We start from the raw sequence: 72,089 nt of genomic DNA, 5'->3' as shown, positions 1-72,089 counted from the left end.
GTCCTTATCCTGACCACTTTTATGAACAAACAGATAGATGTGGGGCACACGTGTTTCCATTTTCACTCCTGTTCTGGGACTCTTAAAGCTCTTAAAGCTGGTGTTAAAATGCAAGTGGATGCAACAGTAAAAAACATGTATTAGCATATTAAAATATTCCCTCCGGCATGAAAGAAAAAAAGTGTAAAATAGTGAGCCACAGTGAGATCTAAATGACAGTTATTTGACTATAATCTGTCATGAAATCATCTTAGCCTAGGCTGACTGTAATACTATTTAATTCATTTTATTTAGGCCAATTACTGTCAAGTATGCTTTGGATCTTTAGTTACATAGCTTTTTTTCACTAAATGAACAGAGTGATAACAGCTTCTGCTTTGCTACTTTATCAAACCTAAAGCTTGTTTACTTTAATGTCAAAGTAAGACAGGCTTTTATAAGAAAATATGACACAAATCATTACCTACGTTTTAAATAACTTTAATTATATTTATGCAGCCGACAGCTGTTGTGATTTTGCCCCCTTAAGAAGCCATAAGATACAGAGCGTTTTTCACTTTTTACAGTAAGTCACCTTGTTCTCATTTCCTCTCAGAAAAATGTGCATTACAAAGTTCCTTTACAGTTTCTCAGATGGCACACCTGTCAAAGCCTGTTTCATATTTAATATGTTTGCTGTGCACCTTGTATTTTGGGGCCATGAGATTTCACAGGTATTTCTTTTGGTAAAAGATAAAAGTGATAATAACTTTAACAAGAAGTAGAGAGTGCAATTTATTTATTGTATACTGTATATGGATGGCTTACGTCTTGAATTAATGTAAACACTTACCTTTTAAAATTAAAACCTTTAATTACATATCACTCAATAGATTTATCTTTTCCTTTCCCCTACACCTACACTTAACTCCTCCTCTACGTCTCATCAGACTTCAAACCAACCACAGCAATGTTTAAATGTTTTAAAACTAAGTTTCATTTTTGAGTAGTTGAGTAAATACCTAAGATGCCATTCTGTCTACTAACAAATAAACCAACATTTCACTCTCCTACAACTTAACCTAACCCGTTCACTTTAATTAAGGTAAACTTAATTATGTGATTATTTGGAAAGGCTAGTTTCTTCAGAGAAACAGCAAGGTACAACATATAGTACTGTGTACTGTTAATTTAGTTAATTTGCTGGATATTCTTGGTGTGAAACCATGGTGATGTGTTTCTTCAGTCGAATAATTAACAGAAAACATCTCTCCATTATGTTTTTACATAACTGTGCAGTTCAGAAAAGGATGACTCAAGACTGAAGCTACCAAACATACATTTGGCTTAAAAATTAAATCACTTTCAGATGATGGATGCCATACAATACAAATCAAATTTTTCCGCATGAAAAATGCATGAGTCACAAGTGTGCTGTTTATTTTAATTAGTGTAAAGTCAAGAGCAAAAAAGCATATGATAGAGATTGTAATTATGCAGCCCATACATCAATGGAGAGAGTAGACAGGAGTCCAGGATGTCTTGCATTGAAAAGGTTTATTTACTTGTACAAGGAGAAATTAATGAATGATCAGTACATGTTATGTTCTGATGCTTCCTTCAATTCTGAAGTTTCTCTCCTCCGGGGATAGACTTTAAACCACACAGATAATGCCACAGGTTGAGCCATGCCCAAATATGGGCAGATCCAACACATCTACAATATACAGAATTTAGTCTACTGGTCTATAGACAAAACATTGCTTAAAAGACACTCTCTCTAACACTATATCAAACCTCTGACTCCAGTTACCTTTACCCCATTCAGGGACAACAGTCAAAGACGTATCTGACCTTGGCTGCTATAGCAACACTATCAGAATGCCTCCTGTTTTCCCCAAAAGGAGCAAACTCACTGCTTACCACTATCTCAAGGGGAGACTGTATAAACCCAATATTTGGTGTGGCCTTTTTATGACCACAAAGCCTAGTTTTACCCAGTGCATATGAATGATGGAAAATTCCCTAACAGCATATAATCTCATGCTGCAAATTGGGAAATTTTGGGGCCCAAAGTTATTTATTTCCCACAAAGAGAATTTAAAGATTTTTCATATTTTACACTTATAACTTATTAATATGCAGAACTTCTCTAAAATTTCATGAGGCAGCGTTTTTTTGAACAATCTAGAAATGCAACAGGTAAAAAAAATAGGTAGGTTGTGAGTGCCTTCCAACCCCATCCTTCCAAAAAAAGATAAATATGACAGTTTTCAGATGTGCCAACTCTGCAATATAAGTAAAGTAACATTTAGGCAACTACAACTATTTGGTTAAGGAGACACCACCAGTTGGGAGAAACAAGTGTTCACTGTTGTGCTGTCCTGTGTCTTGGTCAAAATCTGCTCCCTGAGACACATAACAGTAATAATCACACTACTTACACTTTTGCTACGGGCAGTTATTACTCTCACGTGGTTACCAATCAGAAAAGTGTAAAAGTACATTTTACTTGTTGAACAACTGACCAATGCTGCTGTTTTTTGGTAAGGACAGAAAGCAGTGAATCTAATAACCACAGGCTCAACTGTTTGTGCATAGAGCCACAATAATCACTTGATATTGCATGGAAAAAAGTATGGCAATGATCCACATTTTACATTAGGCGTCTCATCACATCCTCTAGATGATGAAAATGCTGTCAAATCTGTGGGTTTACTCATCCACGGGCAAACAAAACAGTGTTGCACTGCGACTGTATGTCATCTCCAGCAGGCGCTGCTGAAGAAAAACCAGTGTGATGACAACAAAAACAAGGATTAGCAGACACCACATTCATCTGTGTCCTAGTCAAGACCAAGACCACTCTGAGAGAAGTATTTTTCATCACCACAGGTTTTAACTGGTGCAATCTATCCAGTTCTATTTTAAATGATTGCATTCCTAACCTAATGTAGTGTGTTGTGGTATAGTGGACAGGGAAGTTAAGGGAACAAGAAACTCATTCTTTGGTTGAACTGTTCTCCAATTTGCAACTGTAGGCTGTGAAATGTTTGTGAATCAGTATAGACTATATCACTTTATATTTTTTAAGGGGTCAAGGGCCAATAAAGTTGACAACCACTGGATTCATATAATAAATGAATGTTAGAAGTGTAATTACACTGTTGCTATTGTGCAATGAATGTGTCAGGGTTGTGGAATAAATAATAATAATTAATATGTAAATAAATTAACTGACACTCAGTTGTGGCTGAGGCGACACCCAACTGGCTCACTTACACACTGGATGAGTAACATTTACTTACCGATGTGAATAATTACAACAGCTGAGGCATGAAAGAGTACAATAAAATGAATAAAAACATGATGTCCTTGTAGTTATGAATAAGCAAATTTACCGTAATATATAATTTTATGTGCACAAAATCTGTTACTACATAGTAATAACCTTACTGCAGAGTTTTATGTGTGTAAACTAAACTTCTCCTCACCTCCTACATCTTAATGATATCATAATCCATCCTGAACTTTCTAATGATCCACTGCACATTTTTGTGGTACCTCCTGAGTGAGTTCAGCTAATACTCCTACTTTGCTTTTAATCGTTTGGAGCTGCAGGGCCATAGCTGTTTAATTTTAAGGTCTGCCTCTTTGTCTTTTCATGTCACGCATACTCAGCGGTCCAACTCCTCCCATCCGAACTCCAAAAAGACCCTCCAACAATCACAATCACACACTCTCCACCAGCTTCACAGACTACGAATGCCAAATCAATTTAACAGTCAATCAGTGAAAATTATCATGGCAGCATTTAAAACAAGATTTTTGCCTTATAGTCATTTTGAGAAACACTACTAGGCCACAGATCTTTTTTTAATTATATGTGCAATCACCTTTTCCTTTTTTTTATTTATTTAACCATTTATCCTTGTTTATTTTGATATTTATTCCTTCACTGTTTTTCATTTATTTATTTTTTTGCTGATCCCGCTTCTATTGATTGGCTGCACTCTGTTGCAGCTGAGAGAGATGGGTAGGTGGTGCGTGGGCGTTTTATGATCCGTCCTCATCCTCTTTCCATCCTGTAAAGTGCTTAACGACAATCAATCTTAACTCCCCTCCTTAGGAGATAACGTCGACCATGAGGTTGGTATTGATTTGTGAAGAGGCCTCCAGGTGGTCTTTAGTCATTCCACAAACCTCACCTACCCGCCGACAGAAAAAAATACTGATTTAGAAGGAATCGAGCATCGGTGACGAATTGACCACGGTAGCATTGATAGTAACATAATGTCTGCAATAAGGAGAGTGTATCTGATAACCCAGGAGATATAACCTCTATTAATTAAATGAGTCGGCTAGTGGATGTAGCAGTTAGATTAGTTGGTAACATAATGAATTGTGCAGCCTGTCGGATTGTCACATAGATTTATACCCCAGTCACCATTTCCAGGTGTGTATATCCTTCGTCTGACGTCTGAATTGGGCTTCTGTATGGATGCCTCAGTCTGGGTTATGGCACAAAAGACTGTAACATCAGATTGTGCGTATTCATTCATACAACCACCTGATCATAACTGTCATTCACCGGCCATTTTATAGGACTTCAGAGGAGACAAAATGGTCTTGTTAAGGTGGAAATTGTATCACCAAGACCAGTAAATAATGTCCACTGGTCTCAGATTTTTGTTTTATCTGAACATTGATTTTGAACACACGTGTGTGTGTGTGTCTGGCATTCGAAACCATACTTGCCGTAAGAAAAGATTCACAATTCAGTATGTGAGTGCTGAGAGATCAATGTGGCAGAAGACTGGCTCGGGTTGTAAGAGGCAATCCTACAAATGGAAGGTCACTGCCTCAGTCCTTTATGGCACCCACTGTCCATTCTGATTAAGAAAGACATTGAACTGCCAATGCGGGAGCTCTAGCAGTATCTTAATCTGCAGTTCGATCTTTACAATCATAAATACACATGTAATGTCTTTCAGTTTTCTGGCAGAATATTGATAGTGGCATTAAAATATTCTCAACCTTGAACTGAAAATTCAGACCTAAGAGACTAAAATCTTGAATACATATGTGTAAATCTCATCAATCTAAAGAGTATCAAATGAATTTGTTTATTACTCATCCAACTTTTTTCCCACATTCCTAATAAATTTAACTATTGAGAGCATATCTCAGAGTAAATATGTTTTATGCATAAGTTCAGGATTGCTACCCCACAGATCAAATATGACAAGCGTGCATGTAATGAGCTGATTTTGTCATTTCTCACCGCTGCTCGGGCCGATCACACAGGGAAGCGTCATAACTCAGTGGGTTCTAGTTTGCTTTATCGTGACATGCTACTGCGTTTATGACAAAATAACAGGACATACTAAATTTCCCTTAACTGCTGTGCCTGTGCACTCCTCATTGCCTAAAGCATATGCATTTATCACCCCCCCCCCCCCCCCTTGCATTCAGTCTTTCTGAGATGTAGGTACATGTGAGGCAGTAAAACTGTCAAGAAAGTTATCAGATAAAAGATATAACAACCAGGCCCGTTTTAGAAGATCCTGTCTTCATGTTTATGCTAATCAGTCTCATTATGCTTTATAGAAATCTGGGCCCGTACAGGAAGTCACATGACCAAGACTTGGTACACTCTTTTGGAGGTCATTCAAATTCAATGGGGACCTGGTGTAATTAATCAAAATAATGTATTCTGGAGAAACAAGGCCTGTTGGACAGCGGTGTTCAACAACGTCGGGAACACGGAGCGTATTTGAATATGAGCCAACGTATCCATATTGGCATGGCATAGAAGTGGAGGCAGCTTTGCATAACTCTTCATTGTTTCTCTGCTCCTAAAATAATCTGGCCTAGAACCTATGAGAAGGGCTAAAACATCATTTTTTAATCCTCGTTTTCTTTTTTTCTCTATCTCTCTTTTGTACTTTTACTTTTGTACTTGCACAATGTGTCACAAAAAACAGAGTAGTTTGCATAATAGGCCTGTAGCTCCTTGTAAAGCACTCACCAGAAAGACTTAAGAATCAGACTGCTGCAGATGTAGAGCTGCATTCATTACACATATTGATGTCTATGGTGAAAAAGGTGTCTCCCAATTACACCTCACTGATGATATCACTGATTTAAAGCACATAGGTGCTTTGAAAGAAATCTACAATAGACTGCAGCTGTTGAGTTTTGATATGGAGATATATTTTTCACTCTTTTCTTTTTCCCACTTCAAATTATTTCAGTGCATAAAAGAAGTCATCAGCTGTCTTTTTCTCCACATCAGTCACAAAAGACTCTAAGATATTAAGCTTTTGTGACCAGATACATGAAGGGTACCAGGTCAACATAGGAGTGATGTTTTAATTTAATGGCAAACAATGTTAATGGAAGATTTTCAATGACCTACATACAGATAAAAGCCTTTATAACCTATTAAAGAAGAATACGAAGTTGTGCATGACTGCTAGCTGACACTAAGAACATGGACTGCACATACTGAACATTCCAGACAACCTCCAGTTATTGCTAGCTAACATATTTTAAACATAGTTTAATTGTCTACAGATATTTTAAACCTTTCTCAGGAATGTCTGACTTCACCTTGATACAGGAAGTGGTTTTATTACCTTCAGGAACATCTTGAACTGCCACCTTTCCATTCTAGTCGAGAGTGGAAACTACTAGTTCAGGGTGAAAACAGCTTTCACAGCCATTTCACCAGCCCAGTTATTTTTTCTTTAATCCACAAAGGGGCTTTAGTGTAATACGCATACACAGAAATGCCACTTCAATTATCTGGAACTGCTGTAATGAGAGGAAACACAGTCCATTAAGGTTCATCCTCCTACGCTGGTTACTGTGATCACTGAACACTAACAAAATTATTATTTTTTTAAATAAAGAAAGAAAGAATACAAATAAAATGTCATGGATTTCTAGTTGTTCACGTGTACTAACTAATTGAAGCAGTAAGATGTCCCTCTCGCCTGTAACCTTAACAAATAAACGGGTGACAGATTAAATGAAAAACCTGAATACACGTCTGGAGAAACATACATATATAATTTATTTGTTCAGTGAATATTCCCAATCACAGTTACACATATTCACTCCTGGTACCGCAGTGGAGGTAATGGAGGGCAAGCAATGCTTTTTCAGCTTTCCCCCAATCAGATTTATCCCTCACAAGCTTGCTTCTTTAGCCTTTCAGCCACTCCTGCCCATATTTAATACATATGCTTTCATACAGGGCATGAGGGATCACCGACGAGTTTGATGAGTATAAAAATGATTCAATTCAGTTCAATTTTTATTTATCTACCAGCAAATTACATGGCACTTTTCACATAGAGCTGGTCTAGACCATAGTCTGTAGATGATGTGAATCACTTGCTACGTCCTTCACAGTCACCAAATCTCGAGCCGAACTGAATACCTAATAGACATTTTGAAACAATGTGTAAATCAGTGCTCACCACCACCATCAAAGCATCAAATGAAGGAATAGCTTTTGGAAGAATGATGTGTATTCATCCGTAGAGCGATGCAGACTTGGAGAAAGTTTGCCAAATTAAACTGAAGCTGTTTAGGAGGGTTGTGATAAAATCAGGACTGTTACTATTACACCTTTATATTGTTGTATGGTAACTTTTACTGGAGAAAAATATGTGAATGTTCTCACCAATGAGCTAACCTCACTCTCCTACTTGAACAGCCACTCTTGGCTTTACCTTGATTATCTGGATTTACTTCACTCTATCTAATATAAGGAGCAGATCATGTTGTGTTCAAAATGTGTTCTGCTTATTGTAACTTCACTGGGATGTGTGACCTTCACTATATAGACTGTGCAGAGTTAGAAGGCTGTTCTCACATTTATCTGCTGAAGTGGAAGTGATTCTCTAGTCTCACCTTAAATCTGAGTTCAACACGTGCACCTATCAGCATGATTTGTGATGTTACAAGTAGTTTGGAGCCAGCTGAGGTCCACTATGCAATTTATACGTGATGTGGAAACTTGAAACCTCGAGGGCACATACTTCACACTGAGAATGGACTTTTCAGGGAAGTAGGAGACAGACTGTGTACAGCAGTTAAACCTTTGAAATAAACAATGCTGGCGTATTCATTGATTCAGTTTTTTTCGATAATGGAGAGGGAGTAAATGACATTTTAAGAATTTGCAACCAGTTGGTCTTTTCTAGAAACATTTCAGACACAAATTATGTTATTCCAAAGCAGAGTCTTAAAACTCTCTTTAAGAGGAGCTTTTTAAAGGAGATATGTTATGCTTTTTGTGATTTTCTGTTATTTATGTATTATTATGATTTATGCTAAACATGGTCAAAGATCCAGCTTGACGTTAATGTATGTAGAAATGCTCTCTGGAAGAGAAAAGCCAGGGCTTCAATTATTCCAAATCTTTCGCTTACAACATTTTTTTCTACGTTGCCAATGAGCATTTCATTTCATTGTGCGTGCCAATAAAGAGCCATCTGCTCCATAGCCTTGGTTGCTGAGGTTTTTCTATTCGTTGTCCACTTGCATTTATAGATACATTTGCAATGTTGACATTTCGAGTATAGAATGAGAAAAAATAGTGAAATCCTACTACTATAGGTTTGTTTCATGGTTTGTTGAAGTGGCATCTGGACGTCTCCCAAGGGGCAGGAGCCACAGCTGGCCAAACAGAAACAGAGTGGGCTCATCAAGTGGGGCACTGAAAGACACTGGAGCTAAAACTGCCTGTTTCATATAGAGGCTGAAATGAGGGGCAGCATTAATGACTATGAGTTACATAAGGAGTAGAGCCCACATTAAAAAATATAGAGCTGTAAAAGTACATGATATGTCCTCTTTAACAACCAATATCAAAATTGAACCAAACACGTTGTCCAAATCTAAGCAACGCAGGTGATGTCCAAGTCAAGCTGTATGTATGAGAGAGGATCATAATCCTATAATCTTCAAAGTTCAGTCACAAAATCTCATCAAACTGTGGATACTCTCAGCCCTGAAATAAAGGATCAGGAACTCAGTTACTACTTCAGTGTGTACTTGAGAGTATTGGGCATTTCCTGTCTGTTAAGGGTACAGGTAGCATGCTCTACTTGATACTAATAACGCAGTCCCTCAGCCTGTCTTTAATGGAATTTAGGCCAAACGTGACAGGAATACTTTCCTCTTCAAAGTCATGCAGTCAGTTGCACAGATCGTCTCCCGTTCATCGACTGCTGCGGTGGGGATGCGAGGAGTCAAGCACACTCAGCCTTTGCTCTCTGCGTGGGCTTCATCTTCTGGATATCTGTCTCTTTGGGGGCGGCCATTTTAATATTCAAACCAAGCAGAGAGAACAAGTGCAGAGGGACAGCGGCCATTTGAATAATTGAAGAGGCTCCATAGCGCTAGAGGATCCTCTCTCTTTCCCCCCACCCCATCCCACTCTCTCTCCCTCCCTCTCCCCACCATCTTTTCCCTTCCATCTTTTTTTTCCAGCCTGGCTTCTTGAAGTTTGTCCCAGAAAGCAGTCTGGGACATGTGCTACCACAGCAGCCGATCCAACAATCCCAATAGGCTGATGGAAGGAAATAGAAAAAGGAGGAAGAAGGAAAAGAGGTGTCTCAGAGAGAAAGAAATATAGAGGCCAAATCTATTTTGACAGAAAAGTGGCTACAGACCAAAAATGAGGATAAAAAGAATCAACTAAAGTCATCTCTGCCCATAATTTGTTAAACACTTTACATAGCTTTTCCCATCTGTGTCCTTCAATTTGTTTGACAGACTATAAAGCCAGGATGTCTAAATAAGTGAGAAGAACCGTCTTCCTCTCAAAAGACTGAATGTAGCATAAAGCCGTTTTCAATTTTCGACATTATTTCATATGTACGTCTCATTTTTGTCACGTATATCATAAGTAAACTACTTCAAATTCGATGAAATTGATGAAATGCACTACACAGTGTGCTTTTTAAGAATCATGTGACAGTCCTTTGTTGAAGATACTTGCAATTTAAAATTCATCTGGCTGTATTTGCATTAACATGACCAACGTGTAGACACAGCTGAGTATTTTCATTAAGTATTTAAGCTGTTCCAGGCTCATTTGTCTGTCTGAATAAAGTTTGACTCTATCTATCTATCTATCTATCTATCTATCTATCTATCTATCTATCTATCTATCTATCTATCTATCTATCTATCTATCTATCTATCTATCTATCTATCTATCTATCTATCTATCTATCTATCTATCTATCTATCTATCTATCTATCTCACCCAGACTATTTTCAGAGCTCCTCTTTGCATAAGGAGTGGAAGTAAAAGAAGCTGTCAAACTGTCAAATATGCTTCAAACTCCATGTGTTGACTTGCTGCCCAGAAGTCAGCAGTAGGCAGGAGGTCTTTGGCTTTGACACTGAGTGTTGTTGTCGTACAAACTCAAATAGTGCTAAATAAGACATACAGTACCATTATATTGCCCTTGCATGAAAAACATTGTAATGAGAGAGTACATTGTTGAACCAGCATGTGGTTGACATTGATTTGATTGTGCAGATCTGCTGAGGCTTTAATTTACAGTTACATAGAATGAATGTGCTTCCCTCCCCTCGCTCTCTGCACTTTTTATTTTTTTCTGCTCAGGAGATCTCGAGGAATTAAAATTCATATTTCATCAAAGCATGCATAAAATGCTGATAAGAAAAAAATATATCAAATGTATCTTGGGTGTTTGTAGGAGAGTGTGTGCAAGTAGTGTATAATTATGTAAGTGTTACCCCCATTTATATCAGTGCAACACATGAAAAATGATATTGAAGTCCAATTATGCATAAATAAAAGTAATGTGAAACCCACAAAGGTCCAGTTTTGTACACCTGGATTTGACTTCATCCTAGGCAATGAAAGTTCTCTCAGATGAGATTTCCACTGATTTAGCTTCTTAGACAAGGATTATATTTAATCTAAGTGAAATTGGCTGGTGTTTTGACAAGCTACCCGTTTAGTTATGCATGAGGAGGAAAGGTCTGAAGTGGGAAAAGCAGTGAAATGTTTTATAAGAATGTACAGTAGGAACATCAGTTCAAGAAAGTCAATTTTCTTTCATTTTTCCCCGTTAAAGGTTTTTTTCCTAATTCAAATCAAGTGTCTAGGGACAGAGGATATTGTATTGCAAGTAAAGTAAGACAATTCTTTGATTTGTGGGCTATACAAATAAAACTGATTTGACTCGACCCAAGGTGTTTGAATGTTAACTGATTAAAAATGAGCCTTAATGTCAGATTTTGTATTGTCCATCAATTTAAGACCTTATCACTCATTTTGGCATTTAAAGACATTTTAATTGCATATTCTCAACAATGACAAATATAAACACAAGGACAGGGTTGAGCTTTAATTGGCTAATTATTTAGCTTTGATTCAGTCCAAAATCAATTTTGCATGGCCTTATTTCTTATTATGATCCTCCCACATATGCGTTTTTTCATCTAAGCTGTCTATTACTGTAAAACTCGGTGTAACTCAAAGCTCTTCATTATGCAGTGAATAAACACATTAGATCATTTCTTCTTGCCTTAACAAAAACTGTATATTCTTCTTCAGTAGATGACTGTCATGGGATACATTGCATATCACGATATTGTTTGCGATGACATCATTTAGTTAGTTAGTCAGTTAGTAGTTACATAGTTAGACAGACAGGTTTTTTTTCCTTGGATATGTTACCTGCCAGATATATCAGCAGCTACTTTGATGATTTCAATTACTCATAGGCTCTCCCTCAGTTCTCATTAGATTTTTGTGTGTGATCAAAACACCATGTAATACATTGCCAATATTACTGATTTATAGTCATCTTAGTTCTCTCTCTCTGTCTTTCTCAGTCTCATAAAGAAGCTTATGGCCTCAGTGACCAGGAGCCACTCTGTCACGTAGCCGACTTGCGGCCCATTATGTCATCTAATGAGACAGGCTGCTCAGCTCAGATCAAATGAATGCACACTCACTTGTCTATCTGCATTTCTTCAAGTCACTAAACCCCCTCACCTACACGGCTGCCACACTGGCCTTTGCAGTGGATGAAGTTGATTCTCGGTGTGCAAAGACCATCGGTTAAAGGCCATCGATACGTAGGATTCAGCTACGCAGAGGTTGCCTGGGTTACATTTGTCTGCTTCTGACAGCTTTTGTAAAAGGAATAAATTGGTAAACATGTTAATTAAAAATAGCAGGTGGGGAAATGATATAATGTCCCAGACAGTGTGACTAAAGCCTCATCATCATAGCTTTTGTGTCAGATTTGAACACATTTGCATATTGAGCCTGTGCTTTTAATGTAGAGGACCAAGAATGTGGATTTATTTGTGGATGCAGACGGTTGGAAATGGTCCGTTTTGGATGACTGGTTAGATAGCCTACTAACGCCTGTAGGTGGCAACCATACCTCATCATCAACTGAATCACGCACGCACGCGCGCGCACACACACACACTTATAGGCATCAAATCTAGGCTTTATGCGTTAATACTATTGATCCCTGATAATTAACGACCACTGGGTGATTTAAATGGGCAGATGGACGCACAGGCAAAGTGGTCAAAGTTAAAGTGGTCCCTGGGCAATACAGGATGACGCTCACGCCTACACACGCGCACACCTACCTACACTTTAGCTGCACACACACACGTGACTCGCACACACACACGCGCGCGCACGGCAGATCTGTGCCTGGAGACCGTGATTTCAACGTGCTCGCTATTCAAGTCATGGACTGCAGCGAGCGGAGGAACCATTAGGAGCCGGTGGCGGAAAAAAAAAAAAAACCCGCTTTATTTGCAACACACGGATGATGCTGCTGCTGCCACACCACCCGGATCGGACACACTCTCCCTGACAAGCGGAATTATTACTTATAGTCGCGTTTATATAATCAATACACCGGATTGCTTTGGGGGGAAAATAGCAGACAATCTCGCGGATTGTTCCCATTCTACTTCATAGAAAATCCCTACTGTACGCTCTGCGATTTTTAGAGCAGCCTACGGCACCCCATTTGTCCTGATGCGACGCGTGTGATGGTTGCAGTGGGACGGATATCCTTAATTTGATCCAATAGGCTTTCTCAGGTTTTTTTTTTCTTTTTTTGTAGGACGCTTCTGCACCCCTTTCTACTCTGACCTTATCAGCAATGGTTTAAATTGGTCATTGTTAATTGTCATTGCTGTCCACTGATCTTGTAAATTTGTTTTTTTTTTTTGGGGGGGGGGTGATCCACGCAAAAAACCCAACAACAACCAGACTGCCTAATCTAAAAAGAATTAGTCCACTTTGGTTTGTGTTTTTTCTTTTTTCTTTTCTCTTTTTTTCTTTTGGTCGAATCTGATTTGGCGATTTTTCAAAGAGAAAACCACCGGTGGGAGTCAGTTTTGGACTTGGGGTTTGGGGAAAAGGGGGGCCTTCACAGACTCGATCCCCATCAGACAGAAACTCTGCAGGATTTCCCCCTCCTCAATCCAGAGGAATATCTTCAAATCCTGGGGGGCTTCTGCTGGTCCGCTGAGGGTTTTCATCGGCGCTCATTACATCCGAGGGAATGGTGGCCGCACCGCAGATCCACGCAACTCTTTTTGAATGTTTGGCATTTTTCGCAGGCGAGCATCTTGACTTGTGATCGAGAGAGACGCGGACTGCAGCAGCCTCCAATCCCTTTCACATGGAGATTTGTGCCTCGCTTGTGCTGCAAATCCTGAAAACGGGGACCGGGGCCCTGCTGATTTTTCCTGCACTGCTCTCAAACTCGATTTCATTTATTCGAGAAAATGCGTAAGTATTTGATTGAATTCAGTCCAATTTAGCCCACGTCTGGCGCGATATGCTCAGAATTGTGCTGTATAGTCTCACGCAGACCGATCATTCATCGCCATTTAACTCGTGATTTGTGGTTTCATCATATACTTTAATGTAAGGAAAGATACTTTTTTAAAATGTTCCTTCATGTCCTTTTTCATCTATGTAGGTATTCTGTGATAGCTGTCGCATCCTCTTTAGTGTGTGAGCGACTGTGTGTGGCTCTGGATGTCTGTGGGAGATATATAGAGAGATATATAGATTGAGATAAAGGTAGATGGGGACAGAAAGGGGGTTGAGGAGGTATACTGGTGCAACAAATTGTGTGTTTAGCGCTCGGTAGGGACCGTATGGGTCTGTGGTACTCCCTGTTGCCAGCAGGACATTACTGCTAGAAAAAGGCCTACGTCATATGGTAATTCAAATTCAGTTCAGGTATTCTCAGCATACACGTTTGCAGCAAAAAGAGCGCCGGATTGGCCAGGTGGGCAGGCTGGCCCACAGGAAGGGCGCTTTGAGTTGGAAAGTGGCATCGCAAAAGCTTCAGGTCAAGCTTTATTTGACTGAATGTGCTCATGCACACCTCTGGTACACATTTCTTCTTCTGTGCTACTGCGTGTTGACCCAGTATGTCCGCAAAACCTCAGCAAGACACCTGGTGATACACCTCAAGCTGAAATGAGGTTGTCATTTCTTCTCACCACAGCCAGTTAACCAGAAGTGGAGGGTGCATTTTAAATTTTAAACTGTCAAATCTTGTTGCTGTTGCTTTGGCAAAGCAACCTTTTTTTTTTTTCCTTTTTTTTTTTTGAGATCTGAATAGGAGCTGTCCATCAGTGGGAGGTGCTGAAAAAGCCCTGCTGCTGAAAATACTTGGTGTGTTGGTTGAAATGGTTAGAGGGAGCTGCATTTAGAGCAGACATCACATCTGAAATTGCTAGTGCTGCTGCTACAACCAAAAGCATTCCACTTAAATCTGGACCGGTTCGTTCTTAAGTGTACACTTCCATGTCCACATCTGCTGATTTTATGACCTGCCTGTAAAATGAAGGACACAGTTGGAGCCCACAGTTTAACATTGTGGGGTTACCATTATATTTGCCTGCACACATAAGAATAGGTTACTCATTCAATTATAGCCTGTTTGATTAGGTTTGGCATCTAAAAATTCACTGATTAACTGAGTCATCAAATGCATGAGCATTTCAGTAAAGGGTTGTGTCAGTAGTATCTGTGGACTATTATATATACTAATATAATATATATTATATTATACATTATATGTCTATAAAATATCATCATCATTTATTTTCAAAAGTATTTAAATGTGGTAAATCAAGTTATTATCAGTATTCCCAATAACATGCAATATAACCTGTAGCTACAATATGCACCACACCTCCTTTGCTGCACAAAAACCTTCAAGCCCCAACAATTAATTTGTCCGAATATGTCAAATTTCATAATTGACATTACCTTCACTTCCAGGTTGGAAACATTAAAATATCCTGTTATTTTTTTGTGCACTGTAAAACACTGCTAAATGAAAGCCACACCAATAAGTGTCTCAATAGGGCATTGGGCCACCATGAGCCATCTGAGCTGCTACACTGAGCCTTTGAGATTGTTGAAAATCCTGGAGCTCAACCAGGGCAGAACCAAATTTGACTAATTTTCACAAAAAAAGTCCATTGTTTGAACTTTAAAGGTGGTCAGCAATATTGTTCCTAGAATAACTACAGCGCTCTGCCTGGTTGAAAACTGGTCACCATTACTGCCAGACTGATAAACACGATTTCCATCCTTAGCACACCACTCTGGGACATGTCATGCCCTGTGGATTTGGATTTGTCACCTTGAAATAATCATTCTTCATCAGGACAGATACATCAGAGCAGAAGAAATGTTATTGCACTGACAGGTGTTGTAGGTCTTGGCATTTACCTGCCTGCTAAGGGACCGAATCAATGTAAACCATGCCAGGACCACTCACCAGAACAGCTCTGACAGAAGCCTTCACTGTGGGAAATAAGCACTTGGGCGCATAGATTTCTTTTCATGCATGACACACATGTAGTCAACCACTGGTTCAGAACAGGATGAGCAGTGACTCATCTAACCATTCAAGGTTTTTTCCTCCTCAGTTAAACCACTGTTTTTCTTCTCGCACAACCTGATGCATAAAAGAGGAAAATTTCCTACAAAAAGGTATTTACATCATGCAGTTCTGTCATAATATTGCTCCCTAAATGTCCTGTCACGGGTTGCCTTCTTACACCTTAAATATCTGAAGTGAGTTGATTCATAGTGGCTTGTCTTTTTTTTTTTCTTTCTTTTGCATCTGGAAATAATGCACAGACATCACAGTTGAGCACCATATGTGTTTATTCTTCGCAGAAGGTTATGTCTTTGTAATTTATGTCTATACCATCATCACCTTAGTCATATTTTTCAACCCTCACACATCATTAAGTTGAACAAAGTAAATCACAGCAGTAGCAGCAGAAAAATGTACTTCAACAGTCAGCCCTCTATAAAAGTCACAGATTTCTCGTTTGAGCCACAGGAGCCAACATAATGAGAAAACTGGGTCTGCCCAGGGTTTTTTGTCTGCAACACTAAGCATGGCGGGATGTTAATCACTGAGTAATTTTAAGGACCAGTAGCACACCTGTGTGGAATAATCTGCATGTGTTTTCCTTCTTTCAGGTGTCAAGAGGCCTGTCAGTCAAAATATGATCCCTAATTAATTTCCTCAGGTCTGTCAGTTATGGGTCAGCCACAAAGACACAGTTCACTGATGCTGCAGCTATGACTGCATGTGGTATTGGTTGTTATGCTTGAAAGTCCAGTAAGACATGCTGGATTTAAATGAACAAAAATAAGGTGTAAGTATCTTTTCAAGCAAAATACCAAACATTATCTGCTTCCAGCATCTTAGATTTAAGAATTTGCTGCTTTTCTCTGTTTTATATTCATGAAAATGGATCACCTTTGGGCTTTGCATTGCAAATTGAAGATGTCGACATGGGCTCTTGGAAATTGTGATTGACATTTTTCATTATCCTCTGGTATTTTATATAATAAACGATTAATTTGTCAAAATTAATTATAATCAAGAGAATAATGAACACAATCAATCACACAATCATTTGTTTCATTCCTAGATTCAAAACATCTTCCTCATTGCATCTTGATTCACCATTTTATTGAGAAAAAGACTGAGTAACCTCCTGACAAGCCTAATCACCTCTTTGTATAATGATGGTGTTTGTTAAGCTACAATAGATCTTTCTTTGCAGAAACTAAAAACAGAGGCAGATTAATGTCTATCTTTGAAAGCTTCGAGTTTCGACCTGTCAACAACAAAAATGCTGATTCATTTTCAAATAACTATCTTCTCCATTGCGCTTATGCTTCTGGCGATTGATGAGGACAGTGAGTGTTTTTGAGGGATATGCTTTACTATACCGGGGCACTGTTTTGTTGTTTCATCAATTTATATTGTCGTCTTGGCCTTCTGCATACTTCCATGTGTGATATGAGGATTGGTGCTGGGAGTGGCGATAATTTATGGCTTAGGTTCTGTCAGGATAAAGTGAAAAACAGCTCGGTCCCTCCAGGCCTGGTGCTTTTTTTATCTTAACTAATACAGAAGGCTTGTGTGCATTTCTGTATGCATATGTACAAATATGTGTCTGTGTGACATAAAAAAGCGAGCAGGATGCAGCTTGAGATTAGTCTGAATTCCAACCGGCTCCATTTTGATAGATAGCGCTCTGTATCTTTTCAGTAGTACCTCCACAAAACATGTGTTTGTGTCGAGTCAAGAGACAGGCCGATCTGAATGAGTTGGACTGCTCGGGTGTGAAAGAGTCCAATGTATGCAAGGCTGGAGAGACTTAGGATTCACTGTAGCAGCTTAAGTTATGCCATTGTGCACCAGAAAGGGGATTATTCAGTGAATCCTGCTCTGTGTCATTCACAAGTCTGCATTTCTAAATCAACAAATATTAATGGGCTGATGTATGAAGAGGCTGTGTCTGCGTGAGCCTGTAGACCCACTACTGCTTATTATCACTCAGTGTGCCTTATGTAAAGTGACAGTGTTGATGTCCGCAAAAAATCATAACTTATGGCACAAATGTCATTATGACACATTCAATGTTTTGACTGCAGCCGTTGGTGTTTTATTTCACCATCTGTGTTGTGTACTGTGTGTCTGTGGAGGCCTGCAGCAGGAACCAGCCAGAGAGAGCCTCTGATAGAAAGAGTATGTTCAGGCTACATATACCATGTTTTTGCCTCTTCAGCAACCAGCCACTTTCTACAAATTGCATAATGCCTTTTAGAGATTCCTCTACCGTTTACCAACTACCTACACATATACAGTTTAGCAATAATGCTCAAGTCAACATTATCTTCTGTGATTATAGGTACAGTGATGCTGTGATGTGAGGCACAGCTGAGTACCGCCCACTACTCTGAAGAATGCATAATCACAGTAAACAATGTCCTGAAGGCAATTGTGGCTTTTATACAACACTTTCACTGCTCTTTTAGTACCATTTTGAAAAGTTTTCTTCATAGAGTAGCAATATGAATAAAATCAAGACACATCATAATGTATGAGCATTGGAATTTCCTAGGAAATGGGGTTTTTAAAGGGTTAATCTAGATGTCTAGACATCTATTGACCTGCAATTTACCAAACCAGTGCTATCTAGAATGTAATCTATCTGGAGAAATTTTCAGTTCTTGGGATGTCCGACTTTTTGATCTTTCATATTAAATCTATATTTGTATTTTTTATTTCAAATCTTTATAACTTCTGTTACTTTAAATTTGCCGACAGCTAAACCTGAAGGGAGGGTTAAACAGGGTTCAGATTTTATAATGGGATTTGATATTGGATTCAGATTTAGAAATAAAACTATCACACCCTGAATGTACAATTCACTAAATCTTGCATGAAATACAATGGTCATGGAAAATGTTAATAAGGTTTAACTGTCCATTTAAAGCTATTTTGAGGCCATTTATTTGTTAAGACAAACAAGGTTAAACATACAAAACAAAGCATTTAACTTATTTGTCTAAGTGATTTGAAATACTTAAAATTTGCTTAAAACACAGACCACTAAATGATTTAATATTTTGATATTAATCTAAAAAGTAATGACCTTGAAAACCTATGTCATCATCAGACATTGTCCCAAAGTAGTCTTGTAAGATGGATCATGTTCTTCAAGGAGGATGGCAGCTTGGGTTCACAGCTGTTACTGATAGGTTCCAGAGATAAACCAGAGTCAAGGGGGCGAAGAAGTATCAACATGTCCATATAAACTTCTTAGGCGACTCCTGCAGCATGATCCATTTCTCCTGTGTCCATCTGTGTGATCACTATGTTCCAAATAGTCGTATCTGTGCCAAAATATGGCAGCAGTGAGTGTTTGGAACAGAATATGGATGGACACTGCAGACGTAGATTAAACTGAGGGAGAGGTTTCGAAAGTTTTGTTGGATAATTTGATACTTTATTTTACACGTGAACACGGCTCATCGTTTGAATCCGTTGTTACAGCTGTGAATCCAAACCTCCCTGAAGAAGTAAGATATAAACCCTTAAAAAGATAACTTGGAAACCACTAGGCAGTCAGCTTTTGATGCTATTATTGACCAAATATTATTTTAAGTTAACCAGAAACAACAACAACAACTGGTTTGTGGTCTGAAACCAGCAGGTTCTGTCTTCAAGGAGGTTCTCTTTTAACAATATGAAATATTAACACATTTATATGGCTTTCTGACTGGTGGTGTGCAAGAAGTTGAGCCTAAAGTGAGTCATCTTTAATCATTGTTCATATTGAACAAAAACCATATCGACCTCAAAGATCCATAACAGTTATTTTTTGCATTTGAACACTAAAAATCACACACTCTGAACTACATTTTATCGTTTTCCTTTTTTCTCTGTGAAACAAAACTCTTCACTGCTCTGCTTGTACTCCAGCCATTCATGTGCAACACAATGAATATACTGTATATCGTGAGCCACCCACTAACAAGTTACAACCTACGCCAAAGAAAGTAATATTTCTGCCATTTGATGCGTCAAGTTCAAATGAAGTGTAGGTGAAAGCAAGCCCTTGGAAGGGCTTTGCCTCAAAGCCCGGGTAAATCTCATTGTCTGCTTATCAGCCTCAAATTTACTCCGCCTTACTGAGATATTCCCATAGAGAATTAGGGATGATAGCTGAAGTGATGACTGTCATGATGAGTCTCTATCTCTCTCACGTTTAATGCCCCCCCTCCCCTTTCTGTATCTCTCTAACTTTCCCCTAGTTATCTAATTCCCCACATATTAATATACATTTTATCTCATGCCAGTTCATTTAGATCAGATGTCTTTGATGAGAATATCTTTACATTACTCAGAGGCGTGCATGCATGGACTTTCATTTTGCAACTCACAAGGAACAGACAGCGATTCATGGTACAATGAAGGGAGTCACCAAATCAGCTTCGGATTGAAATCAATATCTAGTTCATTAATGCTTTGGCAAACAGCTCCGATTGTTGTTGCTGGAATACACTAGATTGGCTTAATTGGCAAAGATGAAATCCAAGTAACTGGCGCCAAGTCAAACACTACTAAACCGAGAAGGGAATCTTGTAAGGCTGACAAGATTGCCTCTTTAGTGTGTGGCTCAGAGTCGCCTCTGCTACATTTTTCCCCCTTTTATGACAACACTTTTCTTCAACCACAGTGTTTTCAGGGCTTGAACAAGGCTGTTAGAACATCTTGTTCCCTTGTTGCCATGCACTAATACATTATTGGTGAACCTCATAAGAGCATTTTGTCCTTCAAATTCAAAGGAAAAGAAAGAGAAAAGCTCTCAAGGCACCATTCTTTGTGTCTTGTATCCTCAATAATAACACAAAGTGCCTTTCATTTGTCGTGAAATGTATTAAGATGTGGCTTAGTATCCTGGACAGCTGAGTACTTGAAGGACAGTTGCAACACAATGGGATCTCTTGCTTTTGTCCTGCATCCTGTACTTGATTTACATCACTGAAGAAAGGGATGTCCCAATCACAGTCGTCCAATTGAGTATACATTGATGTCACATTCAATACAATAATTTGTTTATGTTTTTGTTATTTACTATGTAATACAGTTGCACAATGCCCACATTAAAATGAATAAAGCTATATGTGATCGATGAATAGTTCTGCTTTAGGACTACATCAAAAGTTTTCTGTTTTATCTGTGGAGAGAGGGCTGTCAGTCTGATTATGTTGTGGCAGAAGAGTTTGCACAAGATTTCACGCATGAACATAATTCTGAAGTTAAAATGAAAATTTCCAACCAACAGCAGCATTTCATTAGTGTATTTTATCTGCAAAATGAATTGAAATATGCAACACCTCTGACACACATTGGCATATTGTGCACTCTGTGGTTCAGTCGTGGGTCACTTGCTCACATTATTGTATGATCGTTTTTTTAAGGAAGCACTTTGTGGTGTTTACCCAAAGCAAATAAATAACAATGATCAAAAATGGATCAGGCTTTACTGTTGCTGAGCCATTAAAAAGTGCCTGGATCAGGTTCCTCAGCACATGTACTGTATCCAAAATCATGTGCATGACTAAAGACCACTTTGGTTAATCACAAAAGGCTTTTTGTGTGTTTAGTTTCTAGTGGAAGGATTGGTTATTATTATTATTATTGTAATTTATGCCATTTTTAAGGAAAGGATTTTCCAAAAATCACTGGTTCTAACTTCTCAAATGTAAAGATATGCAGCTTTTCAGAGCCTAAGTTAAAACATTCTAAACTGACGGGAATGTTACACTCTTTTCTGACATTTCATAGACCAGAATTTTCCATTATCCAATCAGGGAAGTTATCAGTGGACAAATTAAAAATGTAAATGATCATTAGTTGCAAGTCATTTTGAGCTCTTTGATTATCAGTGGCAAAACCCTCCAACTTAATAGTTTGTTACATTTTCAGTTCAGTAACCATTCTTCTTGTTTCTTGTAATGCGAATAAACATCTGAAGCTTAATTTTGCAAGCTCATCTAAATAGCACCTGCTGTTGGACTTTAATTACCAGGCAGGGAATAAGGACACAAACTGAGGGGAAATCCCAAGTCTTCATTCACACCGTGGTAATACAAAACAACAATGTAGACCTCTTAATAATGTTAGAGATGGTAGCACTGCTTGACTAACCTACCTACCGCTGGCGTTTCAGTGTTTTTATTAAACAAGGTCCTGTCTTCTAATTGGATAAGAAAGTATCACTGTCCTGGATACAGAAATACACATATTGTTTCTGTGTCCAATCAGGCAAGAGAATTAGTCCTTTTTTTTCACTTTTTTCCCTTACTGACAGTGTATGAACAAGAGGGCAAGGCAGGGGTAAAAATGTATCTCTAAATGTCAGCTTTTCAGGTGCTGAAAAGAAAACAGCCTTGTTTTTTTTTTTTTAGCTTGACAGCCATGAATTGTGTATATATAATGGATTTCGAAAGGGAAAGAGTATAAAAGTGGAAAGTAAACGCAACCTCTTAGATTGACTAAAACATGAAAATAACCAACAGAAGCATCATGTTTCATAATCCATCCTTAATGGATCATATCACAACTAGGGTTGCATCATTTTCATAATTGTCATTTCAACATAGTTTATAGGAATCTGCTCAATTTCTCAATTCATATATGAAATGTCAAACAAGACTAAGAGTCTACAGCCAAGCTAAGCTAAGCTGCTATAATAGTTACAATATTCACCATCGTAATTTAGCATGTTCCAGTACGTGCTGATAAGCATTAAACACAAAGTACAGCTGAGCCTGTTGGAAATGTCATTAGTTTGTCAGGTATTTGGTCATAGAGAAAAGTATCTGACAAATTTAGCGCTGTCATGAGGAAAGTTTAATATGATGAAGGCGCTAGAAGAAAAATCAGGGGATCGCCAAAGTTAATTCAAGTCAACCTAAGGGTGTCATGAAAGTCTGTTTCAAATTTCATGGAATTCAATCAGAGTCAGCTCTCTTAAGTGTAATGTGGCTATTAACAGGGCTGCCAACTCTCATGCATCCATTTTCTCACGCAGTGAAAAACAAATTCATAACTCATAATGTCGCAGCACGAAAAGAGGACACTGACGTCGCACGAACAGACAAGACGGAGCAGCACAGTACAACAGCAGCAGAGGAAAGGGAGAAATATGCACAAATCTATTATATTGTAATTTATTCCCATGCATGTTTATAATGTTACAACCGTTGACTGAGAGTAAGATTGCCCTGAGCAGAATAATCTCAGTCAACGGCTATTCTGATTGCAGCACAGCTCCCTCTCCTCTTGCACCGTAAATATGAAATAGCCATTCTTGGTTTTTTTTTATAGCACCCTCAGTCTAACTAATCTAGACTAGAGCAGGTAGCTCTTTCTTGACTCCAAGCAGTTAGGTGAAGTAGAAATGCATAAAATGTGCTTTAAATTTGAATTTTTCTCCAGGGAAGAGCCCCCAGAACCTCTCGCAAATTATGTATCTGTCCAAGTTTGCTCCTCCATTTTCAAACATAACCAGCATGCAACCACGCATATTAGCATGCAAATATGCTAAACTATCATGCTAAACCTCAACATGCTGGCATTATCATAGTGAATGTTGACATGCTGACAGCATTTAGCTCAAAGCATCACTGTGATTAAGTACAGCATCTTACAGTCACTAGCATGGTCTTAGTCTTGTTATAATTGTAAATTGAGTTTTTGGACTTTGAACTATTAGACGGCAAAACAAGCAATTTGAAAATGTCATATGAGGCTCTAGAAATTGTGATGGGCATTTGTTTTATGACTTTCTGATTTTATAGATAAAGTAATTGATCAATTTATCAAAAGAAGTCTCCAGATAAACTGAGCCCTAAACATTATTCTTGTGCAATTTGCACCTTATTTCACTGAAACTATGTCTCAAGCCAGACACGCATCAATGCCTCTACTTATAAGATTGTGTACTTACAAGCATCCCCCAGCCCCACTGTTATATCATTCTTGGTTGATGATGATATGTAGACTATGTGTCATGAGTCATTTAATATAGCGTGGAGCAGCTAGGCTAAGGGGCATATGGGCATATTGGAGCAGAGCCATGCGGCTTAAGGCAGGGTAAACGGATGGCAGGGATTGTTGGTGCATTAGCTGTACGGCTCCATGTTTCAGTGTTGTTTCTACAGTCAGCACACTGTTTATCCAGCAGTAGTAAATAAAACATTACAATCAGATTTTTTGCTCCATGTTAGAGAAAGTTGGTATTCTAGGGAATTAAGGCTGTCGCACTGTAAATAGTGTTTGTCTGTGTGTCAATGAGCTGGTGAGAAAGACAGAATGATAAAGAGAGACAGCAGGAGAGGGAGAGAGCTTTTGATCCATGAAAATATACTTTGTGATGAAAGACGCCGTATTTGCACATTATTCACAAACAGTTTGTACTAACACTGAAATTTTGCTAAGGCTGTGATTGGCTGTGATTGGCTAAATGCACCAGAGAAAATGCTGCCGCAAAGATAGAGAGCTGACAACGGACTGTGTGTGTCGACTGTTGATTATGAGGAGAGCCTGTGGTTCCATCTATTTCATATTCATGAGCCAAATGGCGCACATTGTAATATTCATGAACAAATTAGACGTTCAAAACACCAGTGTGAGTGAGGCTGCATGCAGAATGCATAGAGACTTATAAACATAACTTTAACTTGAAACTCAACCCCCCTTTTCGTGGCCCAGTGCATGAATTTAAATTGTGTTTCTTTCCATCACTGATCCTGATGCTGCGTTCCCTGTTGAAATGAGCTGAACATATCCCACAGAATTTATTTATTATAATACCCCGGATTGCTGTCCTTACAGCAGGTTCTACCATTTAGAAGCAGTGGTGAAGCAGAGACAGCCTTTTTTTTATATATCCTGTTTACTGTACGAGAGGTTGAGAGCCGAGTGGCTTGTAAGAGACCAGCTTTGTTCTGCCTCTCTGATCAGCTGGCTTGCTAGCAGTCGGGACGGAGCAACAGAAGTGTGTCCAATCAAGCTGAGCCCTGTTTTAAAAGGCCCTGCAGTCCTTGGGCAGAGGCCGCGTTTATGACCCAAAATCGAGAAGACGAGTCTGGCCCTCTTCCAAGCCCTCAAGCTTGTATATTCTGTTTGAGCATATCCAGAGGAAAGTGAAGCCCTGCAAGAGGAGCCCCATGAGACACCTGTACATGTGTTTCTGAGTGTGTGTGTGTGTGTGTGTCTGTGTCTGTGTGTCTGTCTGTGTGTGTGTGTTTAAACAATGTGTAGAATGAAAGAAAACATTGTTAACCTTCTAACCTACCATAATTTGTTGAACTGTAGACACAGGTCGAGGTTTAGTATTAACAATAAAGGGATTTCAGGTGCACTGATAAGAAAAAGGTGTGCAATGTAAATAGATTCATGGTTAATTTCTAAATGGGGATATTGAGGTCAGAGAGAAAAAACATTGCACATACATCATACTGGATAGTACACAGCCCTACAGTATAATGCCACATAATACAGTCAGCTCAGGGTTGAAATTACCTTTGACTTCAGTTAACAAATTAGAAAGCACCTTCATTTACATTAGGAAATGGGCATTGACAGTAATGTTTGTGATTACAGTGCGGTTGGTCAATCACTGTAATGGTCTGGATTTATAGCACATTTTTCCCATTAGGTGATCAAAGTGTTTAACATTACAGAAAATTGATCAGCATCTACTTTTATAATCAAGTAATCCTTAAAGTATTTTTTTCATTTCACAAATATTTGCTGGTTCAAGGCTCTCACTTTGATAATTTGCTGCTTTTCTTGATATTTATTACATTACTGTAAATTCATATTTTAGACTTTAGTTGTACTTGGCAGGAAAACGTAAGACATTTGAGGATGTCACCTTGGACTCTGATATGTGTTTTCATCATTTTCTGATGTTTTATTTACCAAATGAATAACTGATTCATCATAAAAATAACTGGCAGATTATATAATGCTAAAAATAATTGTTAGTTGCAGCCTTAGTAAGGTGTGCTTACTGACCAATATATGACATTTCTCCCCCGATATTTAGGACCAGCCTACAGAAATGACCGATTTACATCAGAAAAGCTTCTACCTGCCAAAAATGTACCAACCCTCTTTAAAATTCTTCAACATTGTCAGTTTCATACTTTGTTAGCTCGATGCCATCTTGTAGCCATTTCTGTGTGTGTTGTTGTGCTGTAATTGTTTGTTTTCCTCAGAGTAGATCCAAGCCAGCATGCTCGCCAGCCTACAATTTTGCCTCCCTCATGGTGATCAATACTCATTAGCTCGAGACAATTGTTTTGTCAAGTAAGTTGTTTATTGAATGATTGGCAGCTCTTGGCTTAACTCAGACATCAACATGAACCCATTCACCTAAATAAGGGGACTTGTTGGTTGTTGCTCTTAACCAAGGCACTAACCTAGTTGCTGGTTGCCTGTAATCTTTGACTGGCTACTGCTTCTAAATAATTAAAATAACTCAAAGTAGAAACTTTTTCCTCAGAGATTTATAATGTTTAACTTCATTTGAAATATGTAAGACCTACAATAAAATTGTTTTAGGGAGTTTAGGCATGTTAAATGGAACAGTTTGGGTTCAAGAGGTTTTTTTTATATTAAATCTAAATATACAACTTGTGCTGTAGCTACAACCTGAAAATGAGATGAGCAGCAGAGGAAACGTTGAGTAATTGACATGTTGAAATAGTAGACAAGATTAAAATGTTAATGTGATATTCATGAAAACAAATTGAGATTGTTGTGGAACTGACATGATGCAAGCAGCTAGATTAGTTCTCTCGTGAAGAGTCGTTTTTTTTGAAATTCAAAAACCCACACTCCACTCTTGGTGGTAGAGTGGTGTCACACAGTGATGTTTCTTTTTCCTCACAAATGATCTTTAGCTGAGAACAGCCACCGGCATGCAATAGAGCAGAGTAAAGTTTAATTTGAACCGTTAAGGAATTAACATTAATTAGCTACAGATTGATAAAACAAAATGAAGCTGATGTTTGTCATTTCAGTCATCGTCAGCCTGGGTCAGTGTGGACTCTAAATGAGAATAAACACTGATAATCGTGCACCTAACTTAAGGTCATATATGACATATGCCATTTGCTGCCATAGTATTGCCATGTTAGTCGCTGTTAAAGGCTGCAAATCAGTGTTCTCCAGTCTTTTCTCCCCTTCTGCTAGTTCATCTCTATTTGGCTGAGTTAATTCACAGTTGGTTTTCAGGACTTAAATTTTGCAAAACAACAACTGGGACTGTAAGATCTAATCTGGCTTTATATGCCAACAAATCTGTTGCAGTTGATAACAAAAGAGATGTTTTTTAATAATTCCTATTCATATATTCATACATATACGGTGCCAATGTAGCTGATTTATTTTTTCTGCTCCTGAGCAGGAATGGGGATAAAAATCCCTCAATGCAACATCTAATGAGTCAAAGTAATTTGCAACTGATAGTACATGTCAGGGTACACTGTCGTATAATCATAGAAACACGTACAACTGCCTTTGCCGTAGACCTTGTTGGATTACATAAGGGAATAATGGATAACAACTGAAAATGTCAAACTTATTAAATGTTATCGTAGTTTCATATTCATGTGCAGCTCCCTGTACAGTAATGCTGTCTGAATCATAAAGAAAGATGCAGTGAATAGAAATTTGCACAACAAAGATCTGATCTCTCAGTAACTGGGGAGGCAAAGAATGTGGCAATGGACTTTGAGATGTGCAACAAGAGGGATAATTTAATTATTGAAAATCTTGTGGGAGCCTTCCTCTGCTTTCCCCTATGGTGTTCAAGGTTAATTGTCACAAGTTCAGGCCAATCTACACCCAAGGCATGAGGGAGGGGACGAGCGGAGAGACACCACACCAAAATTCAATTTTATTAAGGTGATTGTGCATTCAAGCAATATTTTCCATTACACATTGATTCTTCGGTGCAGGCTACCTACTGGCAGCTTCAAAGAGTTGCTCCGGTTTTTCTACATAGGTCAGTGCTTGTCCCCTCCTCACTGACATCACAGCAAATAGGAAACCAATGCAACATATTTACCGGAGAACTAAGTGTAAGTAAAAGGTAATACGAAATGTCTTCTGAACCATATCCTAAACTAAAGCTCTTGGCTGTGAGATCGACAAAGGTGTTTGGCATTGCAACAGCGCTGGAGATTGACGCAGGCCATTCCAGACACCAGCATGTTAGCATGTCTCAGCCGTTTAGAGGATTGCTTGTGTAATGCCATCTGTATTCCGGGGATGAACACACACTTTTACACCAGGGCAGAGAGAGAGGAGCAACAGTGACTTGAGCCAACATCTGTCGCTTTCTCTCTATCTTCCATTCACTCATCCTCTGGTCGCTTTCATCCACTTAAAATCGTGACACAAGACCGGATGTGTTAATTGAAGAAACAATTCACTCTTCAGAATAAACATGAAGGATAAAAGTGTTTGCGAACATGGAACATGAACTGTTATACAACAGATTGGCTGTTGATGTAAAACGCTTGGTAAATAATTTGTTTCTGCTCATTTATGGAGTGAGCTCTGTCGTATACAACAGTAAATCCACGCATTTGGAGTCCCTTGTTGAAGAAAGGGGGACAGTTTAATAATAGTTATTAAATCAAAAGCTAGAATTCTTCTTCGTACGGGGTTGTTGCCTTTTACACTCTTGAAATACATCTCGCTGCCTCCGATCCTCTTTTTCCACCAAGGCAGTTTGAGGACCAGTTCGGTGCTAGTGCCTAATCTCAAAACCAGTTTGTTGCATTTCGACAGTCAGAGAACTGGACTCATCATGTGACTGCATCACTTGACTGTCTTGCTTGAGTATACTTCAGTGTGAACAGTCTGCTGGTAATGGCATACTTAATCCTTCATTGAGTGGGCAGTATGCAGTACATACCGATTGAGTGTGTAGTAGGCAGTTCGCTAGTATGTGCTGTTGTTGTGCTTGAAGTTTGTCTTCTTTTATCAGTTTTATGATGGGTGTCAACCAGCGTTGAGGTGCATCACCGCTACCTACTATGTTGGAGTGTGAAGTGCTTGAAGTTGGCATTTATATTGCTAGGAAACTGGAGGCGTGTGCAGTTACATAACGACATCGCTCTCTAGCCCGTAGAAAAAGTAAGCAGCTCCTTAGAAGGTTCGCTCGTTGAAACACCTGCGGAGCGGCACCAGCCCAAAACCAGAACTAGGTTTCAGTTGGTGGAAAGGGAGAAAAGGGGTAAGACTGAAGCGGATGCTAGTTTACAAGTCTTGAAAACCAGGGAGAACAGCAGGCCAGCCAGCTGTCAATCACAGCTGTCAATCAACGGCCACATGGCAGACATCAAAGCCTACTGTAAGGCTCCAAATCGTATTAACAGAGCAACAATAACTTGCTTTTTGAAAACAAATTTCATTGAAAAGATCAGCCTACATGTCATTGTGAAGTTGTTAGCTAACCCACTGAAAATGCTGTATCATGTAACCACAAAGCTCTGATCGTCGCATTTGTTACAAGCTTGGCAGCAGAGATCCTATCCCCTTGTTTGATTTTATCTTACCCCCTCTATTATCGCGTCATCAGACAGAAGATGAAGGTGCTCAGTCACACAGTCAGATCGTCTCTCCAGAACAATTTGTAAAGAACAGAATTGCCCATACACACGCCCAGACCTCCAAAAGGCATTTTAAAGACTCTGCTGCCGTTGCTGCTGCTTTGTCTGCTGGGCTTAAGGTAGAGTGTGTGTGTGTGTGTGTGTGTCAGGTGGGGGTGGGGGGTGGGGGGATGACATTAATGATAGGGGTGAAGGTTGTGAACGGTTCAGGAGTTGACAGCGATGTGACACCTGTCCTCACTGTAATAGTACATGCTCCGTGATGCAGATCCATGCAGTGGCTGCCACGCTGAAACTGCTGTGTTCCTTTTTCAAAAGAAATCTTCATACAGTCTGTCTGTGATTGAGGCCAGATCATATCCAATGGACAAAAGAGTCTGGAGATGTGACGCTGTAACATGCAGCCCTCTGTTGACTCAGCGGTCACTTGCTCCTGTTCAGGAGACACTTTGCTCTTAGCTCTAAATGTGATGAGATTTTTTATTTTTAGCATTTTATTTTGGCTGCACCTTTAGTGACAAATGATCATTGCCTTGTCCAAAAAAAGAACAAGTCTGTTTCCTCATTGTCCCCCATCATCTTGAAGTGCTTTTCATCTTTGGATGACAGCACCAACCTTCACTCTACTTCTGGCTTGCACATGGTTATTTCCATGTTGAGCAATTTATTTATCCTTTTCCCTTACATTTGTGTAATTGGATTATCTGTAGGTGGCATCCTTTTTATGCACTCGTTTGCTGCTCAGGTATCCTTCTGTTTATTCCAGAGAAGCTGCCGTTGCTGCTCCAAGAACAGCAGAAGCATCATTTTCTGTGCTGAACAGGAGTTTTTCTTTTCTACAAGACTTACGAGACACTGAGTGCTTAGAACTGCAAATAGAAAAGTTTTCGTGACCTGGATATATATTGAATCACTAGTGTATGGTATAAATTGTCAGTAGAAAATAATGTTAGACATTGCAGATTGTTTCACTTTACGTTTTGATGTGTTCTGAGCTGGTAATCAGAGGCTGTTATTGACTTGGCTCTCTTGGTTTTGTGTTTAAAAAAAGTGATTAAATTATGGATTCAAATACATATGTGCAGATGGTTCTAATTAATTCAGCATCTTTAAGGAGCTTGTTGCAAATTTGTATTCTGGTGAGCTTCTGATTTCGTTCTCATGCACACATCAGACTTTATAATCTATCTCCCCTCCCTTCCTCCTTCCATCACACACACACACAAGCCACTCAGATAAAGATTTTGAAATGTAGTCAACAGATACCAGTAAAGAAAAAAACAAGACGCTCAAGGTTATAGCCATTGATCTGAACCACCAGACAATTAGTCTATTGGTAGGACTAAACCGGCACATCACAGACACACAAATACTGAAAGATAATTTTGACTCAAACCCTTAACACTGCTGTCAGAACAAGGCCAAAACAGGCAACTTTGTTGTTCAAATATAGCTCAAACAATCGCTTTTTTTCCCACATGGAGGGGCAGGGGGTATGATCAGCACACGCTATTTTAGGAGCCTTAATTAACATGACATTATTTTGGTCTCATAGTGGATTTGGGATCAAATAAACATGTTTGTTTATTAATGGAGCATGACCTACAGTATATTTTGTTAAATAGAGTTTTTTAGAGTCTGCACTTGACTGCCATAAAAACTGTTGAAACAACTTCCTCAAACATATTTAAATAAATGCGACCTGACTTAATATTATTCTGTAGTGTATCTGTAGTGTATCTTGTTCAGAATTCAGATTGTAACTAGTGTTTCCTTCACATATACTGTATAATAAATAAGCAGTGTTTTGTTTCTCATTTATAGGTCATGTTGCACATTTGCATATTTCTATTTTGGTTGCATTCTCGTGTCAGAAAAATGTCACCCCATACACTCACTACAAAAGAAGAGTCCTGACAGCAAGTTGCATCCTTAAAACATGTAAACATGATTTATAAAACCCTAAAGCGTGAGTGCTAAACCAGTCTATCATAGCTCTTTCCATGTTGGAGCAGTCCCTGATTTTAATTACTATACATGGTGAATTAGCTAATGAATAATGAATGGATTCCTCACACTAAGTGCTCTGACTGCTAATGCACTTGCAATTCTCTCACTCTACAACCCCCTCATACACTGCCAATGTTGCCTTCTGATTTTCGCTTTTTTTTTTTTTTTTACACTCCTCTCCAAGTCTGATTCACACACACAATTTCTTCCCATCTCTGCTTTTCTCACTCTCACTCAGATTTGATTAGATTTTCCCCTGTAAGGAATTATTTTAGTGATGAGAGTAGAGAATGAGACAGAGACAGAGTCAGAGAAAGGCTCCAGGATAGAAGGAGACAGATAGCGGTTCTCAAGGGAATGAAGGAAAAGCAGAAAGGTGCTTCGAGGAAAGAGAGTGAAAAAGCTGAAGGATTAAGGTGCAGTGGAGCTGCAGACATGCGGAGAGGAGAGAGACAGTGTAAGACTCAGTGTGCATAACTTTAAATTCCGTGGAGCCGAGGTAAAAATCTACAAACATACATCTGCAAATATAGTAAAATACATGTAATATTGACTCATACAAGGAGAAGATTGTGTGTTTAAACATGCGCAAAAGGACTGAAATATTCTCCGTGGAGTTTACATGTTCTCTGCATTTCTGTGTGTATTTGCTACAGCTGCACTACTTTCCTCCTCTAGTCCAATGGCATGCAGGTTAAGTGAAGTGGAGACTCTAAAGTGCCTGTAGGTGTGAATGTGTTTTTCCGTCTATATGTGTTAGCACTGTGATAGACTGGTGACCTGTCCAGGGTGGTTCTCACCCAGTGCATGATGGGATAGGCTCCAGCCACTGACAACACTGAACACGACAAGTGGTATAAAAAATGGATGGATTCGCTGGCAGACGTTATGTTTAATACATGTCAACTATTTGAGCCTGTAGTTTGGTGATATCTCTCATGGATCATGATAGCAACATTAAACACTAAAGCTGACAGTTAACTTAAGGCAAAAGCATAAAAATATACAAAAATCAATACTAAGAAATAAATAATAATTGACATTATAAAACAAGCTTGTGTCAAGAAAGCTGTAGACTCAACTCAAGCAAGAAACTACCTCTCGTGAACAATAATCAACATCCCAGCATCTGGAGAGCTGTGCCTCAGGCTAACCAGGATTATGTATAAACAGTGTCAAACATGCAAAGATAACTCAGGGTGAATCTGGATTTAAGCCCAAGGTTAACAGGTTCAAGTGCAAAAGGACACATTTTTTTTCTGTAAGATGTTTACTGTGGTTGGGCTTTGACCGTAGAGGTTTGGACTTGTGTTGATTAACAACAACAGCAGCGTGATTCAAAAAGATAAAGTTAATGTTAATGCCTTAATTGCATGTACAGAGATACCGGGATTAGAATAGTTTGTTTTGCCACAACTATACGATACAGCACAAGACAAAACTAAATATTGCAAATGCATGCAAAAGAAGTAAACGTTAAATTATCCATGAAATGAATTCATATCGCTTTCTTTTGACCTGATACAGATTCACAAAGAATGAGCTGCGGCCACTGATAGCACCATGAATTGCCTATCAGTTGCAACCGCAATGTGCGCCGTCTCAAGGTCCAATTCACAAAATATATTGCACTAATGATATGACGGCGTAAACACACTCATAAAGTTTTGCAGCTGAGTGCAATTTGTCCTTGTTTTGCATGTGAATGAGTGAGTGGAGCAGTTTCCAGTGTTTCAAGCTTTTCTCCACATTTCAGCAGCTCCAAGAGCAAAAACACAAAAGCCTCAAATTGCGTGTTTTTAATTAGCAGAGATGCGCACACGCTGAGCTCTCTATAAACACAAACCAACTTTCATGTATTTTGCCTCTTTTACTTCTCTAGTATTTTGCATCTATAAATGGAATCTACTAAAATGTCAAAATACAGCTATTAATGTGACTCAGGGAAGTGTGAAACGTGCTAGATTAATGTCTGAATCTTAAAATACTGTTCAGGTGTCACTGAATGTATCCGGGATTTTGCAGAAACGTCAGTACCGATGTTCTGTTTGTTGCCTTCAGCTGGCTGTGTGTCACACCTGGCTGTAGCATCACACAGCAGCTGAAACGATAAGTGGCTCTCAAAACTGAGAAAGAGGCTGTGCACATTTATTTACGCAGCACAGCAGCGTTAAATTAATTAACACCGAATCGGTCAGGATCTGATGATAATTAATGTTCTGTGTTATACCACACATCTACACAGGTCAGCCGTTACACTCAGATGCAGGCTTATAGAGTGCGATTGTTTGTAATAAAGCAGCCCTTATAGGTGAATCCTGAGCTCCATCAGCACTCTCAGGATATTTTTTTATTTTTAAGTAGCTGAAAGTCTGAGATAAGCCTACCACTCCATATCCACTTGATCTCTCCCCATCCCCCAAAGGTCTGACTGAAGATTTCATCCTTGATATCATTCAATGTCAATTCAATATCATTCAATGCCTCACAAGCTTGAAGATTTGAAGAGAGAGCGAAAGAGAGAGAGAGGAGTGTGTGAGTGATTGCGCTTCAGTTACCACCAACTCTCTAAAGACGCTAATAATTTCACCCTAACTGCGTGAGGCTATTTGCACTAGTCTTTGTGAATTGTACTGTTTTGGTGATGAGGCTCATTTGAATAGAAAGGAGAAAATTTTGAGCCAAATGTATGCGTATTATTTGATTTACATATGTGCAAATAGCAAAAGGAGCACAGAGACGCTATTTGCTTGGCAGCACAGTTTGGGATGCATTTGACAGTTTGCGGGTGCTCTGTGAATTACAGGTTTAGCAGAGGCAAAAGCCACACAATACTTTGGTAAATTTGCCCCCCAGTGTCAAAAAACAAAAACAACCCAAAGCAAGGACAAAATAAGGACAAACCGACAGGGAAACACTTTTTGTGTTGGTGGGGTTTGTGTGTGGGGGGGTGGGGGGGTTTACAAATTTTGGCACAACACCAATCTTTAACAGCTTATTAGCATGCCAGCTGAGACTTCTCACTATGAAAAAATAATGAAAGAAACATAAGATGGACCGACTGTATGCTGTCAACACTGGCTCCACACAATCAATCAGCAGTGAGAAAACTCACACAATTGCTTACATGCAACCACCAGCTACTCTGCTGAGCATCTGGCTTTGAAGATAATAAAATATCATAACATTTCCTCCACCATTACGATCATGATGTTGATCATCACCATCACTCTAAAATATAAAGTAAAAAAAAAACTCACATAATGTTTGTGCTGCAACATTGCGACAAACCAGAGGCATACAAAATGACCTTGCACAAGCTGAACAATAATATGGCTCATGGTGATGATTTGTGATCCTCTTGGTAGATCTGAGCCTTTATGAGAGACTGCATGTACAGCGTACATTCATCTTTCACAAAATTGTTGACTGCCACTTGAATAATTGCATTTTCCCTGCTTTGATTTCTGACTGACTTTAAGACGGTTTCCCACCGAGCGTCACGCATTCGCTGCTGAATTATCAAAGCAGATTAACACAGAAAAAAGAATAGAGAAGGGAAAAGAGGAGGAGATGATGAAAAAAAAAAATCTAAATCGCACCAGTGAGAAAATGTCTGCTCTTCAGCTTTCATTTATTGAGTCCAAATATATTTGATGGTGGTTATTTTTAAACAGACCTTAATCCTTTGCTCACCCTTCATCATGAGGTAGATAATTATAGTAATCTGGTCGAAGTGAATATAATTTCCTAGCTGTAAATCGTTGCACTGGGATGGACTAGTTGCTGTATATGAGGAATATATAGTGCCATACAATTTAGAGATAAGATGACAACACATATGTTACATACCTATTTTTTGCAATCTTTAGATACTAATTAGAACGAATGGCACCAGGTACTCATATGATATAACATGGCAGAGATATACTTTCAGAAGAATAGTCTCCATTGTTCTTTTTGTTCTATATAGAGGAGTAGGAGAATAGATTGCCTTCAAAGTAGGACAACCTAATGGCGTTCCTCTAATATTCACTTCAAATAAAAATCTACCCTCTACTTCAGGAAGCTTTGTGTCTTACGTTGGGAATTTCTTTTTGAAATATTCTCAGTAGAAGAGATTTGGTGTAAGATGGTCCTGTCATTGTAGCCACACAGGAAGGCGCTTGTAATGTACACGTCGTTTTTGTCCTGCCCTTGAGCAAGTCAGTGATTCCCCACTGATTCCCTGCCAGCTCCATGGGCGCTCTATGTGAAGATGACCCTACACTCTGACCTCCCTGGAGGGAGCAAGTGAAAAGAGAGTTTCCCTGCAGGGATCAATAGAAGTATCACATCGTTATCACTTTATTGTAGTCAGTTAAGCAATTTAGGAGAGAAAGGGTCGGCTTGCATTTAATCCTCAACAAAGATAAGCAGGCCTTTAATGTATGTATGTGTAATTCTGAAGCTATGAATGTGATGGTGAACTGTATTATATGAAGCTACTGAAGGATTAAATGTGATCATAAAGTGAATGTATGTCTGTTTATTTTACTGGAAATGTTGGTAATGATCATTTCAGTCTTTGTAGTCACCCTGATGTCACTTCACAGTAAAGGACTCTTTATTTGTGGTTTGATGAGAAAACTTTTGGATTTACAGAAAGGCTCCACATGCGCTATGAAAATCATAATGGTAAATAAATTTTTCGCTGCTCTCAAATTTTTCAGTGCAATATTTAATGCTTTCTTTTTATGTTTCCATAAAGGTAATTAAGCATAAACACCCTACTTACAGTCTCACAGGTGCACGCTGTATCTCTTTATAGGCAGAGAGTATAACTAGATTAGATGTTATGTGCTTTTAGCCTAGATAGGCCAACTCTTACGGTGAAGCCCTCCATGTTTAACAGCTTTCGTCTAGGGTATTTTTTAAGCCTCCAAGAATACAGATCTCAACTAGACAGCTAAGGCCTTGTATACCATCACTGCTCCAGAACATTTTAAATTTTGAAGGAAATTCTGCTCATCATTACAAATTAATGCTTACAATCAGGAGCACTGTATCAGCCAAGGCGAGTAAAGAGGAGCATCTTTTTTCTGTTTGTTTCTATGATTTCTACATTCAAAATTAAGCTCACGATCATTAGTCATTAGTTATACATATCACAATCAGTACTAAATACCCTTTCCTGTAACATTTGGTCAGGAAAGGTCAAAACTTAGTCAAGCCAAGGGACAAACCAATGTATGATGCTTTAATCGGCTTCAATTTTGTTTTGAAATGAAACTGAAAGAAAAAAGTAGTTGTATATATGGCAAATATGACTTACAGTTTATGTTAGTAGCTCACTATTTTTATTCATCGTGAGAAAGGTAGGCATAATAAGCAACCAGATTCAGTCTGCACATTGCATTTCTATGTTTAGATTTCATATTTGTATTGATTATTATTGATTTTATCATTATTTAATTTTATCTGAAACTGTTATCAAAAATTCACATTCAACTTAGTTTTTTCTCAGTACCTACTTCTAATATTTACAAAAAACTGATAAAAAATACATATATCATCATTACTGCAATGGCAGACAAGTCATAACTCTGCAAAAATGTACCCTTTTCTTAGATTAATATCTTCTTATAAGACAGATACACTTTATGTTTCTAGAATTCAAAACACATTATTAGATATTATTTTATTTTAGGTTCACACATTATATCTGTCTAAAATTGTTTGAGGATTGTTGCTGCAGTATAACAAGCTTTTGGACCAGAGGTGCATCAACGTGGAATACATGACCATATATATGGCCTCGGCATTGCACTTATTACAGACGTGTGGATGACTTGTAGAAAACTGAGAGACAGAGGGCAAAATCCAGGGAAAGGATTCACAATGAGAGACAGTGGCACGTTGGCGGGCAGCAATCGGAAAAGAACAAAAGACTGCACCACGTACGGTGCCATCTGTTGTCAGTATCCTGTCGCCCCAATGTGAACACAAAAGCCTCAGAGAGAACCGCCTCCAACTTCTATTCAGTAAATTTGCAATCTAGAATGGCCGGAATTCATTGGCAAATAGCTGTGACTGAACAGAGGACACTCCAGTAAACTAATCCCTCCGAGCACTCTGCATTTTGCAGGGAGCGGCAACCTGCCAAGACTGGCCATTGAAGCTACATAGCTATTGTGTCATTTTTAATGCAACACTGTTGTCTTTCTCCATATGAACAATGACTAGCGGTATCTTGGCCTTTTGGAGGCATTATCATGGAATACCACTACACCAATGATATGTCAAAGAAAGGTAGAAATCGAAATGGTTTCTTCAAATTACAAATCAACACATTTCTGTCCCTGCATGATTTTATTTCTGTTTTAATTTACACTATTATATCTTCAAAACACAACTCAATGGCCCATTTTTTTCAACATCTGAACGTGAGAGGAATCAAATCCAATATGTTATTAACACATTTAGAAAAGAGCCAAGTTTCACTGATGAAGCATAAAATATAACGGGGAATCACTGCGGTGTGGAACCTTTTTAAATTAAATTTTTAATAATTCATCTTTCAAACAAAATGAGTGTCACGAGTTCATTCAGAATTATTTTTCTGGCAGCCCAGCGTTGGTCCTCATTTGTGTGCTCACCTACTTCGCCAATCACACAAATCCTTTGCTAAAGCGGTGATCTGTTTAACTACTGTAAGAAGGCAGCTTAAGGGGGTCTGTGCAGCTCATTATTCTGCCACTGCTGCTGGCTGTGTGTACTCACCTACCTAAACCCAGGCCTGCCACCTGCTTTTATCCACTGCAGGAGGAGGGAATGTGTTTCCACAGTTTTTCTGATCACTAAATGTTTTGCAGTGAGAGTATAAGTCCAACTCTGTGTAACCAATTACCAAAAGATTGTCCTCACTGTCTGAGTCATGGTAACATACTTTACTGTGCCATGTTTTCATTTAGTCCAATCAGCCATGACTCTGCCACGATGCCCTTCCACCTACAGTTGGCTGATCCTGCATATCTCTTTTTAAGAACGCAGTCATGGGAGCAGATTGGTGGGCTAGACAAGTGACACGAATACTAAGAGTGCCCTCGCATTCAGTCTGCCACCCAGGGCATCCTGTCTTAATCCCTTTGCAGAGACCCGACAGAGCCTTGGCGGAGTGCATTTGAACATGGAGGCCTCTGCAGATTATTTAACCCATGCAATTATCATAATGGAGGCAGCATAAGGTAATACGTGAATAGGAATTGAATTATCACTGGAAAGGTGTCTTTACCCTTTCCCTTTTTTCAGTCTTGGCACAACATAGCAACGTTATTCTACTTCCCTGAAATATAGGCACATGACATAACATACATGGACTAAGGGTTTGATGATGTGATTCTCTTTAACAATGTAACACAAGTACAAGTACAATTATCTTGAAAGCAGCCGCACTCTGTCATATTTTATAAAGCTTTTTGCAACCAATATAATCCCCATATCCAGAATTTAAAGCAGTGAAAATATATCTTTAAAATTCATTGCTGCAATTTCACATCACTGACAACTGTGGTTATGTTGTCCTACTTATTCCCATCATCAACATAATTTACAAGCTGATGGTTAGTCATTATTTAAACCCTTAAAAAACATATTTTATACAGTAGAACTATAGAAATGCACCGTTGTCCCCTTACCATGTCACTTTTACATCCTGATCGAATCTGTGTCATGACAATTTCAAAGTCATTTTATAAATGTGAAGGCAAACAAAATAAGCCCCTCGCAATTCTTTAGCCAAGGCTGGTGCAAAGCAATCATCACTCTAGAGTGCAAAGTGGCTGGTTAGCTGATAATTATATTATATTTCTCATCAGAAACAAGAGATTGCAGTGATTGTCTGTTTGACCATAATTCCAGATGGCAGTGTGATTGCTCTCAATTTTGTCTTTCTTTTAATTTAATCCCCTCCATTACAGGCTGAGAAAATGAGCCTGGTCATCTGAAATTGTGATGATTTTCAATAATATGACCATGCCATCTGGGAGTGATTCTGTCCCGAAAGGGATGGCGGAGGTTAAGCTCGGTCAGAGGGTCAACTGTCCCACCTCTTTCCCTGTAGTTCATGATGAAGAGACCTAGATTACTGTCTGCTCGCTTTTGTGTCCAAGCAAACAAAGCTTATTATATGGTAGGCCCTTTTAGATATTAATGTGAATTCATTAGAAGAATGGTAACAATTTGGTTAATACATTAGTAGGATTATTTTTTTATAATTAATATGCTCTAGCTTCCTTTGACCATGCAGAGGATAAGTAGGTATAGAAAATGGATTGACAAATATGTTGGGGTCTATATGCCAATATTGAGCGTTTAACTTTCTGAGCATATACACTAATCTCACCCTAATCCTTAAATCTGCAATAACGGATTTTTGACCACTTGGGGGCAACACAAAGGCTGACATAATATCAAGCTAAAAAGTTGATATAGATTCTAACTGCTAAATGCTCCACTGCATTTGCCAGTTACATTCTAACATCTGAGAGGTTTTTCACTGAAAACAGTTGAGACTGGTGATAGTGAAGAAAACAATGAGCTGAAAGGAACTATAAGGATCTGTATAAAGTGAGGGGAACTGCAGATTCAGGTGATAAGCCATTACACATTACATTAATGTCATCATATGATCCTTTCTTAATATAAAAATGCATCTGTGAGTTTGTTTTGATGTTTTTGGCCCTCTAGAAGTCAAAAATCGATTAATGCAACTTTAAGATTAAATGGAGCCAATGGAGCTTTTATGTGAAAGTATCCAGAAAATCCAATTACAATATTTTATTACAATGTTCTGCAAGGCACAATTCAGTCAGAGCACTTTTTTGCAGGTTGCAAAACACAAGATGCACTGCACTGCCTTTTTTGTTGTTGTTGTAGCCTACAATTGAAAAATAAGCAGCTTTTTTAAATTGTTGGAATGCAACCACCAAATTACCTGTTCTTAGCCTAACCGTTATTGTACTCTGAAGTAAACTCACGGATCTGTACCTTTTATTTTTTTAAATACTTACTAATAATAATATAGCTCATGGTATATACTGTAGGAAACAGCCACTGTCACTACTGATCTGAGTCAACCATAGATGTGAATCACACATGCACCATGTATTCAGGCATCGACTTCTTGTTGACTTTCAAGACCCATTGTCTTGAAAGTCAACAAGAAGTCGATCAGATTTCTCAAGTCAGCAAATCATTGTAGATTATAAAATGAGGTATAGTACATTCCATGTGACTAAGTAGATGCTGGGTACTAGCCAGTAATGCAATCTAGCCAAATTTAAGGGACTGGGTTATAAAAGGATGGACCACCTTCTCAGAGTCTCTGGACATACGCTGCGAGTGGGTTGAGTTCACTGGAGATATCAGCACAGGAAAGTAAAGTGACCAAAATTAATAACCACTGTCATTTTCATAATATAATAAAGCTGGGTATCATCAGCATAGCAATGCTAAGAGTTTTTTAAGGGTATAGGTTTGTAAAAGAAACCGTTTACACTTGTGCATTCATGACTCACATCAACAGTTAACTCAGATTGGGCAGCGATAGCAACTAGTCTGTGATCTTTGTCTCCACTTGCTGTCGTCACCACCACATAACGCCCACCTCTCAGATCATTTGATTAGACAATGAGAAAAAATGCAAATGAAGTTGCATCCTGTCCCCTATAGCTGAGACCCATTCCCCCTATTCTTTTGAATAATGCCCTTGGCAGCCATCCATTCATGAAACACTTTTCCTCCACACAGACGGGAGAAAACACTTCAATATAACCCACTATGACCTGGCTTTTATATATATATTTTTTTTTTCCTTTCCATGTCTACTGTAGAATCAGTGAGGTAAAGTGTATTTCAATAAGATTGTGTAACATATTTGAGGATGACTGAGATTATGCTATATGGAATTTACTATATATTAAATACTGTATAATGGCTCTGCACAGTTTTACTTGAGCTACTTTGTGAGGATTCCTATGTCGTTTCCATTACATTGTAGAGGAAATATGTACTTTTGAATGATCAGAAAGAAAAATTGACAGAAATTATTGAGATTTGGATTGATTCAGAGCTGAAATAATCATTTCCCTATCCTCTTTAAGTGAAGTAATATTCCACACAGGATGTAGCTATCGAAATGAACAACAAAACATGATTTGCATTGTAACTTTTTACAGTGTGTTGCAGCAGTGGCCTGCAATTCTTTATCACATAGGAGACCAGCAGCATAATCCAGCACACCCTGTTGAAAGAACTCACTTAAGGCAACTGGTACAAATGGTCTTTTGTTTCAAAGCATATCTCCCACACCAAAGGTGCCAACCAAAGCCAGATAATAAAGAGAATGCAAATAAAACAGCCACGAGGCATGACAGATGTGATTATACCATGACCAGAGTAAACATGACAATAGCAAGCATGTAGTCTAAACAACCTGGATTCACCCTAGTTACAGGGATAGACCGTTTGAAATTGGATGCAGCAGGCAAGCCAGTGACACTATTAAAAAAATATTTGTTGGATAACACCATCCCAAGAGAGTGAAAAATGTTCAAGAAAATATGCTTTATTTTTTCTGGTCTGAAACCCGTCCGGTCAACGAAAGGGCCATCATTTCTGTTCCTCTTAAAAGAATGGAGTTTAGCTAATAAGTCAGCAACACCTCACAGCCCTCTAGATTTATTTCCCTAACACCATCACTGTGAGTACTGAGACTACGGTGGGGGAAGGGAATTGCCTTTTTTTCAGGTGGAACAGAGCAGGAGAGTGTAGTGTTCACAGCTCCTGCCTCTGTCTGACATGCAGACTGAGACAGAGGCAGTGGCTGCAGTTATGAAGAGCAAAAAAATAAACACAAAAAACCCCCCCAGCCCCCACCAAACTCCCCTCGACACACGCAAATAAGCACATACACTGCAAACAAAAGGGTAGATTTTTTGCACAGTGATGAATTTAAAGGTCAAGTTTTTTCTTTAAAATCTTGAAGCAGCACAAACAAATGGTCATACATGTAGTTACAATATCAAATAAGCACCTTAACAAACCATTATTGTTGGCATGTTTATATACATTAAGGCCATTTATGTGTTAGTTGAACAACACATATAGTTAAAATGCTGCTGTTTTTTTTTTATTGAACTGATTATTAGTGTTAATTAATACTTACTATTCTGTATTTTCTAAATGTAAGACAGATATTTGGGTATTGTGACAGCTGATCTGAAAAAGCGTATTTTGTTATTAAGGCTTATTTAGTTTTAGGGTTGTAATAATCATCATTAACAATATTTATGTAGCTGCTAATTATTTGATTGTTTTGTGTATAAAATTGTAAAAACAACAACAACAAAAACACAATGGAGGGCCAATGTAGAGCCCGATGTGCATCCATCCGTCCATCAATTTTCCGCTGCTTATCCGAGACAGGGTCACGGTGGTATTAAACTGAGTGAGGAAACCCTGTCATCCTTCTCCCCAGTAACGCCCTCCAGTTCCTCCTGAATGATCCCAAGGCGTTCCCGGGCCAGGAGAGATGAATAATCCCTCCAGTGTGTTCTGGGTCTGCCCTGGGGTCTCCTACCAGGTGGACATGCCTGGTAAAACACCTCCAGATGGAGGCGTCCAGGAGGCATCCTAACCAGGTGCTCGAACAACCTCAGGTGGCTCCTTTCAAAGCGAGCCCGATGTGGGTTTAAATCTCTTATCTGATCAACAGTCTGAAACCCAGTGATACTGAGTTTAATATTATATGATGAAGAGAAGCAGAACATTTTCACAATTGAGAGGCTTGAAGAAAACAATCTTTACATTTTCTTTTGAAAAATAACACAATTTACTATTTCAGAATTGTTTCAGCTGTTTTTCTATTTTTTCCAGCCAACGATAAGACGTGTACTGTGCTGTTAATATCGCTACAATATTCTAATAGTTCCCAAGTAAAACACTATTTACTCCTTGTAGAGTTTTCTCAAATCTACAGTTTCCAGCTGTTTTAGGAAATGATTTAGCTTTTGTTATTTGTGACCTGCTTTTAAAGATTTTTTGTGCGCAATATAACAAAATGAGCTTTGGGCTGTGTGTCAGAGAGAGGAAATCTGAGAGAGTGAAGTCGGAAATATTGAAAGACAGACTAGGTCAGCATTGTTTTTGGTTTTCGCCTGGGATTTTTTTAAATGACAAATGCAGGATTATACCAACTTCATCCTTGAATATGCTCTCTTGTTTGTTGGCTAGCTTAGGTCCTTATGCATGGTATAAACACATATATGCTAATACACTCATTAGCCCTCAAGACTTGTGTCATCATTTCAAACACTGACACAACAAATCAGTTATCCATCTGTATCTTCCAGTCACCTTTACTTCACAAAGGCCTTGTAAGATCCAGATGGCTTGTGAGGTTACAACATGAGCACAAACGAGGCTAAAAACAAGATGTGCAACAAACGTATGCAAATTTAATGAATCAGTAATGTGTTGAATGAATTAGCCAAATGACATTCAGTTCATCAGACAGCCTTTTTAGTGGTCACAGGCTTCTTTCTCCATCGGGAGGCAAGACTTGCCAGATTTCATATCAATTCATATTTTACTCACTACAATCACCAATTTCACACTGACTGGATCAACCACAAGTGTCATTAGTTGTCTAATAAATAATTTGTTTGGCCCCTGTTTAGATGTTTTTTTCTCTTTGCAAATATTATCATACATTGATGAATAAACCTATTTTCATGTTGTCTCCATTAAAGTTAAAATTATTACATTTAATTTAATAATTCAAACTAAAGTCCTGCTATTTGGTATGTGGGAGGTTAAGGATTTGTGATCCCTGAGGGCATATTAAGCAGAACAGGGTTAATTACATCGGTATAACACTCTTGTGCCACACACAACACTAGCTTGCTGCTGAACATGTGACTTTTTTGTGTGAGAGTGAAAGTGCAAATTAAAATGTTTATTTGTTATCACTTCAAATGATTATGGCAATGTACATAAAACAGTCCAAGTCTCCCCTTAGAACTCCGGGGGAAATGGTAAATATGCCAACATGCTAAGATGTGACTGCAAAGCAATTTTATTAATAATTCATTTAAATAACAGTTCTTGTACATTTTCATCCTCATAGAGCTTAGCTGTGTTAATATTTTTCCTCTCATGAGACAATGAAACAGAATCTTTTTCACTTAATTTCTTGATTCGTAGACACTAAGGGCCCTTTTAACTACGCAAGTATATTGACAAGCGCAAGGTGGTGGGATGCTGTGGACGGCAGATACTGTAGGAATCTCCCACATTCAGTTATCAATGCAAAACCACATTAAACGTTATTTTCTGTGCAGATTTAGGTTGAGAGTGGTTTATTGAAATAAATTATTTATGCTGTAAGCATAAATCTGTTGTTGCAACACGTCTGTAGCAAGTATTTAATTTGAACCCAGTTGATAAAATCATCAAAGCAGCACGGATTGACATTGCACCACAAATGGATGTGGTTCTGAGACGTCTGTATTTACTGCAACATTTAGGACCAAATTTCAACGACAAGTTATTTAGGTTCAGACTGCCAAGCTTGCTTCCGTGGTGCGTAAGAATGTCCAAGCTAGCACATTTTGCTAGTTGGTGTAAAATGTCTCTTGCTTGCAGTGCACTATACTGACACACTGTAATCATCTGACGTTGTAATTTAAGTGCTCTGAAATACTTAGCTTTATATTATTACAGTCTCCTTGCTATGCACACCCTGATTGAGACATATGTTACCCTAGCACTTTTCCAACAAACTCATTATAACAAATGAATCTGGCAAATCACAGTGGTGTCAGACATAATGCCAGTGGCTTCTGGTGCAGAAGCAGAAAAGTAAGGGTGGGTGTTTTTATGTTGTTGGCAGGATTTTAGTTGTAAGCAGCACTGCTTTCAGTGGCTCTGAATACATGCTGAGCATGTCTGGATGAAATTAATCCAAGCAGTGTTGCACCAACAAAGAGAGGATGGATTTTTGAAGCTTTTTTTAATGTGCATTCTTCTTATGTAATGAGGGATTTTGTCCTGATAAAATGTACTCAGATAAAATGTTTTATTAAGAAGGCATGTGGCCAAAGCTCTGATTGCATTCCAGTAGAAAAACCAACAGAGATGTTTTATTGACAGTTGATAATCTCTATCAGTGTATTAGTAATGTCTGACATTTTCTTCTCTTAGGTGGTAGCGTAGGGTTGTTGTAATTCCAGCCAGACAAAATGAGCTCCTGCCAGTGGGAGGCCTCATTCGATCTGATTCCCCAGCAGAGGCTCGTCTCTCCACAGCCTCCCTACACTACGTGGCAGCCTGGCTGGTGAGAAACCAAGCCACATGCAGATTAATTTCTACTGATTAAGTCAGCCACTCATCCTCACTGGAGAACAATTCCACCTCAGTTAACAATTTTTACAGCTTAGAAAACACCTGTCACAATATACTAATTTCTTCTTGCTCGTGGGTTGAAGAAAAGAGATGATTAACAGATAGCTTGAGATGGAAGAGCTGGAATTAGAAAAGGAGAATACTTGACGCTAAGGACCCAGTATGCAAGGTTAATGTTTTTTGAAATAGGCAAGGGTGTTTTGCTCTTGGCAAAGGTATTACTGTAACTGCACTGAATAATTGTGTCTGACTTCATTTCATAATTTCATGGGCATACACCGTTTGATATGTTTGGAATACTGTATGTATTGATTTATTTGTAGGTTACCATCTTTGGGGAAAGAAGATAATAAAAGGTGATAGCAACACATCAACACTGCTGTGTAGAAGTGGGAGGTACAGGCAGTACTGTATGTGCATGAATGTCTTGGTCTATTTATATCTTGAGCACACAGCCATATTCCTAGACACTTTGGCTGAATAGACTAATCTAATCTAATTTAATCTAATCTAAGATAACAGAGTAACAAGTTTCTTGTTAGACACTTGATTTGGGAGAGAATAAATTCTGCTAAAGTTATGCAAGGACAATATCAGGTCTCTTCACACTCCTTAATCAATCTATTTGTCAGGACTGTTGGCGTAATGATAAATTGGATTGAGTTTAAAAGTAAACAGCACTGCAATACTGCGTTTCAATAATGAAATATTAATAATGAAATAAAGAAAAATGCTGCTTTTGCAACGCCAGGAAATGAACAGATAACATGTTCCAAAAGCAATAAACAGCTAATAGAATTTTTTTTAGTAAATACTTGAGATTATGAAAAAAATGGTATTGTTTTATCACTGTATAACATTTATTAGTTACCGTCAATGATATATTGTGTTATACCTAAAGATGTGAGTTCTATAACGACAGCAATTCCTATTTGTTTGCATGTGTATGCAAAACACATGTACAGTGTAAGTGCAGGGTCACATCCATTGAAAAACTCAAATGCTCTAGTATCAGAGATGTGTCTTGTGGCTTTCCATGACATTGATAGATTGTAATATTTCTTTTACAATTGTAATGACACAGGCTTTGTGTATTAATAATTCGAGCTACAGATTCCAATGAGTAAGGGGATGGCAAGGAGTTAACAGGTCTTGCTCAAATGGGAAACAGATGAGAAGTTTCATTTTTCATTTTTAGGTCTCTAGTGTAGATGCATCAGCTTTCATGAAGGCTGGAAATCTGGGACAATCCAGGGTTAGAGAGCCAACAAAAAGCTTGTAATTTTCCACAGTTGGGCAGTTTTGACAATTAACTGAAGCTGTCAATTCATCTCTTGCTCTCATCCCTTCTTCATTCTTTATAGAGCATATTGTACTGTATAAACAGATTATTGTTGTACTAAATTATTCTTTTTGTTATTAATTTGTTGGTTATTCTATGAATTAATCATTCTGTCTATAATATGTCAAATATGCCATTGACTGTAGTCATTTTATTGTTTTCTTTTCTTTTTGTTGCAGAGAACACAAACAGCGGATGAACTATGAATGCTGAACACAATGGTCTCCTCCCTCCAGCGCCAGACAATGAGAGGTCGTAGGCTGAAGGGGGCGTTGTCCAACCCCCTCTTTGTGCTACTTTTGGCCCTTCAGATCCTGGTGGTGGCTGGGCTGGTTCGTGCACAGACCTGTCCTTCTGTCTGCTCATGCAGTAACCAGTTCAGCAAAGTCATATGCACCCGTCGCAGCCTACGGGATGTCCCAGATGGCATTTCCACCAACACTCGGTACCTAAACCTCCAGGACAACCTCATCCAGGTCATCAAGGTGGACAGTTTCAAACATCTGCGCCATCTGGAGATCCTGCAGCTGAGTAAGAACCATATCCGCAGCATTGAAATTGGCGCCTTCAATGGGCTGGCCAGCCTCAACACCTTGGAGCTCTTTGATAATCGGCTCACAACAATCCCCAATGGAGCATTTGAGTACTTGTCCAAGTTGAAGGAATTGTGGCTTCGGAACAACCCCATTGAAAGTATACCATCCTATGCCTTCAACCGAGTTCCCTCGCTTAGAAGGCTGGATCTAGGTGAGCTGAAACGTCTCTCTTACATTTCTGAAGGAGCTTTCAAGGATTTGAGCAATCTGCGTTACCTTAACCTGGGAATGTGCAACCTCAAGGAGATCCCCAACATAATACCTTTGGTTAGACTTGAAGAGCTAGAAATGTCAGGAAACCAGCTGTCTGTTGTCAAGCCTAGCTCATTTACAGGATTAGTGAATCTCCAGAAGCTGTGGATGATGCATGCCCAGATCCAAACTATTGAGAGGAATTCCTTTGACGACCTGCAGTCACTGGTGGAGCTCAACCTGGCTCACAACAACCTTACCTTTCTACCACACGACCTATTCACACCATTGCATCGCTTGGAACGGGTCCACCTCCATCACAACCCATGGAACTGCAACTGCGATATCTTGTGGCTCAGCTGGTGGCTGAAGGAGACAGTACCTGCCAATACCAGCTGCTGTGCCCGTTGCCATAGCCCTACCGTCTTTAAAGGTCGCTATATTGGGGAATTGGACCACAGCTATTTCCAGTGTGATGTTCCCGTCATTGTGGAGCCACCCAGTGACTTGAATGTGACAGAAGGCATGGGTGCTGAGCTTAAATGTCGTACAAGCTCCTTGACATCCATCAGTTGGCTTACACCAAATGGCTCGTTGGTGACACATGGGGCTTATAAGGTGCGCTTGTCTGTACTCAATGATGGGACACTGAACTTTACTAGCGTCACAATGCAGGACACTGGGACTTACACCTGTATGGTTAGTAACACAGCAGGCAACATTTCTGCCTCTGCTGTGCTTAATGTCACTTCTGTGGAAAATAGCGGGGTGACCTATTTTACCACAGTCACCGTGGAGACCATTGACACCACGGGGGATGATTTCCAAACACCACTTCCCCCATTCGGATGGGTGTCATCCTCAACGACAAAAGGTACTCCTGTTTCTACACGGACCACAGAGCGGACTTATACCATTCCAGTTCTTGATGTAGATGGAGAGGGAGCCTTCAATGGCCTGGATGAGGTGATGAAAACCACCAAGATTATCATTGGCTGCTTTGTGGCCATCACGCTTATGGCTGCTGTTCTGCTGGTTATTTTCTACAAGATGAGAAAGCAGCATAACCAGCAGGATCCTGATGGCCCTGCATCCTCCATGGAGGTCATTACTGTTGAAGAAGAGCTTGCAGGTGTCGCTGCCATGGAGAGACACCTATCGCTGCCCCCACTGGAGCACTACAACCACTACAACACCTACAAGAGCACTTATCATCACCCTCCAATGCTCAGTACCATACACAGCTCAGCCACACAGGAACCTTTACTGATTCAAGCCTGCTCAAAAGACAATGTGCAAGAGACCCAAATCTGATCTTGCATTTGACAAAATCCAGTTTCAGCAGTTTCATACTTGGAGTACAATGGACCAAAACATGAAGATAAAATAAATCAAAATGACATTAACTTGACACGGTTGATGTTGATAAATCAGCATTTGGCAAAGGGACGACATATGATACTTTAACAAGTGTCTTTACAAAAACAAAGATTATTTATTAAAAAGTATGTCTAGTGGCTAAATGAAGAAAAACAATTTGTGATAGCTTTTTAGCTCATTTTATTTCTCTCTCTCTCTCTCTCTCTGTAATACTGCACAAGGGAAAGAATGGTTTACTTACAATGAATATGGAATGTATCAAATACAGCCCATGTGAAACCATCAAACCATGCACATTGACCTTATACTAAAACCAATGTCATTAAAACATTAATACGTTTTTGTGAAGGGCACTGTTTTAGTATTTGTAAGCATTTCTTTAGTAGTTGTTCAGCATCCTTTGTCTAAATTAGAGGTCTATGAAGACATAAAATGGGTTTACTTTCATAGCTATCCCATTCTAGCTGCCACTCAGCACAAAATTAGATCTTTTAATGACAGAGCTCTTGATGATATCACAGTGAAGCCAGCATGCCTGAGGAGCAAAGCAGCCAAATGAGTAAATGTGCATTTCCCCTGTGGCTCCTAAAAAGCAGCCATACATCGTTCACTTTAATTAAGATTAAGTTCTCGCCCCTACAACTCCCTTTACCTTTTTATTTACTACTCCCCATCTCGTCTATTCCTGATTTCTGCCTCTTCCTTGTCTGTTCTCTCTACGCTCTATTTTCCTCAGTGTCCTCGTGCGTCTTTGATTGTCTCTCTGTCACTTAGCTCAGGCACGTTCCTCACCCCTCGCCATGTCTCATTTGTCTCGCTTTATCCGGAGGCATGTGCCGCACGACGGCAGAATATTGCTTAGGAAAATGAAGGGGAGCATAAGGCTGCAGTCTGTAGCCTCCCTGTTAACCCAGTAATGATCTACGTCCACTCAGTGTCGCGTTACCTTGCCATCACCCCAGGGTCACACAAGCTCGGGCACTGATAGTCCATCTGTTAGTACAGATAAAGAGGCAAATGAGGCTGCTTTGTAATGTAGTGTGACCCTGTCAGACTAACACAGACGGGGCAAACATAGTCAGTGAAGCAGCTAGAAACCTGTAACAAAATAAGGGGAGATGGGTTATAGCTCATTAATCTGTATCAGCAGTTCATTTGCAGACTAACAGAGGAAAGCTGATAACAAAACAGCATGAGACTTTTCCACTCTCCCTGTGCCTAACATCTAACAGAGGGTAGAGGCCTTTGATATTGAAGCGACCCCTGCTCAGTCTCATTTTTGTCAGAGAAAAACACACACACACTTTGATGTTGCATCATTTATAGATCATCAAAACATTGTCTCTCCTGTAGTCTGTTTACGCTTTGCTTTTTCATTTAGTCTTTCAAAGAGGAAGTCTTAAGTAAGGGTGAGGCAGGGATGAAAAGTGAAGAACAGTGGGTGGGGGGTGGAACAGACCCACAGTGGTCATGAGGGGTCTTCAAACAGAGATATTGCAGATATGAAGGGAGAGGAGTGAAAAATAGATAAGAAATAAGGAGGCAAAACTAGCCATCAGACTGTCGCCATGGAAACAGTGACCTTGTGCAAAAAGTAATAAGAGGTAGATATGCCTTTCGCTTTGGTCTCTGTGCACCAAGCATATTTTAATTTCCCAATGGCGATTTCACAAATGCAACTGATTATTGACAAAACTGGCATAATGGAATGTATATTTACAGATGGGTTTAATGGGATTTGAGCCACACATAACGTTACCTTTGCAGAGCACCACGCGAGTTTCAGTTATTTAAATGAAATAAATCACCACATGATGTGAAAAATTGAACAATTTAACTGTCCACAGCTCTACTCGCCTTATTGATTTTCATCTCTGTGAAGACAGCCGCCATAGCTTACAGAACTAGAATAATAAAGCACTGTCGCTCACAAAATCAAACACCTCTGATCAGTCAGTCTCCAAAATATATTAATACATTTTCTACAATAATGGTGGCATGGTGAAGAAAGTTGGCGGAACATATACATCTAAAGACTGGTCATGTCTGGTGAGGTAGAGACATATGACACTATAAATGGAGCAGAAACAATTGAAACAGAAACCTATTCATCATCAGCCTTTTATTGAGTGCTTGAATACCGTCAATGGTATCGTCAGTGAGTGAACCATTCTTTCCCTTTCCACTGTTTTCTTTTTCAGTGCTCAATTTCTTTTCAATGCTTTTGGTGGCTTATTGATTCAATGTTGATGCTGGCTACAGTGAAAAAAGAAGATTGAGATTTGAATATATATATATGTATGTGTATATATATATGTATGTGTATGTATATATATATATATATATATATTTGGGAAGGAGGGTTGTCAGTTATTGAAGGTATACATGGAATATCTCTGTGTTGGTATTTCCTTGAGCAGGATGACTTTACATGGGGGACATTTGAGTGCCAGAATGAAATTAAGACGGACGTGCAGAATGTTGGACATGAAATACCAGCAGAGTGAGCTTGATTTTTGTGCAAAACCCTAAGCCAAGGTGATGAAATTCTTGTGTGTTATTCTGCCAAATGTCTATGTATGGGGAGGGTTACTGTATGTGGGAATATTCTCTCTCATTTTTGGAGAGAATGATCATCAAATGGTTAAATTTCTACAAAAAGAAAAAAAAAATATTTTCAAAAACATAATGCGAAAAAAAAACTTCAGATCATAATTTTACATGTGCTTCAATTGTTAAAAAAAATGAAAAAAAGCAAAACAAAAACAAGAAAAAAAAAAAAAAACAAGAGACTGTGCTTGTAAGGAGTCCAACTAATTTCTCTGAGGATAATGTTCAATTATTGATACCTGAGATTGTAGTTCATACTGTACATGAATACAAATAAAAATTGCAATTCTTTTTTCCAATAGATTTCACTGAATGTATTATTCACAGAGACGTTGTCACCATTTTGCTGTCTTTGTCCCATTTCCACATCAACACGTGTATAGAAATATTCAAACAAAAAGGATTACTAAGCAGCTCCCGGATTTCTGAACGGAGAAGAATGTGCTGTGAAGAAATAGCTTATTTTATGAGGTTAGATGAGGGAAGTGGATCTCTCCTAGAGGAAAAGGAAGTGATCTTTCTGTATTATACATGGGAAGTCCTATTCTTTCATCTAATTCAAATCACTCCATCTGTCTGACAGCATTATTTGATTCAAGTGGGCAAAGCTGAGAATTTCATAGCCAATAGCCTATTCCTGCTCCCTCCACTGACTCAATATGAGATGAACAAAGAACCTCACAGAGCCTTGGAGAACATTGTCACAGTCAGAAAAATACAAGCCTAATAGCCTGCACTTCCCTCACTTGAATTTCAAATTTACTTAATGTTAAATCAATTAAATTGATCTGGACTGGAAATAATCATGATTCGTGTGAGAAAAAAAAAAGTATAACATTCAGTGAAGAGTCTGCTTTTCATTATGACATGCCCACTGCCCAAATAGCACAAAATGGCTCACTGTCACAATTGCCTCTGGGATTGCTCCATTTCATTCACAAAGTGCTTGATGGCTGCTCAGCGAAATGTTGTGAGGCAATTGGTGCAGGCGTCATTCAGACACTTATTGGTATGTATGGTCAGCTTCAAATGTCCAGTCTAACAAAAGGGGTCGTTAATTCATTCGCTAACCGATCAATTTATCCTAGAGGTGACACATTAAGCCTCAATGAAATGATGTCGCATTTAATTCAGGAACTGAGCTGTAATCTCATTAATTTACAGACAGTTATATTATGCACACCGTATGTGGGAGAATATTTTCACCAGTAGTGAATCAGCAGAGCGTTTGTTTTCCGTGAGGCTTATGTGGGTTTTGAATTGTAAATGTGAATATTATTTAACATGCCTTTATTTTTCAGTACATTTGACGTCAGTGTTAGCACGTCATACTCTGATCCAGAAATGGCAAGTTCCAGTACTTGTGAGCACAGTCTGACAAGGAGGGAAGAAAAGGGGAGAAAAAAAACAAAGAACCCAGACAGCTCCTCTGAGGCTATGTGCAGTGTCTTCATGTGCTGGTGTGAAGAAGTGGTTATCTAAAACCTGAAAATCTGCTGCAGAACTGCACTGTATTCACAGACTACACTGAGAAGAAAAACACCTGGAGAAGAACCAGTTTGGTCGTTTGTAATATGGATAACTTCAATTGTGTCCACTAATAGGTCTGCTGTTCATAAGTTAATGATCAAGTCTTAGATGTTGGAGGTTTCTGTTCCACATCAATGCACTTTAATAGGCAGCACTGCACGTGTCTGCAACAAACAGCGCATACATGCAGCAGACTTTTCCAACCAGTTAAAATGAATACAGGAACTTTTAAAGAATAGCATAGCTACAACAACAAAAACATACAAAATGAGGGCTGTGTTAGTGTGGCCATGTTGCTATAGGAATAGGTTAACAAAAGAAAAGAAAAAGCTGAAATACGAAATAGCATGTCCACTTCGGGCTCACTAAATAGCAAGATACTGCATGTTGATTTGTACAAAGCCAAAGTCTTAATGTGACTTCTGGACTAGCTGCTGTTTCACTAGCTTTTGTAACTCAGTACATTCTCTCATTTATGGTTCCTTTCATCTGGCTTTCAGAAAATGGTCAAATGTTGCAGGAGTTTATCCATATACTCAGTGTGCGAACTATATTATGACTTTCGGGGGAGTCAGTTAATGACCACATAAAACCTCCACTAAGATATCAAAACCAAACATTATTGTATGATACAATACGACCCATCAGGGCGCAGTACACACTGCAGAGAGATGTACTGTGCTGACAGCAGTCCCGGCAGCAAGTGTCTATATCATTGTCGGTTGTTGTCAAGCTAACATTTGCCATAGAAGACGCCACCGGCTGTGGTTGCTCTTCAAAAGACGATTGACTTAGATTTTTTGGCATAGCTGTCTGCTGACTACCACATAATAGAGAAAAGAATAATGTCAATTTGGTGCTCAGACTAAGTGACCCAAAAAGTTGAGTTTTTTCTGATCTTTCGGATACACTGAGTGAAGTTTATGATATAGCATCGGCACGCTTTGATGGTGATGGCAAGAAAAGCATGCATGCCAATATCTATTCAAGTGAATTAGTGATGAATAACCCTCATGTGTGAATCATACATCAATAATGGACTAATCCATGATAATGAAAATCCAGAAAAATAGAAATCCATGGCAAAACACATTATATATTCAATATTGTAGAGACCTCCCAAAATTTCACAAATCATGTTTTCAGGGGAGCTCATCTCATATTAAGGGGAGCTAAGCTCACCCTGGCTCCCCTGTAGTTCGCCCCCTGCATATACTAAGACATAATAAATACGATGAAAATTATTTATTACAACACTTGCTGGTCAAACTTGAACCCTTAAACTAAACTAAACAATGTGTTAGCATTCAAAAAACTCAAGCTCATTGTGTATATTATCCATTATTACCATAGTTATTAGAAAATTAAATTATCACAACTGTGTCTTTTTTATCCCTGATATTCATTCTTTCTTCAAATGAAGCTTTACTGTTTTTCAACTGTAATCTTTGCTATCTAAAAAAATAAAAAAGCGTTCACAATTTCAGCCCCTCATGTCCATTTTCAACGCTCGTCACTGACCTCCTCTGTTCAAGGGCCTTTGATCTATGTAGGTACATAATATATATATTTTTTATTACCATCTTTATAAATGGGATCAACCATACAATAGGGTGGTCAATACATGGTGTTCAGGGTTTTTTTTTTCATAATGACAAAGGCTAGTTTATGCTTCCAAACAATTTTCAGCTTTGTTAGTGAGTGAAGGAGCTTTACTGCGTTCTTCTGTAGCATGTCAGGAGTGTGTCGTAAGACCACCGTCAAACAGACTTTGTAGAATATGACAAAACAACTGCTGCATCCAGCTTAAAATCTTAAGAAACACTGAAATACTGCACAACAGTGTATACGTCTTTCAGCAAGGATTTTATGTAATGCATGGTGCTTGAACATTTCTCAAAAGGTTCCATGACAAAGGGTGAACTCATTATTCAGTAGACAAGAGACCTTTACACTAGCTTAAATATGTAAACAGCATATTTGCTGCTGCCTACTCTTTGGTTAAAAATTAGAGACAGACAGGATACCCAAATCATACATTCTAATTTTCAGGTCAAAGTGCAAAACGTCTCCTTTAAGAAAATCTCTGCTCAGGGAGCCTAGCTCTAAGAAAAGACAGCCAGGTTAAATGGACCACCAGCAAGCTGTGAAACAGATGGTTTCCCACTTGACTGCTGTTGTCTATAATCAAGCATCTAATAACACCTGTTACACATATGAAAGGTGGACAGAGAGAGAGAAGGTGAGGTTGCCAACCAGAAGCATGCACAGCCTGAAAGGTGTGGGGAGGAATAATAAAAAGGGCAATGTCTGGATTGTGCCGGTGGCTCAGGCACAGACCATGTAACTGCATCATCTTGGTTGTAATCAGCTTTGAAAAGCTTGGTTGTTTCATCCCTTCTCTCTTATTATCCAATAAAGTAAAGAAAAAACAATTAAGCATGCTATAAAATGACGTTTTCTTTTTCACTATGGTATGTGCATCCTGTTTTATCCTAGAATTTAACATACCAAATTTACATTGGGATTCATAGATAATCCAATCGAATAATGTATACAAAAGGAAATGCAATTAGAAATTAATCAATGAAAGTAAAATCTCTTTTTAGTGAAATAGTGTATATTTCCGCTTTCTAGCAACCAACCCATATTCTGTGAGTTATAGATAAGAAGCAACTTAATTTGCACCACTTTGTCTGGATATTATAACTGAATTATTCACAAAAATATTTATAGTGTTTGTATTCAGTAAGTGAAGATTTTTACTACTACTTCACGCACAGCAACATTTTTTCAGCAGAAGTCGATGTGAAACAGATGTAGGCCAAGGGTTAGGGTAAGTAAAATTGTGTTTGCAGGCATAGTTGTCTCTCAATTTAGGTTGGCATCTCTCACAGTTTTGGCAGCTTTTATGCCCAAAGTAACTGCAGACATTTGTCTGCACAGACTGGATAAGAGAAGGAGCCAAGTGTCTCATGATTTTATGGAGAGGAAGAAAACATTCACATGGCCTTGCTGCTCACTGTGATCGTGATTGTGTGTGCGTGTGCGTGTGCGTGTGTGTGTGTGTGTGTGTGTATAAAGTAGCAGATGCTATTTTATTTGGTTTGATTAATATGCCAGTTAATGGATAATTTATTTCAATCTTTGACTGAAACACACAGCTGAAAAATGTTTATTTGGGATTCCAACTTTATGTCACTACAAAGAGTGTGAGTTGTTCAGTTATTACAATTATTGCATCATTTACAGTAGTTTTTGTTCAGTTACAGCTTGATACGAGCTCAGTGGTTTCATTTATAGGCCACAGATACTGCAGAATGAGTGAGTCAAAAACAAGAGACTTATTGGAACCTATATGTTCTATAATGGCAGGTTAGCTGAAATAACACTGGTCACTATGGACTTCCAATTACGAGACAAAAAATGCCTGCATGTTGCCTTGACAGCAGCCAATCTGTTGCTAATCTCCACCTACTGGAAGAGAACTGGTGCTACGATGAATGATCCAAAAGTAGATTAGCGTGAATTGGCAGCAGCAGAGGCATGTGTTTGCTGCCTGAAAATGACACAACGCTGAACATGCGTGTTCAAATCATGTGGGCTGAAAATCTAAAATATGTGTTGCAGCTCCAGAAATGAGCTCTCCTTGAGAGAGATAGCTCAGAAACAACATGCAGATGTCAGTCAATGTTACCCCTTTTGAGGTTGGAAGACATCAGCTTTCCTTAATCTGTAGTAGTGTGTGTGCGCTTATTACAACAAAAAGCACTAACGAGCCAAATCTGACAAGCTGAGTATCATCTGATAAAAAACATATTTTTATTATTATTTTTTGTATATTAAGACATTTCAAGTGATAAGCACAAAGTGCATTCCAAAAGACGGAAAAGAACTACAGAATTACAGTTATAACAGACATTAGTGAGTCTATTATATATTATATATATATATATATATATATGACTTGATTTCTACATCTACATATTCATTTATTGTTGATGTAATAATACAGTATTTATTTATATTATTCTACACATAATTTTAAGATTAGATTCCAGGCTATTCCCTAGCTTGTTATTTTTATATGCAAATCAACAAAACAAACAATGAATGTTTTTAAATGGCATATAAAGGACAGCATAGCAATTATTTCCCTGGCTTGAATCTAAATCAGAATTGCTTTATATTACAGAATACAAGGGAACAGAGTGACCTGACTAATGAGTGCTGACAAATTGGAAGCGACTTATACAAGACAAGACTGAAATATTCGGTGGAGAACAAACTGCAACAGGACCTCACATGTTGTGCAAACGGGTCAGACTGTCAAGTAGCAGATTAAACATGAACACATCAGGAAGCCTACACACAGTACATTTGAGACTGAAATAAATCTCATTGTGCTGGTGTTGCAGCGCTGGCATCGTTTCAAGCAGCACTGGCAGAGTCATAAAAGTGCACTGTGCATCCACTGTAGGTTGACATATAGGAAAAGCTGCATAAACAGAGAGGGGGAGGGAGAGAGCACTATGATGTAACAGCTGTGGATGTAGGTGTAGTGTTAAAATGTTTAGCTGATTAATCATTTGGGTTATCTATTAACCACAAATGTAAAAATATTTCTTCGCACCACCTTCTCAAATATGTCTGCTGTTTTGATCTGTTTTATATCACTGAATATGTTGGTCAAAAGAGCAATTTGAAGACATCACCTTGGGCTGTGGTAGATTTTCTGACTGTTATAGACTAAATAATTACTTGATTACTTAAGAGATGCTATGTGCAGACCTGCATAGTGGTGTACATTTGGCCACAGTCCATGTTTGGGGCTGTATAGTTGTGGTTTTAGGGGTCTTGCACAGCCGGTAGAGGAGTGTGATGCTGCTGCAGAGGCGGCTGCTGTGAGCTCAGATGCAACAGAAGTGTCTCATAATAAACAGGTGGTTACCTGCGTTGGGAGTGACGGTTGGCAGCGGCAGCAATATTCTCTGCCCTTTTCCGTGCTTTGATGAGCTGGCAGCCGACGACGCGACTGTTCAGCCATTCAAACGACAGGCTGCTGCTTCACTCTGGCACCTCTAATCTAAGAGCGCTAATCTAGCAGCAAAGACCACCAGATACTCCCGATTGTTTATGTCATTACAACGGCAAAGCCAAAATGAACTATCGATCAGCACTTCTGCTCTTACATACTTGATAAATGCCAGACTATTGGTTCAGTAAACTGTATATCAATAGTTCATACGCAGGGTTAGCAACAGAATAATAGAATCACTGACTTACAGTCTTACCGACCAGAGAGGAGGACATATTAATATTCCCATTATTTAGGATCCAAATGGCTGAAATATGAAAGACTAGGGAAGAAAGTAAAGAGATAAACTAAATCTCCAGATATAGGAGTAACAGGATATTTTTATAATTGTATAGTAGCTGAGAGTATATTGCATTGACTCATTTTTCTGCTCCTCTGGAAGGACATCTGGCCCTGATGGCAAGAGCCCAATCATCTATACTGTATATGGACTTAAGCCAGCCTTATGAAATGTCCAGGAGAGCCCTGCCGCAGAGTCACAGAACACACTCTGTGTTTTAAAGGAATTAAAACATTTGAGAAATTGCCCAGCCTTGTCGAGACTTTAAAGGAATCTGTAAAAAACTCCAAAATCAATTCAGAGCCTGACAGGCAGCTAGTGTTCAGAGGTAGTGTAGCACAGTGGTAATAAGAAACGGTGATGTGCATTCTGCACAATCTACAGCTATGCCACAGCGGGTGGGATGAAGAACAAAGGATTACAGACAAGAAAAGTCAGTAAAGACATGGTATAAAAACACACTGGTGTCTTTGCAGTAGTCCTGGAATTTTGAAGAAAACAAACAAAAAAACAAAACAGAATCAGCCTTTTAGCAGGTTAATCTACTGTAACTTCACATATCGATTTAAATGTAACTGATTTATGCTAAACTTAAACACAAACTTTAGTCTATGGCCTAGAGATTACTACATTTGAACACATTTATGAGGTAATTAGCTAAACTGGGACCTGAGTTTTTCCTACTATTATGCTTTATTTATTTTTAGAAGAGGAGTATTGATTCAGAGATCTTCTCCCATCTTTAATATTATATATTATTGCTATAAACAAACCATGAACAGATTGATTTTGAAGCTATGATGGTTCAGTGCTGCATGGGAAAAGCATGGGAAAAGACTTCAAATGGCCGATGTTCAGGTGTTCATACTATTCCATAAAAAAAAGCTAAACATTGTTGTATTACAGTATGATACTGTAATACAACAATGTTTAGCTTTTTGTAATCACTGCAGTATCTTTCACTGCACTTACAATTCCAGCAGAATTACTAGATAATGCAACTTAAATCGGATATCCTATTGAACAACTATTGAATATTGTTTTTATGTAAACATTAATATTCTAATGCAGGCATGAGCTGTTGCCTAGCAACAGTTGCTGTAAGTGGAAGAAGACAGACAAGTGGTGGGAGGACAGACGTTGAAGAGATTTTGTTATTCAAAAAAAAAATATTGAAGGAATTCATTGAATATCAAACAATGTGTACAGTTTTTAATCAGAAGATTGTGCACCAGATGACAAAGTGGGGGAAAAATCCCACGGGAAATTATTAGGGTTGATTTGGAATTGAACAACAAAAGGTTGTTGACATTACTAAAAACAGATAACATTAAAAGAAAAACAAATTAGGCTAAAAATCTTTTTAGTTGTTGATATAAACAAACTCACAATGCAGGTGAAGAAATTGCCATTAATGAGGACAACAGGAATTTTAAATATCCCCTCCAGGCATGTTTTAAGATTTATATGAAATACTCTAATTTGAATTATAATCATTTGTGTCTAATTTGTTTTCTCCGCCAAAAGAAAAAAAATCAATTATCTGATTAAAATCCTTAAAATGGCATCTACTTTTTCTCCCTTGTGAAAGAGTCCAGAATCTATAAATATGCAATGTATTTCATTATACAAGTTCATTTGTTTGACACAAAAATACTTCACTGAAGAGTCTACTCAGTATTTGTGCAGTGAAGGCTTCAAGTTTCCACATCATACATGCATAAGTTGAATATTAGACCAGGATTGGCTCAAAACTAGCTGTGATGTCACAAATCATGCTCTTAGCTGCAACATCTTGAACTTGAACAAATTTTCAGTGAACACAGAGAAAGTTTCCCCCTTTAGCAGATATATATGAAAACATCCTTCTAGTATCAAACTCTGAACCCACATCATTCTGCACTGTGAAGCTTATACATCCATATGCAGTAACACGTTTTGAGTGAAGGGGGAGTTTAAATAATACATAGATCACCAAAAGATTAAATGTCAAAATAAAATAACACATACGGTAAATCTCATTCACTGTTATCCATTCTAGGGTTCATAAAGCCTATTCATATATATCATAAAGTTATTTCATTGTAACCTACTTTCATTTTATCCCTTGTACTTACTTAAGTGAAGTTAGTTTAATAACTTTTAGCTTATGCAATGACTCATTTAATTACATTGCAATTTCAAGAAAATTGATTAGATTTTCAGAAAGCCTACCACACACAGTGCATACAAACATTAAATTGCAAAAAGTCTGTTAATCATCTAAATGGGATAATGTGTACCCTGTAGATGTGTCTTTCTCTGGCAGCTGCATGCTTTTAAAATGTTTTGATGTGAATGATGTGGCTCTTATCAGGGAGGAAATGCATCATTTGGGGATATGGGCTGAGGATTTGTAGTGATATGACCTTAACTGATTTGTCTGAACAACATACTTTTTTACAGTCCACTTACATCTGTGGAAAACATGCTTTAAAGTATGCTGACATGAATTAAAATGGAACATGCCACTCAGGATATACTGTATGCTGCTACTGTAAATCCATATGTACTGATACCGAAATAATCCTTTCAAAGTAAGCAAGAGAGAGGCTGTGTGAGTGCACAGGAGAGCGGGAGTGAGGGAAGAGGAAAGTAGGATCAGAACTCAGTGTTCACCTCCTGAATTTGGAGTAAGCACTTTCCTTGTGCTAAATTCTGGAGTCCCGCCAAGCTCTAACCAAAGACCTCATCACCTATTGAAAGGATTACATGCCTTGACATTTTGACATTTGTATACATACAAATTACATCTCCCTTTCTTTCTTAGTAGTTGTGTTTTCCTGCCAAGTGCACATGCAAACCTGAGCTTCAATATGACTACCTTGAGATAAACTGTAATGCAATGCATTGGTGGTCCTCTTCTTACATTTTGGATAAGCCTGGAAACAAAATATTATCTCTATAGTCACGGTAGTTTCTTATAGTCCACACACGTAGCGGTATCAGCTTACAAGCTGATGTGCTCTTTTTTTATTACCTCTGGGAGGTTCAGTTGTTTTCAGCTACATTTGTTTTCCTGTTTGTTTGTTTGCTTTGCCTATCAATGAAATTTGGTGGAAAGTTAGGCCTTGGGACAGAGAAAATGGATTACTTTTTGAAGTGGATAGTGCAACCATGCAATCATTAATAAAGCCTTTTACATTTTGGATCATAAGTCCTGAAACATTAAGCGCACAAACAAACAAAAGTTTTTGTTTCATAAATATCTTAATTGGATCATAAATTCTTGTGGGCATATTGTGCAAATACAAACAAACAAATGTATGTGAATATACGTTGTGTTCAGTGTTAATATTGTGTATCATGACTAGACCTCACAGCCATTTTCTCCCATTTAGGTAAGAACATTTCCATATGAAATAAAGTGACGCATTATAGAGCTCACACACACTGCCAACAACTGAGAGACTAGTTTCAGTTGTAATTCATCACCTAAAGGTGCCCTTACATTCAATGTGTATCCTTGAGCTCTTACAAATATGATGAATGCATTTCCATTCTCTTACAGTCTTTGCAAAGCAGATTCTTCTCAGAAGTATGAAGCCCACCTTGTTTACATTCATGTTTACTAGCTGGCAGTCTTCTTCACTGCTGTTGCTGGCACACTGCTGTGTTTCTTGGCACAATATCATCACTTGGATGAGTGGAATAGTGTCAAACCGCTGACCCGCGTGCATGTGCATGTGCATGTGCATGTGCATGTGCGTCTTCATGCACAAGAAGAAACAAAACCCACACATGAAACACTGCTCCATAGCACTAACTGTGGTCTAAAACGCCACAGGCTACCTTTAACTAGTATCTTTGGGGGGGAGAGTTACACAAATACCGTATATATAGTACATGCAATATGAATGGTAGATTAACTATTTATATGCAGTGATGACGATGCAGCAGCAGCAAGGGAAAATAACCTGTTGAGAAGTCTGAAGAGATGATCTGAGAGAAAGATCATCTGTGTGTGTGTGTGTGTGTGTGTGTGTGTGTGTGTGTTCCTCATTATCGTTTGATGAATGGAGCTACAACCTGGAGGGATAGTTGGACGTCCATCAGTTAATCAAGAGCCTTGTTCCATGTGTTCCATGTTTATGGTATAACATCTGGCCAGATATTTAATGAGTCAGGGGTCTACCATTAAGTTACAAAAGTTACAAGGATGAACAACTAAAAATACAGTGCAGTAATTAAGTGTGAGAGCATACAGTACTGTATGGGTAAAAAATATAATCTTAGAACATTTTCCTCAGCAAAATGAGGAAAATGTCCCTCTACAATGCAGTGAAGCATGAATAAATGAAAAAAAGAAAAAAACACCCAAGTTTTCTTAATAACTGAAACTGTTGAAATGATTTTTGGACTCCAACTGCCACAGATCTTTGTGAAAACCAATTTTCGTCATCTGTGGGACATGAACAGGGGAAGAAATTGTGCTGTAAGACACCAGTATAGCATGCAGGTTTCTGCATGCACACAGTAAGATTTAACTTCATATTCCACAATGCTTAGACAGTTAACTGTTGCTGTTCATGGCCGAGCTGTTATTCATGTCTGTATCAGCACAGTAGAAGCTTCGTTGCCCCCTGAGGCTTTTTTCTAAACCGCTTTCTCTATTTTCCTCATTTTCCTGAAAAGATGGTGGAAATAATGGGGTTGAGAGGCTTCGTTGGTGAGATAATTATCCTTCACCAGTTGTTGACTGCTTGTCATAGCATGGTGTACACATCAGGGGGCATACTGTTAGTGTAACTAAAACAACCTGAGGTGCTGCCTTTACTGATGTTATGCTAAGCACTAATAATTGTCATGTTTTTCCATTTTTAATTTTCAATGTTGGCAGCAAGAATGGTAAAATAAAATTATTATTCCTTCCCATAATATTTTATGCTTTTGTTTAGTTTTTTCGACAAAATATTTAGAAGTAATTAATAGATTTTAAACCAGTTTGTTTTCAGACATAATTCAATATATTCAGACATAACTCAATATATCCAGATGTAACTCAATTATTCCTTTAACACTTCATGAAAATATGAAAGATCTCTCTATAGAATTAATTAAGCATCATGTTACATTTTTCAAAGAGCTCACATGTAAATAATAAAGCCAGTTTAAACAAGCTAACAAACACTTGACGTGACTTTCTGCTGCCTGTTCTATAATAAGTGCAGCATCTGTGACACTGCCATGGGTGGCCATAAAGGTCTTCATCAGCCTTCATCACATCCAGTCTTGTAGGTTAAAATACCCTCATTTTCACTTGGAAGTGCTACAACTAACAATGTATGCCTGAAGAGAAGACCTTGTTAACACCCGAAGAGGAATGCAACAATGATCAGCACAAAGCTGCATAAAGTGAGAAAAAAAACAACTAGATTTTTATAACCGACATATGCAAACTTTGGCAGAAGCGGCAATTAAACATAAGAACCTTTTACACAAATTACACAAAAGGTGCTGGCTTTTATACTGTACGGTAGTGACACTCCTCTTGTAGAAGAGCTTGGACAACTCAAGTGGCAACACCTGCATGTGACTAACAAGCATAGTTGAGCACTTGTGCTGGCTGTATTTGAGCTAATCATTAGTATTCTGTCAGGCAGACTTTTAAGAGGTAGCACAAGATAAAAGCTTCAACAAAGAAGAGCTTCAGAATAAAGAGACAATAGTTTCTCCTTTCCAAAGGTTGGAGAATATTATAGTTAATACATCAGCCTTGAATTTCAGAAAGGTCAAATATGATTGGGCAAAGTTTCAGTTTCCTTTTAAGACATGAACAGCGGTCCGCCACTCTATACTGTATATTATTGAGAAGCTGGAAGGCCTTGCTGACTATGGTCCTGTGAGTGATGTCAAAGCTAAAAGGCAGATAGTACTGAGATTCAGCCATTATAAAACTGGTCTGCCGATTGTTCCCAAAATAACATCTAAACATCGGGGAGATGATTTTAGCTTTTGAACACTGCAAAGGTCGGATACAAACTTCCAGAAGACTTTAGACTTGATTTAACATTTGATACTTTTAAATCAGAGTTAAAATCATGAGTGGGGGCATGCTGCTAGCTTACCTATATACCAAATGTAGCTGCATTGTCATCAGTTTGATTTCAGCCTGGCACCTTTGATGTACAGTATGTCATACCCCTCTAAATCTTCCCCCCATTTCTCATCAGTATATATAGTTGTACTCGCATAAATGCGTTGTATACTGGCATTGTAAGTTGGTCTCATAATGGTTACATGATGCGAGTGTCAGAAAAGCAGTGCTTCATAACAACACAGCTTCTATTGTGCCATGCACACGCAGCCCACACAGACTTTCTGTATACTGTGACACCAAAATACATCTTCAGTAGTCAAACATTTGTCAGACAACATAACGTCCTACATAGATTACATTGCAAACAACAAACCTTGTCTCCTGTCCTGAGCTTTACAAATAAAATCTGTGAAAGCAGCAGTGAATTTGAGAGGTTCCCTTCACACACAACTCAAGTTTCATAACCATGATAACCATGATAACCATGAACTGATAACGAATGAGAAAAGTGTAGCCCTGAAGTTGTAATATAATGAGCAATAACACATGAAAATGACTTTTAAGTTCAATTTAATCTTAATTGAATAATAAACAAGGCATTTTTCTCTTCAGGCAAACTATTCAACCTACCCGTGTCTATAGCTAATGACAATCTACTTGAATGAAAGGCCAAACAGTGATCTTTGACTTTTGGGTAAATTATGCTTCATGTAAAGCTTCCAAACTGCAGATGTACATAATTATATATCTAATCTGTCCATAGTTTAGGTCTGTATCGAACATCAACCAATCTAAATTACTGACACATCGTCTCATGAAGCAGAAAATACTAATATGTGTATGTTGTGTGTATGTGTATGTCATTAAAGATGTAACAGTGTGCAGATTGGCTACTGTATGTATAATGGGCACTTTGAAAAGAGGATTAGAGAGTGATTAGAGTTGAACAACGTCCTCCCGAGTAGCTAGACTCACTGAAGATGAAAACACATTAATGGTGTTGGTGTGAGCAGAAGCACACACATGTTGCTGACAGTCGCCCATGATGTTCAAAGGTAAGGAGAGAGGAGTTATCTCTATGAAAGGCCGGACTACGTAGAGTATCTGCAATATTTTTTTCCTGTGGTTAAGTACAATAGTTTGGAAGCAGGGAGGACAGGTGACCATGCACTGAACAGAGTGACCTCCTGCCTTTGAAGAAGTCTCAAAAGGATTTTTGATTATTTTTTTTCCAATTTTTTAAACTCTGCCTTCATGTTGCTCACAAGGTTGTGAACTTGAAAAGTTTAAGGGGAAGAGAAATGGGCACAGGTTTAACAGCATCCTGCCAGCTTCTTACTCCATGTGGTAATATAGAAACCATACTAACTTCCAATACCATGCATTATCAAATTATATAAAAAGATGACTTATTATTATTTGTATTTATTCTTATTTGAGCAAAAAGAATCATAGTAGCCCTAATAAAACTGAAAATGATATAATTGTTCTGAATGGCGAATACAGATCCAAATGTCCTACAAGAAGATTTTTCTTAAGGCTTTTCACTGTGCTGCTAAGCCTCAGCAGCTGTGTGATGTAAGACGCATTTACAGGCAGGTAGAGAGGACAGCTGTGGTTTGAAGAGTTAGACGTACCTGCTGTGATGCTGCTGACTAATTACAGTAATGCTGGAATTACTGCCGTCTGAATATCTTCAGTACAAACACTGTGTAATGTCTGCGCCTATTTCACTATGTTCCTTTATTAATGCTTCACCATTAAAAACCTCCACAGGTCATCTGACAAAGACATCTGTTTAGAACATACAGTATGTACAGCACGGTTTACCACTTCAGAGTAAACTTAATGCTTAAAATTAATATTTTTCTTTAACATACTAATCTAGTGTTATGGCTTTGAAACCTAAAGCAGCTCCAGTTGTGCAAATTAAGTAAAAAGGGTCAAATCTAAATTCTTTTTTTTTTTTTTTTTATCTGCTTGCAGGTTGCACCTTCAAAAAGGGTATTTTTGTTTTCTCACAGATGTCTTTTTTTTCTGCCAAGAATCCTAAAATATTTGCTCTGGGTAAAGCCAATGTAGAAATCCAGTATTTCCACAGACTGTGCCATTCTGCTCTGTCCTTCTTCTTATGTGCAATACGCTATACAGGTTGTGTCAGCGGCTGGCACAGTCTGTGAAAATAGATTCAAATGTTGATTCCTGTTCAGGCAGACAATAGACATCTGTTGGATCATGAAAATACCTTTGAAGATACAACCTGAAAAATCGGGTAATGTTTCAATTTTCCCCCCAAAGTTTGCAAAAAGAACGCTATGTGACTGAATCACAGAGTAATGTGCTGAAATTCAAAAGGCTGTTAAAAGAGACATTGAATCACAATAATTTCATGCACTTTAAAATCTCCTTAAATAAGAGGAACAGCTTGTACTTATATGATATTATTTAGAAGATACCTTACCCTATAAAAGTTTGAATCTTTGTCGTAGCAGAAAAAACATTTTTTGGCTGCATTAAGTAATTTACATAGTTCTTATAAGTGGCAATTAATGTAATCAGAGTGTCTGGACTCTGGAACAACGATTTTCTATAATGACTGCAAAGACCTTTCCAATTATTCTCATATTTGCAGATGTCTGTGTGGCCTTTGAGTCCGTTTATGAAGATATTAATGTCTGTCCTACCAATATACTTTAATTGCAGCACCTATAGTCAATGGCTAGAGGAAAGCTGTTTTAATATCTGGATTGAGTGTTGGACATTCTTTTGAGGATAAAGAAAAGGCATCTGCATTTTGTTTTACTCTATTAAACAATTATGGAATAGTCACTTATAAATTATATATAGGCTGCATTGGCATGCAATTCACAGCACTGAGATGCTCTGCTGGTAGTTTTGTCAGTCAAATTCAGCATTTTTCAGCCTTTCATGCGGGACACACACTGACACTATATGGGAACAGCATATTACCGAACCTATAAGGAGAAGGCTGGAGGGACATACTGCAAAGCCCAAGTCGGAGACAATTATTTTGTCTAACATTGCAAAATATATTTTGTATATATATTTATATAAACATGCAAAGTTTTTGGAACGAGGAGATGTAGCTCTGAGAATGAGGAGTTTACATCCAACTGCAGAAGTCCCCATGGCCTAAAACAGCCATGCATGGAGCTTTTCCTGGTGGGCTCCACTAACTAAGATAAGGATATAATGTTAAAAATGGCTGGCTTCCAAGAGATGAGTGGAGTAAGCTCCAAGCCAGAAGATGTGATTTAACGGGTAAGTGTGAAACTCGGGGAGTCACTCACTCACAAGGCTGCCTTGTGCTATTGCGCTCGGAGGACAGGTTCTTGTCATGCGATGGGATGCAGACACACTTTGACAATTTGCATGGAATTAAAGTTCTTGGGGAAAAACAGATTTGATTTTGGCAAAGTAGATGCATGTTGTGGTACAAAGCTTTTCATGTATTATGTTCCATTTCATCTATTTTCACTTAGAATCTTTATTATATATTTACCAATGAGCATGGTTTCTAAAAAATACAGTTGGGCCTCAGAGGCATTTTGCAGGAAGATTAAAAGGGACTCTGCAGGGAAACTCTTCTCTGGGCTTGTAGGTCAAATCACAGTAAATGATGTTAAATTAGCCCAATCTGCTGTGTTTTTACCATGACCATTTGACTCTGTTGAACAGTGTGTGCATTAGACTGTTTGTCAACTACAAAGTAAAAAAAGAAGAAGCCTAGTATTATCTATTGTTTCCGTGCTTGCCTCACATTGAGTCTTTATGAAATGCCTGCTCTGAGGCCACAAGTTGTTTTTTTTAATGTGGGTGGTGAAACGCACGTCAAATTTCTATTATCCACAAATCAACTGTTGTTTATTTCATGGTTCATGTTTGCTTTGTTTGCATCGCAGTGCCTCAGTTTTCCGGCAAAGTGCTCACCGAGGAATAAAAGACTTTGGCAAATATTTCCGGCACTTGATCACAACATGAAAGACTGAAGGGTCTCTAGGCTCAGTGAGGTAGAGAAACTTGTGTGAGGGGGGAACCTTGTCTTGTCAGCACTAGTAAAAGTCTGCAGCTTTCTAAGAGCACAGTGTCAATCATTGCGAGGAGCAGCTGACAGGGTCAACTGATCTGTTATGCAGTATGTGCACTTTTCAGGCAGACCCACGGGATGTGCCAAGGGTAGCTTAAGAACAGCCACGCTGTTCGTAGGAGTACCAGTGACCTCCAAATCGCATTTGGTGCTCCTATACAACTCCATATATACACTCTGAATACACACAGGTAGGTGGGAGTTTGGTTTTTACCTGAAGTCAGCAAAAACAAGTGAGTTGTTTTTGGATGAATAACAATATTTTTTGCAGTCTTCCATCAAGCAGCAGATTACAGTGACAGGGAAATTTCCGTAGCAATACTTACTGTCATCCCAATACTTGACATATGATCTCTTTATTATAATATATTTTTAAGTCTTCAGTCATTTATAATTAATGAGAAGGACCTCGGTGGAAAATTGTATTTCAAAGTGAATAGAAAATAAATCTCATTACTAAAGTATGTGTGGCCAACCTGCTCAGTTTATGTAGCTCATACACCAATGAAAACAACCTTGTTTACTGACTGAAAATTCATTCGAAAATTTTCCCTCTCCTACTGTAAAACCCAGTTTGTGGGTTTACAGTTACATTTAAGTGGGTCAACAACAAAAAAAAAGAGAGAAAAGAAAAAAAAAAAAGAAAAGTTTGGGAACTCAAGTTACCAAAGGCTTAAAGCAATACACAGGCAGAGGAGGAAGGCAAACAGCTTACTCCCCTATCTTTCTCCACTCTCTCCCACACTGGATTAAAGGAAGATAGGGAAGTTGGGCATGGAAATGGAATGATTTATTTAAGACAGGTCGCTCCACCGGGAGTGAGCACTGTCCCTGGGGATACCCTATTTTCTGTACACTGCTCTCTCTCTCTCTCTCTCTCTCTCTTGCATATGCACACCCATTTTACATATGCATTTCAACAGGAAAGGAGTAATAAAGATGCAATATAGTGTGGGATGTGGCATGCCATGATGAATGTGTCTGCAGTGTTGTTAGTCATTTCAGTCTGGCTTGTTTACTGTCATCATGATTCATTTTCATGCAGTCATGCGCTCTTAAGGTGTCATTTCTTTGAGCCTGTGTTGGTTAATGTGCTTCTAATTGAAACGGAGCCTTTATGCATATATACTGACACTTAATTTCGGCAGATGATTAGATGATATTCTGCATAGTCTCTAGGCGACATCATGTAGCTAAATGGGACTTTTTATTTACCCCAGCACGTTTATTTTCTTAGTCAAAGATGTTTCTCAAGAAAAAGAAAGGGCTACAAACCCAACAACCAGATATGCAAAGTGCATATAATTGTCAACTGAATCAAACTGGCAGTATCATTTGCAAGTTAGAGACAACAGTAATTTCAGTGTCAGACACAAAGTATTGTTGCATAATACAGGAAGCTAATTTCACAAAACTGCCATTATCAAAATATGCAGCCAAGCTCCTGTTTCGAGGAGAAAAAACAACTTAAAAGCAGATTTCACTGTTATTATGGTCTTGGATAGCGAAGTAGAGATTTATGAATATGAACAAGTCTCTTCTAAAGAAGGATGGGAAACTGCCCAGACAACACCTCCTACTTAACCACTCAAAAGGCAAAGGAGAAACAAAACATTTGAATGAAAAGCTGTACACAGTATGTACATTCATCATTTTCAAAGTCAGTCTCATTCATATAGTCAGGTACTAGTCCTAGAACACAAATGGCAACTTAAAAACTGTAATATGTAACTTGTCTCCCTTAATAGCTCCAAATGTTTCTGAATAACTGCACGCCTACACCTTCCCAGACAATTAATTTTTCATTTTTATTTAGTCACAAATGACCTTTTGGCAGGGGATTCTGGTGGATATCTGTTATATTCCCACCAGAAGTGCTGCCTTTGGCATTGTTATCCCTAATTTTTAATTGTATTAGAGATTTTGTGGAAATTGCAGACACAGTTGTTAATTGGTTTATGTTTCATATCTCAAAGATAGGTTGTCCTCTGTTTCCTCCCTCAGTCATTCTATAACCTCCTTAAGACTATTTAGCAGTGTGCAGAGGTTTCATCCTTAACGCTAGATTATTCTCATTTTGCACACACTCAAATACACTTTTTTTTTAAACAAATAATTATATGTCTTCCTGTTTCTACACTGAGATTACATTATTCTACTTTCCTGCAAAACCTGTAACTATACTATATAAGTAACTATACTTTTTTATATCTCAGATTTTATGAAGGATATTGAATCTCTTGTCAGGTAAAACTGAGCAGGTGGACCCAAATGCAGAGAGCAAAGGCAGGGCTGCAGAAAGAAATGTATTTCCTTGGATGTGTGCACAACATACAGAGCTGAACTGAACAAATTTAAAGACGAACTGATGGAAACTAGCAGAAAAATGACAAAGATTTGACAAGAACTGAAAAAGACTGTCAAGAACTGACAAAACTAGACAAAGGATCCAACAAAGACTGAACAGAAAACAAAGACTTAAATATTAACAGAACTAACGAAGGAATGGGGAACGGGCGACAAGACACGACTGCAGGCTGGGAGGCCACTGGAGACAGGGTTGGGCTGACTAGACTGATACATGACAGGTGTGAAGGCTGGGGAAAACACTGAGGTCAAGGCAGGACAAATGATCCTGATGCAGGGCAGGTGTGGAGGGTGCACATGAACACAGGAGGAAAACACAGGAGAAAAACACAGGAGGAAAACACCAACACAACTCAAATATAAACAAGAACAACCAAATGACCAAAAGGACTGAAAAGAAATACAACACTGGAAACAAAGAGAGAAGCCATGACATCTCCTTTGCTTACAAAATCTTGCAATGGAGATGTTGTAACC

General features: G+C 38.5%; 1 protein-coding gene across 1 annotated transcript; it reads left to right on the top strand.

The window, feature by feature from the left end:
* The first annotated feature begins 47,578 nt into the window (after positions 1-47,578).
* Positions 47,579-49,474, top strand: LOC133992583 (leucine-rich repeat-containing protein 4C-like). Its single transcript, XM_062431654.1, has one exon. The coding sequence runs from the start codon at positions 47,579-47,581 to the stop codon at positions 49,472-49,474; it is 1,896 nt and encodes a 631-aa protein (XP_062287638.1).
* The last annotated feature ends 22,615 nt before the right edge of the window (positions 49,475-72,089 follow it).

This window comes from Scomber scombrus, chromosome 1 (genome assembly GCF_963691925.1).
Source record: "Scomber scombrus chromosome 1, fScoSco1.1, whole genome shotgun sequence".
In the NCBI taxonomy this organism is placed as follows: domain Eukaryota; kingdom Metazoa; phylum Chordata; class Actinopteri; order Scombriformes; family Scombridae; genus Scomber; species Scomber scombrus.
Note: the sequence above shows the minus strand (reverse complement) of the source record. Positions and strands in the feature narration are given on the sequence as shown.

Excerpts from the sequence above, each read along its gene's own strand:
- LOC133992583 (XM_062431654.1), top strand. The coding sequence starts at position 47,579 with ATGCTGAACACAATGGTCTCCTCCCTCCAGCGCCAGACAATGAGAGGT.